General features: G+C 37.1%; 3 protein-coding genes across 4 annotated transcripts; 2 read left to right on the forward strand and 1 right to left on the reverse strand.

The window, feature by feature from the left end:
* The first annotated feature begins 20,864 nt into the window (after window positions 1-20,864).
* Window positions 20,865-27,493, forward strand: LOC119774352 (tubulin beta-4B chain-like). Its single transcript, XM_038271813.1, has 5 exons — window positions 20,865-21,049; window positions 23,673-23,781; window positions 23,888-23,998; window positions 26,036-26,280; window positions 26,356-27,493. The coding sequence occupies exons 1-5, from the start codon at window positions 20,993-20,995 to the stop codon at window positions 27,166-27,168; spliced, it is 1,335 nt and encodes a 444-aa protein (XP_038127741.1). The 5' UTR covers window positions 20,865-20,992; the 3' UTR covers window positions 27,169-27,493.
* A 50-nt stretch (window positions 27,494-27,543) lies between these two features.
* On the forward strand, window positions 27,544-44,498 carry si:dkey-76b14.2 (DENN domain-containing protein 1B). 2 transcript variants are annotated; one of them, XM_038271811.1, is made up of 23 exons: window positions 27,544-28,311; window positions 28,676-28,740; window positions 31,330-31,373; window positions 31,664-31,713; window positions 31,810-31,929; window positions 33,020-33,089; window positions 33,168-33,248; window positions 33,343-33,408; window positions 34,234-34,287; window positions 35,106-35,216; window positions 35,453-35,553; window positions 35,749-35,794; window positions 35,878-35,979; window positions 36,123-36,248; window positions 36,334-36,435; window positions 37,115-37,205; window positions 37,790-37,830; window positions 37,899-37,949; window positions 38,043-38,090; window positions 38,161-38,268; window positions 38,528-38,601; window positions 41,635-41,848; window positions 41,929-44,498. In XM_038271811.1, exons 1-23 carry the CDS (start codon window positions 28,295-28,297, stop codon window positions 42,886-42,888), a joined length of 2,742 nt encoding a protein of 913 aa, XP_038127739.1. In that variant the 5' UTR covers window positions 27,544-28,294; the 3' UTR covers window positions 42,889-44,498. The 2 variants fall into 2 exon arrangements, with proteins under 2 accessions (XP_038127739.1, XP_038127740.1); XM_038271812.1 differs by lacking the exon at window positions 33,343-33,408 and having other exon boundaries at window positions 41,929-44,496.
* Window positions 44,417-51,601, reverse strand: crb3b (crumbs homolog 3b). The gene is made up of 3 exons (XM_038271814.1): window positions 51,468-51,601; window positions 47,530-47,619; window positions 44,417-45,030 (listed from the first exon to the last, which is right to left on the reverse strand). The coding sequence occupies exons 1-3, from the start codon at window positions 51,509-51,511 to the stop codon at window positions 44,802-44,804; spliced, it is 363 nt and encodes a 120-aa protein (XP_038127742.1). The 5' UTR covers window positions 51,512-51,601; the 3' UTR covers window positions 44,417-44,801.
* Window positions 51,602-61,346: the final 9,745 nt, after the last annotated feature.

Genomic DNA, 61,346 nt, shown 5'->3' on the forward strand with positions numbered 1-61,346 from the left:
AAGATACTTGAAGTCCAAACGGAAGTTAAATGTAGTAACACATTGGCTTTTTTCCAACCATTTATAGTTTTTGACAGCTGTATGCAGGATCAGCTACAGCAGACTGTTATGCACTGGATCTGGATAAGTCTTCAACTGCATGAGGACACGATGTTCCTGTTCAGCAGTGAGTGTTCTGATGCTTACTATCGTCCAAAATGTTTTTCATTTTACAAAGACTCTACCTTGTTAAATTATTTTGAGAGGTTCTAGATGAGTTATGCCTTCTTTTTTTTTTACTTTTTGAGCTTCCACTATCATCTTCTTTACCACAGAAGATGATAGTGGAGGAGCTCTGCTGAGTTTGTTATCGCGGTGAGCACCAAGCTATTTATACTGCTCAGCCACCTCCAGTTCTTCTCCCATTATGTTGATATGATTACACCTGTTACTATATCTTTGAGAATCTAAAATCAGGATCAAATAGTTGTTGCCACAAAGTAGTTCACCAGCTCCATGTTTTCTGTTTCTCATCCATCTTTGAAGCACCCAATGATTTCAGATTCATCTGAGAATTTCTGCAGATGATCTGCAGGTAATAGAAGTCAGACGTATACAGAGTAAAAAGAAATGGTCTGAGTGCCGTACTCTGTGGCACTTGTGCGCTGCGGATCACCCAGTTAGACAGTTGGCCCTTCAAACAGACTGTGGTCTGTTTGTCAGGTAGTCTTTGATCCAGGCAATTGTTGATGCCTCCACCTGAGTCCTCTTGAGTTTCTGACAAAGTAGGTCAGGCTAAATGTGTAAAATGGAGTGAATAGAATGAATATAATAGAATAGAAAAGAATAGAATAGAAAATCCCTTTATTGTCCAACAATGGCGAAATTCTGGTGTTATAGTAGCAAAAAGATTATAGAAAAAATGGTCACACAAATGTGAACCTTAGAAGAGAGTATAGAAATAACATAATACTGAGGAGCTAAAACAATAAACAAATAAATGACTGTCCTGTAAAGTGTTTTTGATCTGTGATAACGCTCCCTGGTGCTTTTAGGGTGCAGCAGTCTGTCATTGAAAGAGCGTTCCACTTCAGCATCAACAGCTTCATGCATAGGTTGGAATGGAAGAATCAAAGAACACAATCCCCACAGAGCTCTTTGCCATGTCTAAATGACAGTAGGTATGTTGAAGCAGGCATGTGATGGCATCTTCATCTCAAATTCCAAATTTAAAAGCAAACCGCAGGGATATAGCTGCTTGTATTCTTTCTCAGATGGACCAACAAGAGTCTCTTTAGGACCTTCATGATGTGAGATGTCAATTGTAGATTATTAGACTCAACTCTACTTCTAGTATTTCCTTGTTCACACAGCTAATCCAAAAATGTAAGCGTTTTTATAGCATAACATGAAAGAACTATGTGCAATGTGTTGCTAAATTAAAGCACTGAGTGAAAAGAAAGTATTGTTGAAGGCTGAGATCATTCACTGATATCTTTTACAGTAGCCTGGATACAAAATAATTTCCAAGGCTTTAAGGACTCCAGCAAGCTACAGTGGAATTGATAAATATATATACTGTATAACATGGGACAGTGTAGAAACTTTCCAGTAGGGGTTGGTATAACATTATTATTCTCTATTTTTAATGACTATTTTTTCCTGCAGTGTATGGTGGCTCCCTTAATTTTGTAGTACCTCTCGGTATAATTACCAAAGCTATTCTATTCTTTATTCTGTTCTCCAATGATCCAGAGCACACAGACATGTCCACCTCCTAACAAGAAAAAAAGACAGTAATGACCAGATCAAAGATGCAGTTGAAAGATAATGTATTGGTTCTGTTTCAGTGTAAAAAAAACCATTACGTTAACCTCAGATGTTCATCAAATTTCATCATTCATCAACACTTTTCTTGTAGAATTTTCTTAATGTAGTTTTGCTGTGTTCTACAGGTTTGTTATTAAAGCATTGCTCTTAATGAGCTGACTAAAATGTAATTAAATAACTATATTATTAAATAATAATAAACTATAGTGTTTATTAATAGATTCCCAGAATAACATGATTAAAACTTTGCTGTTTCTTTTTGAACATTGCTTTGGTTGCCATCACTATCATTGCATAAATAGAAAACTACAACACTTCTTGATAAGCTTGGCTGAATTAAAAAAAAACCCTGCAAAAGCTATACTATTAAATCTCCCTGAAAACTATTATATATACCCCTATAAATAACCTATAAATGACCTTTTGGTGGGAAATGAAATGCCAACCAAAAGAAAACAGTTTCTAAAAGCAAGAAAGAAGGTCTAGCTGCCTTACTGTAGATTCAAGCACCTCCAAAGATCTCGATGAAACGATTTAAAACTGTGGGAGGCAGATGGGAGCCAAGAATGATAAAACATCAAAAGAGCTGCAGAGGATCAGGCAGAGTAAGTTATTTATAATTTATTATTTATAATGGCTCTAAAGGAAACCTTTGCTTCAGAGAAATGGAGCTGAATAAATAGTGTGAACTGCGAAAAATATCTTCCATTGTCAATAAGGAGGGTTTAGATCAGCGATCCAAATGGATGGACACAATGAACTAGAGTTAGAAAAGAAAAAAAATACATTTACAACATGGATTCTGTTTGAACATATCAGATGAATTCCTGAATCTCTGAAAAGAGGACAGCGAAGTAGCTCTGAGAGAAGTTTTTTGGAAAGGTGTTAAGGACTGTGGAGGGGAGGGACTAAAGTGGCAGACATCAGAAAGATAATGTAATGATGAAAAACCAGGAATAAGAGGAACACAGAAGATCAACAAGGACTGATGATATAAAACGAGTGCCAGGGCCACTGAAAGGCATGTGCATAAGAAAAGGAGTAACTAAAAACAGGTGATGATAATTAACTGAAAACACAAACAAAATGTGTGAATTGTGACATTTTGGTGTCTGGATTCTAGTCACCTAACTAGTCCAAACAAAAAACTACCCCAACAAAGCAGGGAGAGCGAACCCCAGTATGAGGAAACCTGACAAACAAGTCCACAATTCAGAAGACCTCAGGAGGCTGATGGATGTAACACAGCAATAAAGAGAAAATCCACTTATCAGGTCATTCTTTTTTCTTTTCCTTTTTTTAAAAAGCAGATTTTGGAAGAATTATTTATGTGGCATAAATTTTCACTGAACTATATTTAACATTAGTCTTCCTTTGTCTAATGGGAATCTTTTCTTGTGACAAATATAAAAGTTGATTACTGCCACTTAAAAATGCTATTTAGCAAATAGCTAATTTACAGTAAACTACCATAAAAAAGTGAAAGAAATGTATGTGTCTATAGGTTCACATTCATGAGAACAGTTATCTAATTTGTCGATCACATATTCTTATGGTAATTCCAATAAATGCGTTTCAACTTTGCAAAATGCAATTCTTTACAAAACTATCATTTATCTCGGTGACTTACAGGCAAAATTAAAGACTACAAAGGCAAAAATGGTGATGAAAATATACTTTATTCGATGATACATGCAGGTAAATATAAGAGATACATAATCATTCAAACATTTATTAGATAATCTAAAGGCTACAAAGTATCAATTTTAATGCAATGAATTTTGTAGAAAAAAGTTCAATAAAAAGGAAAAGAGGTGAACCAAAACAGCATTTTAAGACACCTACTGCTTAGTAAAATACCACAGGATCCACTGATCTGAAAAAGTTTCCCTAGAAGTTTTTGATTCAAAAGGCTTTGTCTTCATTGGTCTCTGTCTGTTTTAAAGATTGTGTATTGCCAGAATTGTCTTTTTGACCTCTAGAAAGGTTTAGCCAATCCCTCGCTGTAGTGGGGATCTCTATACAGCCCTTCAAAATCAGATATACTAAATCTATATTCAAAATTGGGAAGCATACATTGTCAAGAAACTGATAATTGTCCAATAATTAAAGCTGTTCTAAAACATGGCAAACTCTTTAGAACTACAAATCTCATAACAGTGGCTGTCATGTCACCACCACTTCAACCCAATGTGCTTCACCAGGAGAAAAGTCTGACGCGCCTCCCAGTCTCTCTCTCTCTCTTTGAACGGCTTTGGCTGTAGGCAGTGAGAACTCTCACTTGCATAACTCCGGCTTGCTTAACCCCGGCTTACTTATCTCCCACTGATGGAGCTGACACCTCATGGAGCCTTGAACATCAGTGCCTTTTTCCCTCTACTCCCTTCGGTAGATTGTTAGAGGAGGTTTAGACTTTCTGCTGAGATTTATTTGACCTTTGCTGTTGACTGTTGACCAAACAGCTCCCGGTTGGGCATCCTGTGTGGCCTAACCCAGATTTCAAACCAGATTTTTACCACTATTCTGCCCTGTTAATTTCCTCCTTTTGTGTTATAATTTGGCTGTGCCGTTCCTACTAATGGGTGCCGAAGATTTCAGAGAATCTCTCAGAAAAGTCCACCATCTGTGGCTGCCAACTGAACTCCCGTCTGGAAGGAGCAACAAAAAGCGAAGAGCAGTGGTTCTGAGCCCACCTAATCAGAAGTTGGTTTTATGTGATATTTACTCTAAATATTGGTGTGTGTAACTTGCTGGATTCTACATCTAATAACTGATTGTATGTGTTCATTTCATTGTTAATGTATAATTCAGCTGAAATCTGGTGAATTCAGGTGTGACAGACAGTCAGACAGTGGAATACTTAAATGCGTTTATTTAAAAACGAGCGGGCTGTGGATCCACGGCAATAGAGGCTAGGGTTTCTATAACTGGAAACTTAGAGAGAAACCACTGTAATCTGATGGTGAATGATTATCCATGTGAGTCACTAACCTGGTTAAATAGTTCACTCCATCATCAGAGAATGGGGTAGGATCTAGCAAGCGGGCTGCCAACAAGATGTGGTGGGCGCTGCCCAGAGTGTCCCAGATTTTGCAGCCCTGGAGAACATGCAGGAGTCTGAGCCAGGTCAAGAAAACGGAACAGAACAGGAAGGCTCAGAGGTCCAGTAGTCCGAAGCCCGGTCAGGAATACAGATCAGAACCGGAACAGGCTGGTTCACTGTTCCAGGAGTCCGCAGACAGTTCAGGCAGAACATGCACACAGGAACAGTCACACTCAGGGGATGAGAGGCAGATCAGGTCAGAATCAGAAAATCAGAAACACCATTGTAAGCTAAAAACTCTCTCTACACTGGTCCCCGAGAATGAGAGCAAGGTAATGTAGCCCTGATTGCTACATTAAGTACTTTAATAGATATAGGTGGATCAGATGAGTGGTTATGAGCAACCGGGCAGAGTTAGACAGGTGAACGGAGTGAGCAATTAAGCCATCCATCAGTGCCAAGATCATGACAGTGTGGATCATTTCCAAGTCAGGCCTCTGGTCTCAACCAGGCTAATTTAACTAGGAATCGGAATTACAACAAAATAAGCCTGACCCGGCCGACTAAGCCTGACTTAGAGCGAAGCTAGGTTTATGAAATGCCCCTAAGATATTTTAAGTCAACAGAGGCTTCTGAAACTTAAAATGGGATTTAAAAATTACATTAATTCTTCTTAAACCATAGTACAGGAGGTAAACATAAGAAGAGTCCACTGTCAGCACTTGTGTTATCTTCCAGTAGTGAAACCTTGCTTGCCCACACTCTCTTTTCAGGAGACTGGCTTCCTGGACTCAGGTCCTGTTTAAACCATGGCTGCATTGACTGTGGTTAAAATCCAAGAAAATCAGTTGGTTCTCTGACCATTCTGGGATGCTCCGTTCTCTTCCCACGCGGTTGAGCCCTGCTCACGCTTCATCATTCTGACTCTCTGGCTCTGATTGATACAATCATCAAGACTGAATACTTATCAGTTCTGGATCTCTGGCTCCAAATCAGTTCCCCAATAAAGCCTTTCTTCCTTCCCTCTGATGGATATGTTGGCAACAATCAGTAAGTCCTCTCAAGTCGCACATCTTTAAAATCAGTTCCACATCGAACCATTTGTTTCCCCTTAGAGGTGCTGTTGTCCAGTCATCCTGCATTCCAGCCCCAAATGAACCCCCTCATTATCTGAGTCAATAAAACATGTAAATCTAAATTGTCTCCTGAGGTGCCTCGGCATGTGAGTCAGAGCTCTAGGAAAAAAACAAGACAGGGTGATCTCCCTCTTGACTTGAAAAGGCACTTTATAAGTTAGGCCTATTTAGCATAAAGTAGGTACAATTCTCCTCTTTAAACCAAACAAACAGAAGGGTCCAGATGACTGACTCTTTAAAACTAATAAATAGTCTGCCTAGGAGAAGAAAAACATGTTTGAAGAGAAATCAATCCTTTTGTGTTAATCTAAAACACAGCTGCCTGATTCCTTTATAGTACTTGGATATCATCTATACAGGAAGTGCACAAAAAGGGGTTAATGAAAAAAGGAAGAACATAAGTAACCAATTTTATCATTAGGCCTAATATAATTCAGAGGTCCAGGAAGCAGGGAAACATCTAAGACCTGCAGGAGAGTGGTCCTCGAGGGCAGACTTTGGCAAGCCTTATTTAGATTATTAATATAGTGTAGCAAGGTATACTCCCAGTCAACCAAAGAGATATACCCTGGCTATGTAGCCAGGACGCACTGTCACAATAGTACAACAAAGTGTGTGTATAAGTAAATTTATAAATATGTTTTCTTGGTTTGTTCCTCAAAAACTCCTCTGGCCAAGCCTTTCACAGTGTGTGTTATTTGTGTTCTCTTAAAAGACAATAAGATAAATGAATAACTGATCAACACAAAGACCGTTGACATGGATTTTGCTGTCAGCAAAATAATTGTTTGCTGTCAATAATATATATATATATATATATATATATATAGGTTGCTAAAATGATTTACATTTTTGAGCTTAAATAATCATTACTTAAATAAATATTTAGCTACTTTAAAAGTATAACTTTAAAGTTAATATCTGTATATATGAAATGGTTAAAAGAGTTTGAGGACATTTAGATCATTTCTCCACTACTAATAATAATATAAACCTCAATATAAACTTTACTGTTGTTGCCTATGACTAACATCCCGCAGGATCAACACCTGCTCACAGTGTTTGCTCATTGGTCCATTGGTGACCAATGACACTTTAGACCAGGGGTCTTCAACATTTTCCTGGCCAAGGACCCCCAAACTGATGCTGAGATTGAGTGGGGACCCCCTAAATATACAGTATATATTGTATGAAATTGTGTTATATCAAACTGGTCCTGTAATCACTCTATTACAGATGGAGTAATGTAACGAAAGTAATTTCTCCCTGGGATTATTAAAGTATTTCTGATTCTGATTCCTGGTTGACTGGGTAGGTGTTGTGATTGAAACGGTGCCCAGCTTGAAAGAGCTCCTGTGTCGCTGAATGTGAGCATTGACGACTGAAAGACATCTTCTGCCTCCATTTATCTGTTTACTTCAGTGTGTAGAATCTATGTTAATGTGTATTTAAAGTCATTTCAATTTGTCGAAAAAAATTGCAGGGGGGAATGAAAAAACAAAAGAAAGAAAATAAACCAAAACTTTCGCGACCCCCATGCAGTACCTTCGTGGACCCCCTGGGGGTCGCGGACCCCCTGTTGAAGACCTCTGCTTCACTGTGGAGAACAAAATTGTGAAGCTGTAAAGCACATTAAAACCCACAGTCTGTGGATCAGATGAACAAAAAGATTATTATGATAGAATGAAGAGAGGGAAGCCAAAAAAAAAACATGCAGTTGTATGCACTGTTGCCAACTTAAGAGACTTTGTCTTTATATTTTGCAACTATTTTGACCCTACTGCTTTTATTTCTTTTTTCGTTTTCAAAAAGGTTACTGGTAAAAAAAAAAATCTGGTGGCCTTTTTCTATGTTGTTGGAGAGTTTGGTGACAACACACTACATCAGACCTTTGTAGGTCGATGACCCTTGTCAACCTCACCCTAACAAATATGATCCCTCCCCTCTCATGTTCTTTATTCCTCTTTCCTGACTCCTGAAAGTTAATAAATGTTGAAGTATTTATTATTTGTGTATTTTTATAATTATTCCTGTTATCATTGTCCACTGGCAATACTCTGATATGGATTATCTCACCCTCTGTTGTCACAGTGAACAAGTATTCATGTATAAAGTAGGAAAAATTTTATGTGCTTTACCTTGTCATTGTAACCCTAACTCTAAACGACGGAGACCTTCACAAGGATTTTGTGCTAACTGGCAGCTAAGTAGTGTGAATTGGAATCAAACTCCCTCTCATATGAGTGTAAGGCTGTTTATTTCATTAAAAAAATAAATAAAACTTTGTTCATTAATCGTGAATGCTAACTGCTTTCAAAAACCCCTCCTACATTTTATTTAGCACATTGAAAACTCATTGCTTCATAAATCATATACCTCCAAACTACGTTTTGCCTTTTTTTTTTATAAAATATTTTTCAAAGCTATATGCTGCAATAGACGCAACATTTATGTTACTTTAACTGTTTCAGTGAAACGTTACATGTTTAACTAATTTACACTGACAAAAGTTGAAGGTAGCAAAGGGGCCAAAAAAAAATTTATTTTTTTTTATGTTTATTTTGTTAAATATTACTTTTGAGATTTTAAAAGTTTTTTTTTTTTTTATTACTTCACCTAAAAACAAAATAAAGTAGTCTCCTAAGAGAAATATTATGGCTTGCTCTTCTACTTTGGCCAGCCGCAGAGCTATGTTACGTGTTTTGAACCTAAGATCATAGGGTTACAATCACAACACTTAAGCAGTGGCTCTGCCCCTTTGGGTGAACTTTTCCCATCAACTCTGTACTCTTTGCCCTATTCATCCCTGATGAGTTCAATATGCTTCAACAGCACAGCTCAACAATCTGATTTATTGTACGTGTTACCTCATCCCAAGCTGCTGCTGCAGAATTAGATGATTGATGGCTCATTAATTTCCAATGGGTGTAACAGCTTTAAATGAAGACTGGGACAAATGTGGGTTTCTTTGACATTTCAGACCTTCATAAAAGCTAATAACGTGGAACTCATCACTTCCAATGCTATCGCTGCTGCACCCCTTTTTCAGAGTGCAACAACTATTTGTCTTAAACACCCTTGTTGAAATAGATATCTTGTTCTTTGTGTCGCAGATGTACATGACGAAAATGTTTCAAATTAACTGTAGAAGGAGGTTAAGTTTCAGATATAACATGACCTAATTAAATTATTAAGAATATTAAAACATTAATCACATTTCTGTCCACATATTTTGTTATTGGATCATTTTGATCCAAAACCTGGACTGCTGCTTTCCAGCAGTTTTCCATATAAATTCTATTTTTATCTTTATTTTATTGGCGCACGCAGGTGCAAGGCATGAACTTCCTGCTTGCTTTCAAGGCATTTCATGAAATATTCTGACAAAATCAAATTTCTCCAGCCTTTGTTAGAAGAAATGAGTTTTAGCAGGCTAAAAGACAGCTTTTTGCTTTGTGGGACCTTCTCGAGTATTATAATACAGAATTCTCATAATTCTAGAAGAACTATGAAGAGAATGTCTGATTACAGTATGGTAGATCACTTATAAAGTCACACCAACTGATCATAAAGCAGCACAAGTTAAGTTTGTGCTGAGTAAAACTTAGCAGTAAAAAAACTGATGCAGTGTTTTAACAGAAGACTTATTTCAATGCATTTGTGAGTAATAAAAGTTGAAGCACCAACTTGGAGCACCAACTTCAAGCGTGACAGACACTCCTCTGGTACGCCGACGTTTCAATGGAATCGAAGTAAAGCGTTGTCCCTCTGTTCGGCCATACTCTCTCCATTTCCTTCAGAAACTTACTTGGAGAGCCAACTTCTTTGTCTTAAATGAGTCTCGCTGTAATTACTGACTAAAAGCTTATAAGTGCAAGGATAAAATTATCACGTTTACAATCAATGGTGTAAATATTGGTAAGCACAGACAGCAGTTGCTTATGGACCCATGACCTCTTAGGGGCCCCAAGACTGACACCTGATAGACCACCTACATAATTGTAGACTAGGACGCCTCATTGGAGCGAAAAATTCCTCTTAGTCCCACTTGATACTGAAGTAACTCATCACACCGGACCATATTTATACCGCAACACATGCCAGATTTCAGCATGATGGTGAGCCGTTTAAACAGGACACCAATAGCAAAGCAGACAGTGGTACTTTTAATTACTATGTTAATAACTGAGAATAGTTCATTAGACGGTTGGTAAAAAATACACTCATATAATATGTTTCAAATAAAGATCTTAAAAGAACATTGTGTTTGAGTATTTTATTTTTTATACTACGACTTGGAATTATGGGTAACCCAGACCATAGATTAAAAACATAACCGTTACGTACAATGTGTTTTAGCAACGATAAATACCAAAAAGAGGTACTTAAGCTCACAGGCTGACACTCATGCATATTTACATGAGAGGTGGGGATTCCTTCTACATACTGTCAGCTTAAATTACAAAAAAATTTTTTGGGCATAATTGCCGCCACTAGGAAGGCAACAAAATGCAAAATAAATAACAAAGCTAAAGGCAAGATAGACTTTATAGTTATGATAAGATATGCATTTAAGACATGTTTGTATTTAATATAATCAGTGGTGCCTTTAATATTTTGTTCAAACATCAAATGTTTTCTGCCTTAAGTTTTGTGTTGATACTTTGCTGTTTTTTAGAAACTGCGAGAGTTTCAAAACATCCCTGGGCATACGGTTTGACTGTTTTCTAACAGATACTAAGAGGACACAAGAGAATGTGCTTTATCTTTTCACTTGCACACATGCACAAATGTCTGTCTGTAATACACCCAAATGCACGTCCTTTAAATTCTCAGATCTAAAACTTCAGTGTGTTATTCCTACATTATTCATGAACTTGGACATTAAATATTCAGTGTGTTATCAATAGCCTGAAGTAATAATAAACCTACTAGATAAAAAAAAACAAAAAAATCATTTAGCAACAAGTAAAGCATTTCATTTTAAAAACTGCCCTCTTAAATGTATTTAGTGCTTTATATCTCCATATTTCTTTTCCCTCATTTTCCCTTGTATTCTGTATCTGCTGTCTTTGTGCTTTTTAACCTCTCTCAGTTCTCTGTTTATTCTTTATAACTTTTAGTGACAAATATTTATCGTAAGTTACGAGTTCAGTCCTGCAAAAAAAGAGAGTTATGATTCGTAACTCTTTTATTCCACAATAAAAAATGCAACTGATTTTAAAAGATCATCCGTACGCTATTAATTATAGAAAATTTCACTTTGGCACCAATAACTTGACGAATTGTATATATATTCAGTTTCATTTTTCATGTATTACAGTGCATTAAGATTGCTGTTGTATTGTTGCTGTTGTTTGTATGAATCAATGTTATTCAGTATGTAATTAAATAACTTTTGGACTAATGTGTTGTTCTGTGAACACATGCTCATTTTGTTGTGTGAACAGAATGAAAGCATGATTCAAGCTCAATCATCAACTCTGCACATAAATTCACATAAACTTTCTTTCAACATTAGATCATTTATTCTAACAAAGAATTAAACTCCAGGTGGAACATATTTTACATTTAAAAAAACTCTTAAACAAGCTAGTGAAATCCAACTAAATGTATGAATTATTATTGACACAATGAAGAAAAAGGCAAAAGAAAAGCATTGAAAACCATTATCAATAGGCTAATCGCTGGTGAACATGGATTTTATGTTTGAGATCCAAAATGTATCTAAATTAATTTAGAATTAAGTCAAATTTGCTTTGAAAGCGAATTCCAGGAAACTGGAGTGTATTCAAAACAATTAACCATGCAAATCCAGGAGATACACATTATTTATGGTGGGGTATTGGTAGCAGTGGTCTACTTCATTGGTGCAGAAGGCTACTGATCTGATTAATGATTGGCTGCCACTAGTAACTGAGCAGCCGGTGCAGGCGAACAAGAAGCCGGAGCTAGTGACTGGGAAGAAGAGTACTGAATGGAGAAGATGGTGACTAGCATGCCTTGGCTGATCACTACAGTTTTTCTGTACATTAGACTTGTCTTAAGTTCCTCTGGTACTAATGCTGAGAGAAATCACCCTAGAAGGATGCTGCCAACACCATGCTGGACTATAGGCAAGGTATTGACCTGGTGATTAGTGGTTTCCTCCAGACATGACATCTGGCATTTCCACAAAATATTAATCTTTGTTTTATAAGACCACAGAATTTTGTTTGTCATGGTAGGATCCTCTTGGTTATCAGCAGACAGGCTTTATTTTTGTTTTTATATGAAGGAGGCCTCTCTATAATACAGACCTTGTTGGTGGACTGCTGCAGAGGTGGTTGTCCTTCCAGAAAGTTCTCCTCACCACAGAGGAAAGCTGGAGTTTGTACATAATAACAAAAGGGTTGTTGGTAATTTACTTTATTAGGGACCTTCTCCCCTCATTGCCCAGTTTAGATGGCCGACCATCTCCAAAAAGGGTCCTGCTGGTTCCAGACGTATGTCATTTATGAATGATGAGAACTATCTGCTGAGACCTTTAAACTAGAACCATTTATGTCTGTATCATTCCCTACATTTGTGGCTTAAGACAGTTTTGTCTCAGAGTTTTGCACTTTAAGATGTACTATCAAATGCGGGGCTTTTTATAGATAGGTGTGAGTCATTAGTGGAAACATTATGCATCTCTGCTCTTTTTTTATTCTTTCCTTTTTTTCTTTTTTGCTAAATGGTTAAGGCTGGGAATATTTACTTTTTTAATTTTCTATTCTTAACAAATTTGAAACAATATGAAAAGAGAAGATTTTTCACATTGTCACAATGAGGTATGTAGAATTTCAAGGAAAGAGGTTATTTTTTAATATAATTTGAATCAACCCTGTAACATTAGTAAATGTGAAAAAAGTGCAACACTGTGAACATTTTCCAGAAGCGCTGTTTTAAAACCAAAACCATCAAAACAGATCCTTAGGTCATTTTAGAGTCAAATTGTTGGGAGCTGGAGAAATACACCTTTTCTCCAGCAGAGTCCGCCCTGGATCCTCCCTGCTGAGCTGCTCTGCACACCTGCAGCTGATGATATCATCTGGAGGACCTGGACTACTTAAGCTGCCTTCAGACCTTGCCTCGACGCCGCAGTGTCTTAATCAGTTGGTTAGCACTTAAGCCGTAGATCCCTAGTGAACCAAGTTTCCTTTGAGTCCAACCTGGATTCTAACCTTTTTGTCTCTGCTTCCAGGTTTCCTGTTTTTTCCTCCTGTGAAGCTCTGGAAGAGCTTAACCTGCCGAGCCTGCCCTCCGAGCCAAACCTGAAGACTCACTCTCCGGATTTCCTAGCAGCTCAGGTTTCCGAGCTGGAAACACAAGCCAAGGTCAAACCAGCCTTTAGAAGTAAGACGCTGAAACAGCTTAAGGACTCTGCCAAACCAAGCTTTCTCCGGACCCAACAGTTCCGCTCCCAAAGCCTCATCTACATTCATCAAGGTACAAATCTGAACACAATCAAGTCAAGTCTCTGCCAAGCCTTCGCTAACCAAACTGTCTCTCTCACAGACGCCAGTGAACCGGTCCCAGCCCAGAACCATTGCATCAGTCTTTATTATATGTGTGAACTTGCAAATAAACTCTGTTAAACTTTCCATCCGTGTCGTCAGTGTTCTGCATATTGGGCCTCCCTGATACCCATCATGACACAAATAAATTGTTTTTGTGGTTCCATTCAGTGTAATTGTAGAGAAAAAATCTTTTGTGTCATTTTGAATTTTAGTCAGTAAATCGTTTAAATTAGTATATTTTTGTTTTTTGTGGAAGTAGTAGCAGATCCAGAAACTTTACATGGGGGATAAAGGAGGAACAAAATGACTAGGCAGGGTGACATTCAATCTCAGGGCTGCTTCCCCCAGGCCTGAAACTGGTGGTGGAGTGGAGATAGATGAAGTTGATCAGTCTGTAGACTGCTGGTTAGTGAGACGGTATGCTGAGCTTTATTGGGAGATCCAGTGGATTGCGTCAGCTGATATTAGAGCTTCACTCAGGGACCTGGAAGGTGGAAGTCCAGTAGGATAACACAGGTTGAGAGAACCTGTCCATGATGAGCAAACATGCATTGGCAGTGGAGAGCAAAAACTCCCCGTTGGGAAGAAAACTTTGGCAGAACAAGGCTCAACATGGCGGTCTTCTACCGGTTAAGATGAGACAGGGAACGCAGTAAGAGTCTGGGAGGAATGACACTCTGATGAAGCTTTAGCTGCAATGGTTGAGGAGGGGCTGGAGGTGGGTTGAAACGGTGTCATCTTAATGAAGTCACAGCGCATCTGCCGCCTGCACACAGGAGCAGACAAGTACATATCGTAGGCATTTCAAGATGAACTTTGGATGCCAATTGGCTTTCGTGGAGGCGTGGTTCAAAGCTGATTGGCTGTGTGGCAGGTGGATGTATGAAAAAACAAGGAGTTTCTTCAGTTGAATTTCCGCCTCCATTTGCTGGACATCTCTTATTTTTCTCATTTTGTCATTTTCTCCTGCAAAAAACAAAGACAGCCTTTAGCAATAAAAACAAAATAAGCTAAATCAGAAGTGAATAAAAAAAGAAAAAAAACCTTAAATAGTCTCTTGAATTGCCTCCTTGTCTACTTACAACAAATGCTTAATTTAAAAGCTGTTAGGGGCTTTTGGACAAACAAACAATTACAAGTATTTTAATGACATAAAAGTAGAGGGAAGATGGCAAGACTCTATAGCAGGTGGGTACTGCAGTAGTATTTCACAATACTTTTTGACTCTCAACATACTGCAGTGATCACATCACTATGATTGTGAAAACTACTAACCGCTACTTTGTGTCTCCCATGAAAGATGGATTCCTCATTTTGGGAACTACAGAATATCTTTTATTGCTAAGGATGTTGTAATACCTGTCCAAGATGCTGTATCATGCTTTTAGTATTAAAGACATCAAAGGTAAGATAACTTTATTGCTGTCCTTTCAGTGCACACCACATTTCATAAAAAAAAAAAATCTTCAAATATGTTTTTAGTATGAAAGTCAAATATCAGGATCTTTAAAATGGAAAAAACTGATGGAGGTTAAGGGGAAAAAAACATATTTTCCAGAAAACAAAATTACACATACTGTTCAAGAGGAGCCCAATTATTCACTAGAGTAATAGGATGATGCATCTGTTTGAGTTATGTATATAATTGCAGCACTAAACAGCTAAAATCACCTTTTGAATTGTTTTCAAGATTTAGCTTCAATTCATTTCATCATAAGAGAAACCTTTGTGTTGCAGCAAAAACAAATATAGTCCATTAGAACAAAATTATAGACTAACATAAGTCTTGTAAATGATGTTCATGAGACCTCATTGTGACTTTTGCTCTTGTCCTTTAAAAGTGCTGAGTGTCTGATTTGGTCATTGGTTTTTATAGACTGGAACAAATCTGTCTTTACTGGAGTTACTGCACATTTGTTCTGATGTTTTATGATGTAAAGCATTTTTACCTATTTACTTACATAAGGCGACAGTTTTTCTTTAGAAGCTGCAACGGACTGGCGAACTGTCCAGGGCGTACCCCGCCTCTTACCCATTGGCAGCTGGAGATCACCAGCACCCCTCATGACCCCAGCTGGCATAAAGTGTGACAGAAAATGGATGGATGAAATGGATGGAGGTTTTTACCATTAGACTGATATAGAAAAAAAAGTCCAAGGAGGGTAGAGGAAGAGGGGCGCTAATAATAGTCACTATGGGAATGTAAGAAAATAGGAGAACTTTTCCATCAAATGGAGATGTGAGCTCGGGTGCATTTAATTAATTACAACAGAATATTCCTAATGAGAAAAATCTTTTCTCTGTCTTAATATTCAAAAAAATATTTGTTTTGGGTTCTTTGAATGAACATCTCTTTAGAATAGGGGCATTGTGATGATCAGACCTTCAAACCAATGCGAAAACATATGTTGTCACAGTAGGTAGTAAAAAAGAAAATGTATTAACCAGAACCGCAATGTTTAATTATATCAATCTATGGCTATATTGTGCCTCCCTCTGGTCAACATATGGTACTACAGATGTGACGGCTGAGTTTCTCCTGCATGTGTCATGTGAAGTTGACAATTAATAGATTGGATAAGTCAGACAAATGCCAGGATGAACATAATAAATGAAATTATATATAGTAAAGAGCCATTCAATGAACTTTTTTTTCATTTTCTGAACGTTTTTTCTCAAAACATTGAATTGTGCTTTTCATAGTCCTAAATTTCAAACTCTACCATAACTTTTCAGTGTCTCAAAAAGTAAAATAAAGTGTTGGAGAAGAACTATCCTGCTGCTTTTAGATCCATCCCTTCACGAAGCAAGGATTGTGGAAAAAAATGCAAGGTGCACAAAAATCATATTAGCAATTTTATTTATGTAAATTACTCTCCTCGTGCATTTTGACATTTTTTGTGCATTAAGATTCTTTACCACCAGAACTCAATATGTCACATGTATGAGTGCATGCTCCTTCACACATAGCTCTTCACCTACTCACATGTGGATCTTATCTAGCTGTTGGTGTAAACCTTTGTCAATATATTGAGGAAATGAAACGGTCATCCAAACTAACTCATTTCACAAGATTGTGTCTTACTATTATCAATAATTATATAACAAATATGAAAAATATAAATGTAAAAGAAAAAACAAAGCTTTGATTTACAATTTATGGCAAGGGCCCTGGATGAGTCTTCAGAGATAAACTCTGGCACTCAACTAAACAGCAGCTGGGTACCTTATTGAAGAAGACTACCGTAGTAAGGCCGACTTAATGTGTGTCGCCCCAAAAACAAGCCCAAAAATCTGGGATAAAAGGAATAAAGGCCCATATGCCTTTATCTGTGGATAATGAGTCACAGCATTGTTGTAGATATAATAAACCCACCCACTATGTTTATTGTTCCAGGGGTTTGCAGGTTCAGCCCATTTAAAGTTTATTCTTTTTTGTTATTAATTTTGTATGTTCCAAATGATGAGTGTACACTCACTATTTTCCTATTAATGCAATGATCTTAAGAGATTTGATTAAAAGATTTTTTTTCTAGTTCATGAAAGAAGAAGTGCAGAAACAAGAATATTGAAAGAAACTTTCAAAACGTGAAGATGACAACTTATTTCCTATATCTGTTATTGCACCTCAGAGCAAGCAGGGGATGCTGTTCTGTTATAAAAAGGGTTAAATCTGTCAAATAATTATACACAATATGTATGGATTAAACATGTTTATAGATATTAAAAACCATAGCACAAATACTTATCTGTTGATTCAATTCAGTTTATTTACATACGGTAGTTTCAATTCTTAACACATGCAATCTCAAGCCACTTTACAGAGGCAGTACAGTCAGATTGGTTAAAAGTTTTTGTCGAGGAAAACCAGTTAATTGTATCCAGTCTCTGACTTGCAAGGCATGCTCCTTCTTGATGAACTTGTGGTGATAATTCTAAGTGGCATTTTGTTGTTGACTCTTCAGCAATCTCTCACATTGTGCTTGCATGTAGGGACAGTGGAGAGGAAAATTCCCTTTTAACAGGAAGAAACCTCCAACAGAACCAGGCTTAGTGTGAGTGGTCATCCGACTGAGGTTCAAGGCAGTAGAAGCAGACACATAAAAAGGAGAGAAACAAAAGGTAACAGGAAAGACAGTCAGGTAAACAAATTCCAAGCCTGTTCAGAAGATGAAAGGGAGCACACACGGTTAAGCACAGTGAAAGAAATAAACTACACTAAAAAATCAGGCAAAGCTCCAACATCTATAAAAAAGATGTCTATGGCAGCAGCACAGCTGATATTTCAATGTCGGATGGACTCACACTCAAACAGGAACAGACCAGAGGAAGCTACTATGACAGGAAAAACCAGGGAGAACATTAAGTTATTAGTTGAAGAAGAAAAATACTGCAGAATGGGAGAATAGAGATAGAATGTAGCAGAAAGAGCTCAGGATAACAGAGAATATCTATCTATCAAAACAAAACCACAATGTACATGATTGAACTGAAAATATAGCAGTTTTCTAACCTCCCAATAGATGGCAGCAACGCTCCAAATATAGCCACATTAAAAGAGTTAAAATGCTCCAATGCAGGTCAATCCTAACCTGAAATCTATAGTGTAAAACCACCTAACTTCCAGTTTCTTACTGTGTGATGTCATATTTCCCATTGCAAACCATATCATCTGCATTGGATAGGTTGCAACCACAACAGCCACGGGACACTCATTGTGAGCAATTTAGCCGTCTTTCAACAGCACAATGCACACAATGTGAGGACTGCGATGTTTGTTTCACTTGGAACATTCCTTAAGAGAATACAAGTACTCACTCCTGCAAAAGTTCCCAAAACTATTAGCAAACATGTGTACCCTCTTTCACTGACTTACAAACAAGTCTTTGTCTGTCTACTTTCCACAGAGATGCAGCAGGGTTCTGAGTAAGAAATGTTACAAGTGTGAGCAGGAATAGAGATTAGGGATCTATAGACAAAGGATTGAGTGGTTTTTAATGTACAGTATAATGACAGATATTTCAGCCATTAAGTACAGAGTACATCTTCCCTTAGCAAAAAGTACTATACTTGAAGTAAATTCTATTAAGAATACTTAGGTATAAGTTTGGAAAGTATACCCAAACAATGTATTTTAGTGTACTTGAAGTATTACTAAAGTATTTCTTCTTCGAACTAAATTGGGACATTTTTAAGTTTACTAAAGTATACTTAAAGTATACTTTAGAAAACTCTGTCTTTTTCCAGGACCTGGTTTAGCTACAAAGCTTGGCTAACTGCATGCAGTGAGGCTAAAGCTTTATTCTGCTGCCTGGTTTGCCTGCCTCCTTTTTTTAAATGTTAGGATCTGACCCAGCATGGATAAAGACAGGTAGGACTGATTTAAAGAAATTTTTAGAAAAGGCAAAGAAGCAAGAACAATCTGGGGTTCACATGGAAAATAAATAATATAGTGAACTTTTTCTTAAGTACAAAATGTATTTATCCATCTCTAAATTCTGTTATCTATTCGATAAAGTTACAGTGTTTTATAAAACCTTTTTTTCTCAAACACATTTAGTACCCACCCTATATTTTCAAAGCTGAGCATGGCAACTTTAAGCTTAAGTTGACTTATAACACTCTACAGATTTCTTCCAGGTCTTACTAGGGAACTGTGAGGTACAGTAGTCACCCATTGAGTTAAATATTGTGAATTAATCATCAGATGTTTAGCCATGTAATTAGTTTGAGATGTTCTGTCTTCCAATAAGAGAAATGGAGCCTAGGCAGAAGTTCAACTGAAGAAACTAATTGCTTTCCTTCATTCACCTGCAACACAGCCAATCAGCTTTGAACCACGCCTCCATGAAAACTAATCGGCATTCAAAGTTCATCTTAAAAGACCTACGATACGCACTTGTCTGCTCCTCTGCACAGGCGGCAGATGCGCTGTGTGATTTCATTCAGATGACACCGTTTCAACCCACCTCCAGCCCCTTCTCCACTATAGTAGCTAAAACTTCATCAGAGTGTCATTCCTCCCGGACTCTTACTGCGTTCCCTGTCTGATCTTAGAAGACCGCCATGTTGAGCCTGGTTTTGCCAGAGGTTTCTTCTCAACGGGAAGTTTTTCCTCTCCACTGTCGCTCCATGCTTGCTCATCATGGACAGGTTCTCTCAACCTCTGTTATCCTACTGGACTTACATCTTCCAGGTCCCTGACGCTCTAGTATCAGCTCACGCAATCCACTGCATCTCCCCTTAAAGTTCAGCATACTATCTCGCTAACCAGCAGTCTACAGACTTACCTACTTCATCTATCTCCACTCCACCACCAGTTTCAGGCCTGGGGGGAAACAGCCCTATTCTTTATTCCTGTTCATGCATATCTATCAAAATTAAGCACTATGTTTCCTGCTGAAACATAGCGCTTAAGACAAAGACAAAGTAATTGTATAAAAATAATAATAATTCTAATCGTCTTTTCTCTTCGTGTGAGTTTTTCAGATTAAGCTTATATCATCTAGTCTTGCCTCTTTGAAGAAAGTAGCGAAAATGCTCTAAAATGCTTCATCCCTCTAATTTTTGTCCATTTTTTTTCCTCCAAGTAATCATTCCCTAAATGAACCAAAACAGGACAAATATATTCTGATCTGTGGTTAGATTGTTTGTGTTTTTTTTAATAGTCTCAGGAAATATGTTTTCACCTGCATGTTCATCCATGAGTTTACCTCTTCCGTCATATTTGAAAATGTGATTTGAAAGCCTCCAGCTGCATACAGATGGGGGTGAGGAAGACATTCCATTTCTATAATATCATCCTAACTTCCTTCCAGCCTCTGTGTCAAACATCCTGGCTGTCTCTATGGGCAACAACTCAAACAAAATAATAATCTTTATATAGCATTATGTGTATAGATATATGCGGGGGGAATAGAAGCAGCATTATTTACAGCAAAAACTAACTCTAAATGATGAAGACATGTTGAACACATTATGAATAACTGTTTTTGGTGATGGGAGAAGGGGTGTGCATTCAACAAGAGCAGACATATTGTCGACTGCTCCATTAAAGAGGTCAGACTCTGGCTCTTAAGACGAAAGCTATAATCTCGGCATTATGCAGTATAAATATGTTTTTTTTTACATTGTATTCCAACAAAGATCAGTCTGTTTTCTTTTCTGCTCTCTTTGAGTCGACCGGTTTGGACAGGCCATTAGTACCGGCTGTGCCCAGTTTTCGTTACCATGGAGATGACGTAATTCTGCAGCACAGGACCAGAACGGCGCAGCCGTGGTTGGATGGGAAGGGCGAGACGAGAGAGCTTAGTTCGTTACAAACCCCTCCGCCATTCAGCAACTCGACCGAGCCGAGAGCCAACAGTCTCTAAAAAAAGTCGCTTTTTTTTTTTAAAATCCTGCCCACTTTCCTTTTTTTCCTCCAGAAGTTGACATACTGCCTATAAAACAACAGCGACAATATGCGTGAGATTGTGCATCTTCAGGCCGGGCAGTGCGGGAACCAGATTGGAGCGAAGGTAGGGAGAGAGACCGGCCAACCCACCGTTAAACGTTTTATTTTGTTGCTGAATTAAAATTGGCTTCTGTTCATTGTTTCGCGACGGTTGGTAAGAGGTCACGTCGTACTCAGGAAAGGCTAACTAGGCCAAACATTGTGGGGAGGAAAGTGTCGTGCTTAAAAAAAGCCGACATGGCAGCCGCACACAATAGCATCCTTCAGGATGGGCGGTGGCAATCCGAGACATCCCTCTGCTGTCACATGAACGACCAGCTACTACCATAGATCTGAGCTGCACAGGCAGACAGTCTGTTTTCTTGGCTTGATTTTTACTGTCAGTTTAAGATGTCATTAATTAGTGTGAGTTGCGCAGAGGGGTGTGGCTCAGACACCAAATGCAGAAACAACTGGAATCATGCAATTTTATTTTTTATTTTTTTCACAATCAAATTTATTTTTCAACTAAATTATACCTTAATATTTTAGCAAATAGTGACATACTGCATCCAATTTATTATATCGATTTGTAAATGCAGATCTGTTGTGTTTGCACTTTCTATTTCCTACAGTTTTATTTAGAAACACCCGATTTAATCTAAATGGACCTAAACATTTCAAAATATATATTTGTGTATATAAATGTAATTCTAGAGTGATTTTTTTTTTCTTCTTAAATGTCAATTTACATGCAAAGGATTAAAACAAAATAATGGAAAAATAAAAAGTGATCTTAGATGTCTCGAATATGAAATGCTATACCAAGACATTTTTAAAAATAAATTTTTAGCCTTATAAGAGACAGGGGCGGAGCTAGATGGGGGGGCCAGGGGTGCCCACCCTTAGCCAATCATTGGCCACCCCTACCACTTTTTCCCTCTAATACGAATGGTTGGAGCAGTAATACTCAAGTGGAATATTCAAACCATTTTATTAACCATTAATTAACATTTACTTGACGACAAAGACACTGTGGTTAATTATGCACATAAATATACTGAAATTGAAGATAAGTACAGAATTCATGCTTTTTTCAGAACTAGATTTTGTGGTATGTGGGGTTAAAAGAAAATGATGTTTCTGCAAGTCATCTAGGAGTCTTCAGTGAATTCATGGATAAATAACTATTTTAATAAAAATGTATTAAATAATCAAATTATGTAGATATTAGTACTTGTAAAAACCTTTTTTTTTTTTTTTTGCAGAATGATTACTGAAAAAAGTAATGACAATGGAAAAGATGTTTGCCCCAACCTGAAAGAACTTAATCCACTATTTATGCGTCTTATTTGTTAGCAAAGGCTGTAGGAAAGGATAGTTTGTCTTCATTAAGAAAATATGGATGTTTTGCTCGTTAATTTTCCTTTTGAAACAGTGTAGCTTGACCCTGAGGTTCTGGCGCATGTCCACTTTCGGCCACCCCTCAGTGTACATTGGTTATTGTCTGGCCACCCTTATAAAAATGTTTGGCTACGCATCTGTTAAGGGACTGCAATAAATGTAAGTTGGGGGAATTGTCTCTCAACTACCTCTCGTTTTTAAACTCATAGCCATGTGCTTTTAATTCTACACATGAGTTGGGATACATTTTTTTCCTGTATTTCCATTGGGAAGAACAATTGAGTTTATACTAAAATATATATATTTTTTTCTTTTAACAGGAATCAATCTGAGGAAAATTCCTCAACACAAATACTTCTTTAAAACAAGTGCCCTTTCTCTTCCCCTTTAGTTCTGACTTGTGTTCTTGAGCTGGGTGATGGGCTCCACCCTCTTAATAGCAGTATATTATTGTTATGGTTAGAGCTGACAACCAGTAAATTCTCATCAATTTGGGCTCTAGCGAACTCTAAGGTGCAGGTTCAGCTAACAAAGCTTAAAACACACAGCCTTTGTGGTTGAGCAAATGTTAAAGTTGTATGGGAATTAGCTGTTGTATTAATGAGCTTAACAATAATATTCATCATTTTACATATTTTCACCATTTGATATATTTTCAGCATTTAAAAATGGCGACAGACTATTTTGCTCTGAAGCAAAGGTCCTAATGCCAACTCTCTTAAAAACTAAACATTAGAGTTAAATTCTGAATCGTTCAACACTATAGAAACTACCATTTATAAAACAGAAACATTGCAATGATGTAGGTCAGAAGTTTCTTTAGGGCGAGTACATGAGAATAAAAAACTCCCAACAAAATGGATGCTGACATTGGAAGGCCAGTTTTAATGTGTCATTGTGAGCCCCAGTTTAATCTTTCCCTGGTGACAAGAATCAAGATAATCCATCTTTGCTTAGACACTGTTTGTTTTAATTTAAAAAAAGATTCTGTTTGTCTGCAGATAAATCAGACAAGTTTTTTTACTGGACTAAATCTTAAACATAAAATGCAGTGTATGTTCACAGTTTTATTAAGATGAATTCTTAAATCTGCTACTGTCAATTGTACATAAAAAATATTTTGATGGGTTTATCAGATTAATTACCTAGAATTTATTAGGGCAGCTATAGACTCACAGATCTTGATTACTATAAATAATAGACAGAGGGCATCAGTTGCAAGCTGTTCATTTATATGTTTTTTAAATAATTAATATGCTCATCTGAGTGTATCTAATCTCACGTATTGATTGATCTGTCTCAAGTTCTGGGAGGTAATCAGTGATGAGCACGGGATTGATCCTACAGGGACCTACCATGGGGACAGCGATCTGCAGCTGGATCGGATCAATGTCTACTACAACGAGGCTTCAGGTTTGATTATTGGATTTTTCTAATTTTTGAAATTCTATATTTTGAAATAATAACCTCCCCCTCTGGAGGAAAAAAATTTATATATTGGGCTTTCTTTCTGTTCCAGGTGGAAAATATGTGCCAAGGGCCATCTTGGTGGATCTGGAGCCAGGCACCATGGATTCTGTTCGCTCTGGCCCTTTTGGACAGATCTTCAGGCCGGACAACTTTGTCTTTGGTATAAGTTATAAACAATGCTCTCTTTGTTATGTGTTTTTAGCATGCAAAGTAGGTCTGGGCGATATGAAGAAAATCTAGTTTCACAATATATTTGGGCTATAGTCGCGATACACCAAAAATATAACAATATGTTTGAATTACCTTTAAAAACAATACTAAATGCATGCAAATTTAAAAAGAGCTCTTTTATGCATAATTTAAACGGAAAGCAGAATGAAAAAATTGAAATTGATCTTAAATTACAAAATCAGAAGTTGAAATACTCTCCAAAAATTAGAGCATTATAAGAGCATCTCCAAACTATTTGCATTGATCTTTACATGCTTAGAATTTTAAAGAAGACAACATTGCCAAGTTTACAAAACGCCTGGAAAACCTCTGAACAAGATTAATCACATCAAAGGTATTGGAGCATCTAAAAAACATTTAAATAAGGTAATAAATAGCGTCTGTGATTTTCCTCCATTTCTTCTGATTTCTCTCGTATTCGAATGCTTTTTCAAATTATGAGGCAAATGTCTTTATCACAGCTGATTAACGTTTTAACTGTTGTGCGGGGAGATGCTGACATGTGGAGATAACGTTCATTATTTATTAGTGGATGAATTTTTAGGTGGTGGAATAATCAACATATTATAAAATTGTGGGGAAACTCCAGATATATCAAGTATGTTCGATACATCGCCCTGCTCTAATACAAAGTATTACACAAAAGTACAAAAGACATTTGGTCTCTAGTTGCTCATATTAACCCAATTTATTTGATAAGATTTCCATTTAAATATGTATTCAGATCCATAAAATCAAAATAAGTACCTTAGCATACATTAAAAGAGTACTGCATTTCTGTGGGATCAACAGCAGCCTAGTATAAAAATGTTTTAAACGAGTTGATGGAGAATGCAAATGGCTATATCAAAAGCAAATTAAATGTATGCTTCCTTGAGAGAGGAAGGGGAAGCAGCATGGATCTGTAGGGGTTTCATTCAGCGGGCTTTTGCAGACTATACCCCAGAGGTCCAGGAGAATGTGAATGAGATCCGAGAGTGTTGGTTCTTGCAAGAGACGTCATGTTGGAGAGCAGGCGAGGAAGACTGAGAACTGCTGCACACAGATGAGACCTTTTTCATGAAGATCTAAGACGAACAGAGGTTTACTGGTTGCTTGGAATAATAACAGCATCCACATTGAAAGAGATTTACAAGGAAAGAAATTTAAACGAAAGATATTCCTGGTTTAGGTTTTTTTCATCAGGGAGAGAGATGATTCTTCGCCTCCTTATATACATGCTAGTCATCTTGATTGGGAAAGGTGTGCAGCAACATGAGTAGGCCCAGCCACCAGCAAAGATCCTCTCTGAGAGGAAAAGGAAAGGAAAGGAAGCTCTCGCACCAAAAAAGTACAAAAAGGATCAGACAGGACAGACTTGATAAGAGAATCCTGTGCAAAATGGTATACATTTTTGAATGATCTGGCAGCTCGAGGCAAACCGCAGAGCTACTAAGCTGTGCCTGGATTTCAAATGGACCGATGAATCTGGGAGAGTCCACAATAAGAAGCCTTTCGGGTAAAGTCACAAATTGTTAGCCAAACCTTTCATGCGTTTGAATTGACAATTTGTTTGGGGATGAAGAACCTGAATGGAGAGCAGTCTTGGGCCCCCAAAGAAGTTCCAAACTCCTTCCAGACCCAGAAGATAAATTGCGGACCCATGTCCGATAGGATTTCACAAGAGATCTCATAAAGAAGAAAAATACGCTTAGTCAGGAGTTGAGCTGTCCCAAGGGAGGGTGGTAGAATGAGGTGGCAGACTTTGGAAAAGTGATCAATTATAGTGAGGATGGTGGTAGTCCAGAAATGAAATCAAAGGCAGTATGAGACCACGGATGTTTAGGGATAGGCAAAGGTTGAAGAAGACCACTGGGAGGCTGGTGACCAGCTTTATGATTTGCTTCAGTAACACACTGACATAAACTGGATTATGTTTTGCTATGAAGGCAATAATAAGTCAAATCGCTGCAAAATCTTGTTACAGGTCAGAGTGGAGCAGGAAACAACTGGGCTAAAGGCCACTACACAGAGGGAGCCGAGCTGGTGGACTCAGTCATGGATGTTGTGAGGAAGGAGGCCGAGAGCTGCGACTGCCTGCAGGGCTTTCAGCTCACACATTCCCTGGGTGGTGGTACCGGCTCTGGCATGGGAACCCTGCTTATCAGCAAGATCCGGGAGGAGTACCCTGATCGTATCATGAACACCTTCAGTGTGGTGCCTTCTCCCAAGGTATGGTAGTCATTCGACCTCACTAGTTTTTGTGTATTTTAGCTTTTACCCTAAACTTCAGTATTGTTTGCACAGGTGTCAGACACTGTGGTTGAACCCTACAATGCCACTCTCTCTGTGCACCAGCTGGTTGAGAACACTGATGAGACCTACTGCATTGATAACGAGGCCCTATATGACATCTGCTTCCGTACCCTCAAACTCACCACACCCACTTATGGGGACCTCAACCACCTGGTATCTGCCACCATGAGTGGAGTGACCACTTGCCTCCGGTTCCCTGGCCAGCTTAACGCAGACCTCCGTAAACTCGCTGTCAACATGGTCCCCTTCCCTCGACTCCACTTTTTCATGCCAGGTTTCGCACCACTCACCAGCAGGGGCAGCCAGCAGTACAGAGCCCTCTCTGTGCCTGAACTCACCCAGCAAATGTTTGATGCCAAGAACATGATGGCGGCCTGCGACCCACGCCACGGTCGCTACCTGACCGTGGCTGCTGTTTTCCGAGGTCGTATGTCCATGAAGGAGGTAGACGAGCAGATGTTGAATGTGCAGAATAAAAACAGCAGCTATTTTGTGGAGTGGATTCCCAACAACGTCAAGACTGCTGTGTGTGACATCCCCCCCCGCGGGCTCAAAATGGCCGCCACCTTCATCGGCAACAGCACGGCCATCCAGGAGCTGTTCAAGCGCATTTCAGAGCAGTTCACTGCCATGTTCCGCCGCAAGGCCTTCCTTCACTGGTACACTGGAGAGGGCATGGATGAGATGGAGTTCACCGAGGCAGAGAGCAACATGAACGACTTGGTGTCTGAGTACCAGCAGTACCAGGATGCCACAGCTGAGGAGGGAGAGTTTGAGGAGGAGGGAGAGGAGGAAGTCGCCTGAGGCAAAAGTCATTCATCATTACTTATCTGCCCTCATTCATCCGCTCATCCAACTTCTACTCTGGTCTTTTTTTTTTGCACTATTCCTGAATGTGTTGTTCTTTCCCCATTATAATGTTCCCGACTTCTTCTCTTGCTTCTCTTCACCTTTTTCCTCTATCAGAGTAGGATTCACACACTAAACATGTAGTTGGCCCCTGTAGAGGTAACAGACGTGTGTTAGTGCTCCTTTGTCTTTTCTTTGTTTTTCAGATTTGGCTCATTCTGGGACCATTTTGAAAACTTGTTCAATAAGTCATTGGTTGAAATAAATATATTATAAACAACTCTGTGTCTATGTGATCACTCGTGGTTATTATTCACAAACTTATTTAAATTACTGTTGAATAATCCTTGCCTTTGTTTTATTCAGGATGTCGCTGAAGTAATCTAATCAAAATGGAGACCTGTGTGGTTCAGATGAGCCAAAGTAACACAAGGGGGCAGCAAAGGGCCTTTTTGATCACAATGTCATTTCCCTCTTTGTACAGCCTGAAGAGGTGCAACTACAAATGCATTGTGATTAAGATTCTACATCTTTATTTACACAATAGCAGGAAATGGAGAGAGTGTCACTGTTCTCAATATGATGCATAGTCAAACCGGTGCATGCATGGCTGCATAAATCAAGCTAAACCAGCAGCCTTACTGACAGTTCTACAGGGGGAACTCTAAAACTAGGTTAATGCTGCATAAACCTGTATACTAAGAGCTGTTCTGTAATTTAAAGATTTCCAAATAAACGAAAAGACGTTAAGTAAGTAAACTGATTTTTATTTATTTTTTAAAGATGTCCAAGTCTGTGTGTTGTAAATGTGATTAACACTTAAAACATACGAATGAACTTAATTTGGGGAGTTATATATTTCAAAGGCTGTCTCATAACACGTCATTCACGCATTGACAAGAGCATATTTAGATAGATCAGGAAGTGTTCTGTCACTCTAGCGCTGACTGAGCAGACTGCTTCTGGCTGTCTGCTTTCATCTATAAACATACATCATCAGAGCAATGTCAGTCATCTAATGAACCACTGAGGACACCTCTCCTCCAGGACAAGCACATGGAAACAGCCAGATCCAGGCAGGATGGGTTCCAGACTGAAGTAAGTTTACTGGTTTATGATTTCTGTCGACCTCCATCATTGTCACTCTGCCTCTCACTCAGTTTTTGTGGTTTTTATTAACTTCCTCTCAAAAACTGCACAGGAAGTTTCCTGCAGTTACTGCTGCTATACACATAATGGAACAATTAATTTTAATCTGAAAGCAGTATAAAACAGCTTTTATATATTTGATATGTCTATATTAAACTTCAAGAAAAAAAACAATTGTCTTAGCACATATGTATTTTTTTATTTATATTCATTCAGCTGGTAAATGTTAGCCTTTTATTCAACATTAACATGGATTTGTCAGCAAACACTAATAATAATCTCACACATATGGTGTTGGTGTCTTTCCTGTCAGACAAAACCCTGAGCGAACTTTCAACTGGTTCTTTGAAGCAACATGTCCTGTAGCCAGAGACAAAGGTGAGGAAACCTTTCTTTTGAAGCAGCATCCACAAACCAAACCAAGCTGGTCACTTAAATGTTTTCCTTGCATAGACTTGGCTTTAAGCACAGCTTTGGTTTATGAACTTCTAGAGATTGCAGAAAGCTTTAAATAAACTCATAGATCTAAGGTTTTCTCACTAGTAGTGAATTTAGATAACTTTTCCATTTTATTTAGTCTTTTCTGATCTTGGACTTCAAAATGGTGAGTTTACTCACAGAACTTGTTTCCTATTACGGTATGTAATACTTTTTCCGTTAGCATTACTTTATAGGTAATGGTTTGGTTTTATTTCCTGTACAGCACTTTGATTCAGCTCACCCTGTTTTAAACAGTTGTTTTTTCTACAATGGCACTGACTTTTTGTTTTCTGCAACGATGTACCTCTTCCAGTATTTTCCTGTGACTTAACACACCTTTGACTAGTCATACGAGATGACTCAATGGATTGCTCAAACTAAACTGCGCACAATCAGTGTCTCATGAATCAAACACCCTTTAAACCAGTGTATAAACATTTAAAAAAAGATTATGTGATCAGGGAAAAAAAAGTTAAACATATAAACTTTTTGTATTAAGCTGCTTATGCTGCATAGACAAATTTTTCCTGTCACGTGATCAGAAGAAACCACAATGCCATTTTAGTCACAAGAAAACCCAGAGAGAGCATCCTGTTAACTCTGTGAAGATCCAAAGGACCCAATATTGACCATATATGATTTCAAATTCAAGATTATTTATAACTTTGAAACATTTAGTATAGCCTGTTTTTTTCCTGTGATTTTTTCCCCAAAAAATATTTGTTTCACAATAAAATATTTGTTTAATACAAAGTTTAGTTTATTTCATTAAATGAATTCAAATGCTGAACATTACAAACAGATTAACAAATTTCAAGCATTTACTTATCTTAAACTTCATCAATATAAACAGTAAAAGCTGATTTGCAGACACTCTTTGACATCCTGCATGAGGGTAGGTCTAGAAATAAGCCTTACCAAAAAAAAAAAAACACCATCTGTTCCTATGGTGCTGTTTTCAAACATATTGATTTAAACTTAAGTGGAAGGAAAGCATGCTAAATAAAGGTTTCACTTGCAACTGCTAAAAACAGCACAGAGAGTCAGTGAAGAAAAGTCTGTTCAAGGGTTTGGGGGAGGTTCTTCAAGTGTGGACTGAAGTGCTTTAAGAGCCGCCGCAAATAGTGCTGCAGCTGCTGAATATACTGTGTTAAGCTACTCCAGAAACGTAGACATTTAAGAAACAAATCATACACGGAGTAAAAATATGACTAGAGTGTTGTTCTGTGGTCTGAAATCTTTTTAGATAAAAGTACATTTTTCATTTCAATGAGGAATAAAGGTCGCAGGAGGAAGAAAGGATAGACCCAGAATTCATGCTGCTCTAGTTTCACTTCAAATTGTCCAAAGAAGCACAGCTGTGAAGCTGGATATATTGGATCAGCTGACAAACTTTAGAGATGTTAAATTTCTACTCAATCAAATGGTGTTATTTCTATTTCTATTAAAGCAGGAACCTGACTGCTCTGCCACATGTCCCAATACCTGCTTTAATAAAGATTTAAATTACACCATATGATATGGGGAGGAAATACTTAATTGGGGAAGAAACTCAACTGACAAACTCCATGTTCATACTGGAATATCAAGAGAGAGGCAAGGCCTGCTTTTTATGTTAATTTAAAAACAAAAATTACATGACACATACATAAAATAAAGAAACCTTTAATAGATAAAAGTCAAGCAAATTATAAGAAAATAAAAGTGATGTATTCCAGGGGGAGATCATTCAGTACCAGATGGATCATGAACAATAGCTCTATCCTTTAACAAACAGGAAGCCAGTACCATGACTGCAGTGATACGATCCACGTTCCAGCTACATGATTGATATTTTCACAAAGACCTGTATGGACATTACAATCATACCTGAAAGCATCCAGTAGCTACTTTGGGTCCTGCTTTGACATGAAAGCCTTCTTTCCCAGCAGTGTTTTTAGGCTACACGTTGGTTAATTTAATGAAAAGACTTCACAAGGTGTTCAAATTAATTCCGTGATAAAACCTAGTTTTTCTTCCTTACCGATCAATATTTTATTTGATTTTCAACTTGGAATATTATAACAAAGACAAGCTGAGATAAAAGAGCACAATGCAAATGGATTGAAGGGCCCTATTAAAGCAACCAGACTTCCTGAACACCTCAGCAGAGCCACAGGTTGATCACCTCTGAGCCTCTCAACATTTGTGAAAAGCTGTGCAAAAACGAGTGCACATACTCTATACTACATCCACATTCTTGATTAGTAGATCCAAATGTCTTGAAATACTTTTTTTTGCTGGGTTTATGTAATGTTTATCAAAATTAAACAGAAATAAGCTATTTATTGATATACATCACTCTGTTCCTAATGGATGGCTCACGATTCATTTCCCAAACTAATAGCAGAAAATAAATCAGGTTTAACTCACTGATTTGCACCTGTGTGATTTCTGTTTGTGTACCTTTATTACTTATTATTTTATTTTCTTGTTTTAATGTTGCAGATCCTGGAATAAAGTTTCAGTTTCCAGAAGACTTCGATGATGAGGTAGCCACTATAATTGATTCATCTTAACTAGATTTTATATCATCTGGCCTTTCAAATATTCAAATTATAAAAAAATTACTATTAACAACCTACTTATCATCAGTGAGGAGAAGTTGACTTCCAAATGTTTTATCTTTTTTATGGTCGTCTTACTGAAAGTCAGGCTTGTTAAGTCCACGATCAACAGCAAAAAATATTTTGACATGTTAATGTCTTTTTTTTTTTACTTTTTCATCAAATTTACTCCTTATTTAGCTGGCTTGTCTTTGTCTCTCTTTGTCGTTTTCAAGGAGTCTACTCAAACTTTGCCAAAGTTCTGCTTCCCATATGACATACAAAAGTGAGTGTGAATTGGGAAGAATTAAGGTTTTAGCTGCACATCTTTCACTTGTTTATTTCAATAAATATCCTCTTCTTACTACCCTCTTCTGATCAGACCAAAGGATAATGTTGCCGTGCAGCACTTTACTTTTGTTTTGACTGACTTGGAAGGATGCCAGCGCTTTGGTTTCTGTCGCCTCACCAATGGCACACAGACGTGCCTTTGCATCCTCAGGTATGCTTATTTCCCCAGAAACATGCGTATTACTTTTAACCCACTGTGGGTCCCTTGATTTTGTACCCAGTCTTTATCTGTTGGAACGTTTTTTTTTTTTTTGTTTTTTTTTTTTTGAGAAATATAGAATCATATATTTTATTTTATTTTTTCAGAATCTCATTTCTAGCTTGTGCAAAAATCTGAGTTTGAGTATGACAGAAACTGTAAGCAAGACTCTATCTGAATTATTTCTTTATTGGTATTAATTTGAATTAAAGTGTTATTTTACAAATCCATCCAGTTACAGTACCTGAAAAAAATGTCTTCACTTAGTTGAAAATAGTAAATTTGAAATAATCAAGGGGGTTTTTGGATTTCCATTGTTTTTCTGTCTAAGAGGCATATTGAATGAGAGCTTAAAAATGCCCAAATTAATACACTAAGAAAGTTAAAATCTTAGTAATTTTTTCTTTAAATAAGAGCATTTGTCCTTAAATTAGCAGGTAAGTGAGACACTTCACTAATGTTTATTTTAAATTTAAAATAAAACAGTTACAGTCTCTTATTTCAAGTGCATAATATCTAAATATCACAAAGCATATCCATTGAGAACAATAAGCAAAGCCTGAACTATTATCTTTACAGCCAGTCTCCATCTAATCTGACTGAGTCTGTATTGTTTTTGTGTTTTTGCTCTTTTTTAGCAAGTCTTTACTCAGGAAAGCAAAGAATAACTTCATGCTACACTTTCAAGTTATCATTCATAAATTATATTAGATCATTATGTTCCCTCCATTTCAAAATTATTGACTTCTTTGTCATTCAAAATAATAAAAACAGCTGCAGTCTCTTATTTCGAGTGCATAATATCTAATTATCTTATTTTAAGGGCAAACATAGATTATGTTATTTACTCACTTAAATTAAAGGTAAATACACTTATTTCAAGACATTTTTATTAGTTTTTAGCTGGCCTTTGTAATGTAGAATTTCTGTTTATGTTTTAAAAGACATTATAACCCAACTTGGCCACCTAATTATGCAATTATCTCTGAAAATCTTTCTGTCTTGTTTCACATTCATTTAATCCTATATTGTTTTCTCTTAGTTATCTTCCATGGTTTGAGGTGTTTTACAAACTTCTCAACAATTTGGCGGATTACCTCTCTAAAGGACAGGTGACTTCTAGTTTTTCTTATCTCTACTCAAATTCACAAAGAGTTGCTTTTGCAATGAATATACCATCTTGTCAACAGATTAACGAGATTAAAGCGCTTCTGGCTGTTCTCCACAAACAATCCATACCTCTGGCTCCTGGATCGGTCACCCTGCAGATGGTAAGTCTCCCAATTAGCCAGTGAGAAGCCGGGAGTCAAACTTGAGTTGGAATGTGTTCTGTCAGTGGTTTGCGTGTTGTGTTTTTTTCCTGAGGGAGAGCAGCTTTTGGTGAGCATTGATGTGTCCTGTCCTGTTGGACACACAGAGGGACAGGAGGGGGTGAGTTCCACAGGAGTTCATGTTGCCCATAGGATCCAGGCAGGCCTGCACAGACTAACTCCCTCCTGCTGGGAAAAAGCTGTCTGTCTGCTTGATGACTTAAGCTGTGTGAACTAGACTCTGTTGACTCACCCCTCTAAAAGATTATACGTGTATGCCTGAATTAACACAGTTAACACAAGCTACCTTTCATCCTGAAATTTGGATTGGTTACCATAGTCTTTTCAAATGTCATGACTAATGCCTTGTAATCAAAATGTTGTGTCTGAGAATTACTCCATGTCGCTCTAAACTATTATCTAACTATTTTATCATGATGTAACATTTTCATATTTGAGTGTCATTCCAAAATAACAAAGCCATCTGCTCTATAAAAATATGTATGTATATATCGCATTTCCATACAAAATAACTATTAATGGAGATCACAACTCTTTTGCAACCTATCAGTGTCAGAAAAGGCACTTTTTGGATGGAGTTTATTGCAGCCTACATAAGGTTTAGGCAATCTGAAATCAGGATAAGACATTTTAGCAAATGATCAGGAAGTAAACTGTGCACTGTTACAGAAAAATTGCACTGTAGATGGTTGAAAAAAGGTTTTTGACTCAAAGCTACGAAAACTGTTCAGCAGTATCATATTTTGAAGGTGAAATAAATCTGATGGGCTGATAATTTTGGAATGAACATGTTAAATATTATCTTTCAGCCTTTTACTCACATGTGCACAATATAAAGAATGTACGTACATAATAATACAGGATAAATAACTTTCTCTGTACTATTTAATTATTCCTCTTGTGGTATCATTTTGTTTTGGGGCAGATTCCATATTTTATCGCTCCAGACCCAAAGAGTCTTCCTTCTATTCCTGAAAATGTGAGTATGGTTAATTAAATAATTAGGTAAATATGGTCCACCATTGTGTAATTTTATGTCTGTGTAATCCTACCTACTCTTTGATGAACCCAGACTTGTTTTAACGAACATTACTGAGCAAACAGCATCATGAAGACAAAGCAACACACCACATAAATTGATCTTTCAACAAACTATGTAGTTGAAGGTGGTTCGCTGGTCAGTTTAGACAGAAATGAGACATTGTGGGCTACTTCAGACCACATCTAGTGTAAAACAATTTGCACAGTACCATTTTAAAAAATCATCTTGACTATAGCTGAGCATGATGGTGGTTGCATCATACAAGTTGGGCAGAGTAGATGGTAAGAGTTGATGGGGAGATGGGTGGAGGCAATCCTAGTAAAAACGTAGTCCGGATTCTGATAGACTCAAGGCGACCAAGGCATGGATATCCCACGAGAATCATAAGCAAAGCCTGAAATATTATTGTTAGCTTGATTTGTTTCAGAATTTTTTTAAATCAGATTTAGATGTGCAAAGTTTTTAAGAGACATACTCTAAAAGACTTGGAGGATCTGCAAGTCTTTACTCAGGAAGGCAAAGAATAACTTCATGCTACTGTTTTAAGATTAAATTCGTAGATTATATTAAATATTTATGTTTCATCCAGTTCAAACTTATTAACCTCTTTGTTGTAGGCTCTTGCATAAAAAACAATAAAAAACTTGTAAAAAAAATTGTATGATTGTAATGTCACTAAATGTGAAACATCCCTAGCGAAATAAATACCTTAACTAAGTTCCCTACCCCATATCTTGTTTTTTGGACCTAACCAGAGAAACCTGACTGAACTGATAGTAGCAGTAGATGTTGGGAATCTTCTACAGCTCTATGCCAGCATGCTGTTTGAGAGGCGGATCCTTATCTTGGCAAGCAAACTGAGCACTGTAAGATGCACATTTTCCCTTTTATGCTGTATTTTTATGTCTACAGCAACCTGATTATATTTCAAATACTAACCGGAAGTTTGTCTTTTAAAGTGTGATTAAACAAAAAACTATGATTAGAATGCCGTTACTTTCTTTTCTTTTATTTTTTTTTTTACAAATGCAACCAAATCACTGTATAACATAGGTGTATGTGTTGATATGTTATAAAGTCATTTTCTACTTTGTGTGCACAGCTAACATCTTGTGTGCATGCTCTGAGTGCTGTGTTATACCCAATGTACTGGCAGCACATCTTCATACCTGTCCTACCACCACATCTACTCGACTACTGCTGGTGAGATGTCCATCCATCCATCCATCCATCCATCCATCCATCCATCCATCCATCCATCCATCCATCCATCCATCCATCCATCCATCCATCCATCCATCCATCCATCCATCCATCCATCCATCCATCCACCACTAAACATGGCAATTCTCCTACCGCCCTCCCTGATAAAATGATACAACTTTCCTATGGTTACAGTGCACCCATGCCTTATCTGATCGGAGTCCACACCAGTCTTTCGGAGGTAACTCACTATCTTAACCACTTATCCCACCAGCTTATGAACTGATCAAGTCTTTTCATGACCGTCTAATTTTCCTTCAACAGAGAGTGAGGAGTCGTGGGTTGGAGGAAGTGGTTATTCTGAATGTAGATACAAACACTCTGGAAACCCCCTTTGATGACCTGAAGAGGATACCTTCAGATGTGGTGAATAAAATAAACTTTATATAGGCATGAATATATCAAGAAAGTTGCAATGAGTGTTGTAAGGTAAAGGTTACTTCAGCCTGTTATACTTTTCAATATCACCGGGCAGCAGCTTTTAATATTTCATGAATTTCTATCTTCAGATGTCAGGCCTGAAGGTCTGTTTAAAGCGCCAGGCAGTGTCACCTGGCTGTGGTGTCTCTCGAGCCTTCCTGAAAGCTCAAGCTCTGCTGTTTGGCAGCTACAGGGATGCCCTGCAGGGTGACAAGGTTAGTCACTAAATATCAATGTTCCCCTTGCAATTACGGTATATTTTCTTGCGTGCTGCATCTCTATATACATTTCTCTTAACAGGAAGGGGAAATTTGTTTCTGTGAGGAGTTCTTTTTGGATCATAAGTCTGCCAGTATGAAGCAGTTCCTGCAAAGCGCCATTCATCTGCAATTCTTCAAACAGGTGAACAGCGACCTCTGCTGGGCAGGGAGGCAGGGATCACTCAGTATTAAAATCAGTATCATTCTAAAAAGGAAACATTTTATCTACGTGTATTAGTAATTTATTTATTTTTTCAAATTACATTTTACATTTTAAGTTACTTTTTTTAGTTACTTTTTTTTTTTTACCCTTTTCAGAATTTTAGAGCATTTTATTTATTTGCAATGTTAATTCATCCCTCCTTATGAAATCCTGACCAGCCTTTTGGATTTTTCCATTTTTTTTTTCTCATCACCCTGATATATTTCTCCCTGAACAGATTCTTTAACATGTCTGTGAAATTACATGATTGCTTTAAACCACAGTTTACAAAAGGAATTAATAATTTTAGATTAAAAGTTAGAATAAACCTTGCGTTGGTCTCAAACTCAAGTCCTCAATAGGCCTGTCCCCTGCAACTTTTAGATGTGCCTCTATTTCAGTACATCTAAGTTCCATCTGAGCTCTATAGCAAATCTCTGCTAAGCTTGGGTTGGTAGTTAAACCATTTGAAACAGGTGGACTGTGTCTAAAACTTCATCAAAAGTTGAGTTTGAGATCAATGCCTTAGAGGTTATTATATTCCATTGTTACTAAAAGTTGATAGGATAATCAAGTAATTCATCTGGTTTAAGAATTGTTTCTCCACTTTTTTTTGCAGTTCATTGACAGTCGCCTGGACATTCTTAACAAAGGGAAGGGACCAGATGACCTCTTTGAGGATGAGATAACAAAGTGTGAAATGACAGCAGGTGTGTATTTTTTAGATTATAAGGACAGCAAGGCATCGAAAACCAGTCATTGTCTGATAACAGCTGCAGTTTGATACAGTACTTTGATAAAATCAATGTTTTGTAAAAGCTTATGTAGTGAACTAACACACTACATTTTAGGATTTTTAAATCACTCACCCCTGATATTCCAAGTGCAGGAGTAAATATTCTTCTACAGACATTGAATTCCACTTGGTTTTCAATGAGACAGTCTTATTTATTTGAACCATTTCAACTGAGCATACTCAGAAGTTTTGGTCAACTGAGGTTATGCTAACCTAATTTTTAAAGCCAAGCTGAATTGCAATGCTGATGCTGGCATCTCAGTTTTGGTATATTTTGTTTTAATGTGTTTACAGTAAAAGTGAGCAAAACATGTCAACACTACTTATTGAATGTATATATATATATATATATATATATATATATATATATATATATATATATAGAGAGAGAGAGAGAGAGAGAGAGAGAGAGAGAGAGAGAGAGAGAGAGAGAGAGATTTTTTTAAGTTATTGAATTTTAACTAGTTTTGACTGCTTTATTTTTATTCTAATTTACAGGGAGGGGCAAATCCTATCAGCAGTTAGTTGGCAATTTAAGGGTAAGTTCATTCAGTGATTCCTAGTTTGCTTTTTGGACTGAAAAGTCTTACATTTGTCCTTTTTACAGAGAGGTGGTGGAGCTCTAATCCTCAACATGAAGACCAAAGCCAATATGAAGGTGAGTGCAGCCAGAGGCTGTTTGTCTGTGCTTTATAGAGGACAGCTTTGTATTGCAGGTTACCACCTAACTGTTCGCTGTTATCTCTAACAGGCCAAAGTTCTTTCCAAGTCTGGTTTGAAAAACCTGCTGATTCAAAAGGTAGGTTCATGTTCATGTTTTAAAATATTTGATGTCACCCAAATGCTGCTAACTGCCAGTTTTTTTCTAGGTCCACCATGAGGATCACAGCCTGCAGAGGGGGGGATCAATGTTACACCGCCGTGCTCAGTCTGACAGCTTACAGAGCCGGCTGCCAATCACACAGCATTTTGGAAAAGTGAGACTGCAGTATTTTTAGTGGCCTAAACCCAGATAGGATCAATTTTAGTGCTGCTAAATACTATATATGTATGTATATATATATGTATGTATATATATATATATATATATATATATATATATATATATATATATATATATATATATATATATATATATATATATATATATATATATATATATATATATATATATATATATATATATATATATCCGATCAGCTATTCAAACCTGTGCAATTTGTTCTGTTCCATTAGTCACGACCCCGTCGACCTGGTCATAAACTCAGAGAGACGGAATACTCAAATGACCCTGAAGACCTCAGAGACAGGTAGGGATAGGAAGTCCACTTATACACTAATTAAAGCATGTTTATTCTGATATGTCTTTTTCACCCGTCAATTTAGAAAAAATTTAAAATGTAAAATGAATGAAATATTTTGTCTAAAAAAAAAGTTATGTTTTAAAATTTCATGTGTAGCCAAAGCCTTAAAAATACTGCAGTGACTACAGGAAACATTCTGGCTGATTCTTACAGATTAAAAGGTGGACGCTGCTTTTAGTTGTCAACACAAGGGTAGGAAGATAAAAAAAAAAACACTTCAGAATTATTTAAGATTAACATTTATTTTGTATGAAAAGTATTGTGGAAGATTTTTTAAAAGACCTGCCCTTTCCTCTTAAAAAAAAAAGCCAGTTTCTCCACGTGTGTGTGCTGTTGTCATAGCTCATATAAGCTTACTGTGTCCACATATAGTGGACTTTATAGCAATTTAGTTAAGTGACCGTTCGGACAGATGATCACTGCTTTTTTCTCTGTTGGTCATGTAACTCCTCCCCCTCTGCCTGCGCCATCTTTGTGATTAGTCACCACTGTGGGGTAGCGACAGCCTATGGCGACAGTGGGCCGCTGTGACAGCAAATCGCATAATGCTTTGTGCAGAGATATGTAATCCTCCTCTGAGGCCTTTTATTTTTTTCTTCTCATACACTTCGTAGACACTTTTTGCTCTTACAACCCTCGGCCATTTTCAAAGAAGCACGGTGAGAAAGGTGAGCTTCAGTGACTGTCTGAAACCGTAGCTCGCCACAAATATGCGGCTGAAAGTGCGCATGCAGAGAAAAAGGTAGCTAACAGGACGAGCACGTAGGGCAGCCTTACGTAATCATATCACCAGAATGATCGACAATTAGACGGACCACTTATTTAGATGATCCACCAAGAAATAAAAGATGGTCCTCTATATCTTTAATAACACCCTAAAAGCTACCATCTCAATAGCACCGCATTGTTTTTGGCGTTTCTTTTAACATCTAGGGAAACAATGAGATCTTGATTAAGGTTTGAGAAAAACATATATTAAAGCTGAAAATAAATTATTCCAGTAGTTGTACATCATATTTTCAAATGTTTATCTCAGATTTTAGATCTTGTATTCACACTTTGCATTCTAAAGTTATTTTGAGCCTGTTGCTTGTAGTCTAACTGCAGGTACATCCTTCCAGTTAAAATAAATTATAATGCCCAAGATGGTAAAATTCACAGAAAGCTGAAAGCACTAATGAGAAAGAGAACAGCAGAGACTAATTATAACTGATGTGACAGAAAGCAGTATTCTGATAGTATGTATTAATAATGTGAAAGATTTCACAGTTTTGGCTATATATGCTGCTGTCTCTCTCTTCATATTTTCTCTCTGTTTTAAGAGATCATTTTTGGAGTAACTTGCCATGCGGTGAATCAACAGATATAGGTAGATTACCCAAATATTTTACTGTAGTAGGAATACCACCAGTTCAATTTTGTTTTTTTAATAAAATTAAAGGAAAGGTAGTCATCCACTACATTTCTTAAGTGTAGATAGTGATAAGTACACATTGAGGTGGCAAAATAAAGGCATATTTAAAAAAGTGTTGAAAGCAACCTTAAACTACTGGTGTTTCAGTGAACAGTTTAAATAGAGTGATCAAAGAAAACCCCACAAAAAAATTATTATTTTTTTTTTTACATTTATTAAATTAAACCAGCGTTTTAGCTATTTTAGGAGTTTATTAAGGATATAGGAACCACTGCACCAACTACAAACCTGTTTTCTAAAATGAATTAAAAAAGATAAGTAGATTATCTTCACGTCTTTTTTACATCTATAGACTGTTGTCAAGTCTTTTCTTAAAAGCAGAACACTGGCTAATTGTCATGTAAACCACACATTCATGCTGATGCATATTCCACAGAAATTAAGGATATTATTAAAATCCCTTTATCATCTAGAGGTAAGAAATATTCACTTATATTCCTAGTTTAACTAATTTGCTCTCTAAACAAAGTTCATGTGGAGAATGCCATAGATTATATTTTTCAACCTATCAATAACCTTTACTGTGATCAACATTGGCTGATCGCACCGAAGAAAGAAAAAAACAAATCCAACTAGAGGTTGCAGCATTTTAACACAACACAAAGCACATATAGCTTTATGCAATGTAAATATTTCATAAAATTAGAGACTTAACTGTATTTACCTTCATACAGACGTTTGCGGTATGTCTGCTTTCGATGTTGGCCGTAGGCCTTTTTAGTAATTTTCAAGACATCCTTTTAGGTTTTGGGGATTAAATAAACTTTATTCCACCCTCTAAGTGACCTGGATAAATTCCTATACCTGCAAAGCCAAGTGCCAAACTGCAGCCTCGTTCTTAAGGCTCCGGGTTATTTTGTTAAGTGAAACATGTATTTTAAGTTTTTATGGCAAAATTAGTATAAAATATATTGCAGCCATGGTCATTAAAATATTCGTTTTGCAAGTTTATAACCAGTTTTTGAATATAGGTGTTATATTCTAAAGATGGTTTTCTTTTAAACAACAGTATGCACCAATGTTTTGCACAGACAAAGGTCATGGTTAACCCAAACCAGAAAAAAATGGGGCAAAGCTCAATCAAGAGAGAAATATATAGCATTGCTAACATAGCCAAACCAACGCTCATTGCTGACATCATTGATAGATGAAGAGGGGAAACTAGTTTTATCTCTTCCTTTTTTTTGGTTTTGTTTCCTTTTTATAATCTCAGTGCAAAACACCCCTTTGTTCTGTAAAATAAAGTCAAACAACAAACAGGCTATAAGCTAGAATATGAATACAGCCAGCAGATAATTTGAATGTGCATATAGATGCCAATGCAGTAGAAAAAGCTTTAACTATTTCTCTTCCTTTTCTGCACAATTACAGTCCATATAAATAATCCCTAATTAGATGTTTTAATATCTCTTTAGTCTACAAACTAAATTGGCATGGCTTGTTCGCCAAAAATTAGGATTGTGTCTAAGTTAAATTGAGTTTTATTGATTTTTTTTTGTTCTCAGTGAGGTGTCGGGATCTGCTGGAGAGCTTGACTCTGAGCTCCCCAAGGAAGAAGAAGAAGGTGATGATTCACCATTATGTGACCCAGAGGAGATGGATCTCCTTGGGGAGATCTTTGACACACTTAGTTCACGTAGCTCCCATGACCGAGGCCTGCTGTATGGGACTCGCAGCCTGGATTTGTTTGGACCAGACAGCCATGATTACATCATAAAGGTAAAACAATAGTCGATCAACACTCCCAAACATCTACATTGAAATCAGATATAATTCTCCCTCATTTGCTTCTTTGTCAGCGTGGTACAGCCAACCCCAGCCAGGAGAGCCTGTCCCTTTCCATCAGCGGCAGCGGCAGCTTGCACAGCTGGAATCTGGAGACCACAGAGGAGCTTTCTGATCAGATAGAGGACACAGAATGGCATTGTCTGAACACCAGCTTGGCAGAAGAGGAGGGGGCAGAATGTCCTCTGGTGGCAACTGATGTTGACGAACATGAAGCAAGACAGAAGGAGGACAGAGGAAAAGAGAAAGAAGCAAATGGAGAACTAAATGGGAAACAGGAAATAAACGACATAAATAACTTTGAGGAAATTAAGGTAGAAGAGGAAGAAAGTAAGGAAAAACAAGAAAATATGGCGAGAGTTGATGAAAGTAGTGGTGAAGAAATAACTGAAGGGTTGCAAGATGAAAGGATAGAGGATTCAAGGAAAGACGATGAAATCCAAAGTAAGTTGGTAGCACTAGTACAAGAGGAGGAAGGGGGAAAAAAAGATGTGCAAGAGAATGAGACAAAAGAAGAAGCGAAAGAAATCCAAGAGGGAAAGAATATTGTTTCTAAAGAAACAAACTCAAAGTGTATAAACAGGAATGACCCACTTTCACACTCGGTGGAAGAGCTGCAAAATGAAGCTGTAGTCCCTCCATCGCCTAGTAATAATGCTGCAAACCCCAAACATTCTGCATCTCACGAAGAAAACATTGATAAAACCCCAAAGAAAGAGGATGGGATGCGCCTGACCTCACCTCCTCCCAAAGTGCACTCTGCTGTAGCACGCTTCCAGGCTCAGCAATGCAGCCAGCAAGGATTTCAGCGAAGGACCATTTCTAAGAACTCCGTTGAGGTTCCTCTCCGTTGCAGGGAAAAGGTACAGACTCTATATGACGTAAACACAAACAAAAACATAGAGGCGCCTGAGGAGGAGGAGGAACGCCCTCTGGTCAAAGTGTCTGAACTAAAGAAGAGATTTGAGGCTTAATGTATGTAACACCAAAGGCTTCATCTATCCACGGTCCTCTTTATCCGAGACCAGTTGATGGTGTTACACCAGCCTCCATTTCGCAGGTATTCCAGTTTGGTCCTTGAGAAGAAGAGATACATAGCATTGCCTGTGAGTTCTGGTTCGGTTGGTCTTATGTTAATCCCTATTGGAACTCTTCCTCAGGACTCAAGACACATTGCTTTATTGAAGACATACACGCATGCAAAAACAATTTTTGGTTCTCAAGTGACCCTAAATCAAACTAAAGCACCAGCAGACTAAAAAACCCAAAGCAGGTTGTTTTATTTATGTTCATTTTAAAATCGTTTTTTTTCTAAGGGTAGGAGTTGCTGGTTTCAATGGTAGCAGCTGATACTAGTGTGCTGGAAGAGAGACATATCTGACAGTAAGGATGGTGTGTATAATATGGTTACAGTTGAGATTTTTGTTCTGGTTCTTTCAACTTACTAAAGATATTCTTACCTGTAATACATTGGTATAAATGCTGCGAATTTGCAGAAAAGTCAATAAATCTTTAAGAAATACAGATTTTTGAAATGACCTATACAGTCAAATAGTGGATGCAACACTATTTTGTCAAGGAATTGTGCATTTTCATAAGACCTTTTGGTTTGTCACAGTTTTCTCAGAGGAACACTTCTGTGTAAATATGGAGGTTTTGGGTTAGTATGCATGTCAAAGTACAATTTCCATGACACTGTACAAATGATAGCCTAAGCAAAATAGAAAATTTAGTTGAACTTTTGCAAAGATGGAAAAGTCTTGCCTACCTGCCTAAAGCGATATAATTTTGTAAAGAAACACCAGGTGAACCTCTGTTGAATATCTTAAAAGTGACCCAATGATAAAAAAAAACAAAAAAAAAAACGAAGCATTTATATTTTATTTTTCAAAGTCAGTGCTGCTGAGACAGGGTTAGTTTTCGTTTTTAATCAGAATTCATTCTGCTCTGCTGGGTGGAGAGATGGATCATCAGCCCTCAATGATACTTCCATAAATCAGAGGCCCTCACTATTCTGCACTGGACGACTGAATGGATAAGCTGCAACTCTTAGATGCTGTACATTTAGGCCAGCTGAGTTGTGGTCAGTTGGAAGTTTTTATTTTAAGTCAGTGTATTTAGGGTTGCTGTAACATGGATGTTGCTGTACTGTCAAAACTGTGACTTGACTTGGTATGCACTATTGTTGCATTCTAAAAAAAATCTTATTTTTAAATCACATTTTACAACAGGTAAGGGATTTTTAGTGATAACTTCAGAGAACATAACTTAAAGTCCAAAGTATCCATTTAAAAGGCAGCCATGTTGCATTCTGTCTAAACTTAAATGGGCACTTTAATCCATGCTAATTTTTTTATGTAGCCCGTTAGATTCCTTCCAGCACAAACTGACATTTTTAGGAAATGCATTTACATTTTTTGTAGATTAACAGAATTTCAATAAAAAGCTTTAATAAACTTGTCTTTTGAAACGTTTTCCAATAAAAAAAGTGGGAATCTTTCATTTGCATACAGACATTTTAATCAGACACCTTATCCACCATTGTGTGCACACTACCTAATAACCAAGTCTTTGAACACGTATTAAAAAAAGTGCAATTCCGTTAGGCTTTTATGTCATCATTCTTCTACAAATATACAAAAAGTAAGAAAATATATTATTGTGCATTTAAATACAAAATACACTATAACTTATAGCGATGCAGTAGAAAAAGTGATGGTTTAAATAGTAAACCTGACGGCAAACCTTCCATTCTCCGATTGATCAGTTCATTTTTTCTCAACGAGAACAGAAAAAAAAATACCACCAAGTGTGTTTACATGATCAGCAATCCTTTTGGTGTACAAATGCAGCCTAGTAACACCAAGGCTACTCAATCTATGTCTCTTTATATTAGACGCTCTTCTTTGGGTAACGGTAAAGGCAGGCTGGGCCTCTCGGGTACGGTGGCTCTAGATTGTTTCTTCTCCTCTGCACTGGGTCTGTACTTCCCCTCCATCCTTCTTTTCTTCCGTATGACACACAGCAAGAGCAGCAAGGACAAAGTGAGCAGGGAAAACAGGCTGAAGACAGACGCTGACATCGCAGGTGGGAACCACTCCTGCCTTGTGTAACACCTGGGAAGAGAAATCACATGAAGGTCAAACAGACATGCTGGCAAAACACAAGAGGACTATCTTATTTAAAAACAGTGTTAAATTTCACAATTGCTTGTAGGTTTTATGGGCAACAGCACTCTAAGCAAAACAAGCCAAAATCAATTCCTTAGCATTTTTGAGTCCTTATAGATGGTTAAGCTTTTGTTGCACTTACTTTCAATGTAGTAACACAAAGACAGTGGTCATCAAGGTATTTCAATAAATTGCACTCTCATTTTGTTTCAGCTTTTTGGTACAAAAAAGGTTTAACACCAGAATTATCCACCTTTGGATGTTCTTCTTTTTTTAGCTTTGGTAAGCAATTCCCCCATCCTTTATCAGTTTACAGAACAGAGTCATGGTTATACACTCCTCTTTTTAAAAGCATTGTTAGTATCGCCTTGTAGCTCCAGAACTATGTAGCTTTTTTATGGCATAAATGCAACAATGAGATTGGAAACAATCTTGGAATTGGGTCCATATTGTTATAACAGCTTCACATAGTCGCTCCAGTTTGTCAGGTACACATCCAGGATTTGAATCTCCCATTCCACCACATTACAGGTGGGCTAATTTGGATTGAGATATTGTGACTGTGGAAGCCATTAGTGCACAAAAATAATAATAATATCTAGGAAACCTTTGCAAGACTATCAAGCTCGAAGATTTGGTGCATAGATCTAGAAATTCCAGCATAGGGACACTGTGTTCATAAAGGTAAGCAGGCTGTATCATTATAACCATGCTCAGTTGGCATGACGAAGCTAAAGAATGCCAGGAATATACCCCCCCCCCTCACCATTGCACCCCGTACTAAATTGTTCATATGAGGCAAATGGAGGTCATGCTTTTATGTTTTCAATCACAATTTGATTCTACTACCTGAATGTGACAGCTCAAATAAAGACCCGTCACCTGTAGCCTGAGTTTCCTGTTTTTAGCTGACAGGCGGTGCACCCTGTGCGGTCTGAAACTGCAGCAGCCCATATAATTCCAGGTTTACTATGCTGTACATTCAGAGATGGCATTCCTTATTCCACTGGAGTAAATAGTAGTTAGTTGAACTACTACCATCTATATCATTCTCAACATTATCTGGGCCGAGAGGCCCTGAGCGATACCAGTTTATATAGACCTACTGTTTCTAGTGCAGCCATGTTTCCCGTAGAATGAGAACAGTTTGAGTTTCCGTTGGTATTAGCATTTCAGATGATATGTTACATGTAGATTGAACTCTAACAACTATGGTCAGCATTTAGACTCGCTCCAACATGTTACAGATGCCTGTTGGAGACAGAGGCGTTTTTTCTAACAACCCCATGACAGAGCTTAACGTTCAAGCAAGACGAATTAACTCACAAACTCCTGAGAATACATTTTGGTAGAAGCAAACGGATAACAGCGTTAGCCTCAATACAGTAATGTTTTAGACCAATGAAATGCAGTGATGTGCATGACATCGATGCATGCACTGGTTTTAGCTAAAATACCCTTTATTTCTTTTTGAAAAAAACAAATGGATTTGGTAAGAGTTTGATGAAGAATTGTACTGAATGTCCCTCCCTTTAGCGAACAACTTTCCACAGGAGCCTCTCCAATTGCACACTTTTACTGCCAAGTAACATTTCAGCATCGCCTGCAGTATTCATTGACTACAGAGAGCAGTGCATTTCACTGTAGCCAATTGGCTTTATACACTAGCAGGTTTCACAGCAAAACAGACAGGAGCCGACAATGGAGGTTATTTTGAAATTTAGTAAAGTTTGGACTTTCATTATATCTAAATTCTTTTTAAACTCTGATTAGAAAAGCTAAGTCATATGGTTCATATTGCTTAAGATTTTTTTCATTCTTTCTGAAGATGCTGCTGTTTTATTTTGCAATGGCAGTGAACCAGGATAAATTACATTTAAAACCCTTTTAAATGCTTGTATTTATGCTTTTGACCAACTGTATGAACAGAATTTGTTATAGCATTAAAGTTCAGAAAATGCTATCCAAGTCTGCACATATAGTCATTTATTTGTAAACTGAACCAGACCCATTTTGATTTCCGTGCACCAGCTTCCTGCCTGAATGATCTGCTCCTCTCCAGGTTGGCTTACTGTCTAAAGTCGCTGCTATCAGTACACTGCTGCATGCACCGCGTTCAAATCCAGTGAAACCGAGGGGCCGTACATCCAAGCGTAAAGCCAGTTAGCAGAAACAAAGAAGCCAGTTTTGGGCTTTAAATGTGGTTTGCCACAATTAATCAAAAAAGCATAAAAATAGGTAAATTGGTACAGAACTAACTTCATACAAACAAAATTATTTTTATTGGCAGATGTCGAAACCCAAGTCTACCTTTATTGAAAAAAACAAAACAAAAAAAAACATTGACAAAAACTGTTTTGAGAAAGGAATCTTCTGAAGTCATAGATTTCCCAGCCCAGCATTAGATCATATTAATTAAACAAAACAGGTCTACATGTAGCTTACCTTAGTGGGGAATTTATCAGACCTGTGCTGCCTTCAGTTTTGCATCTGGACAAAAACAGCATCAGAGGATGACTTGACTTAGCAGCACACCTGAAGGTAGAAAATAAATAAGATCAATATGAACAGTTCTTGGAAATGGAAAAAAAAAAATGTTTACCCAAATATAAAAAGACAGGAACACTTCATGGCTTCAAGATTCTCAATTTATTTTGCCCAATTTGTCAAATAAAACATTTCACAACCTTTAATGAACCAAAAAGGAACACATGGAATGACCTAAAGCAATCCTTTTACAATGCCACTTGTAAAATTCAGCTCTACTCTGTATAACTTTTCAACTTTTAACATTTTCAATCAGTTGATTTAGGATTAAACAAGGGGCTCATGTTGAGGAAGTTTGAATTGATGGCTTGTTTCGTTCCTTAATGGATAAAAAAAAAAAAGTTTAAAAACTAAGAATACTAACAATATTTATTGAATAATCCAATTTATGTGATGTTCAGAAGCATTTAAGTGAAATCAACAGCAAGAAAAGGTGCTTTAGTGAATGAAAAAGGATGACATTACAAAAAGACCGATGAAAGGGATTGTTATAGACTTATTTCAGTCTATACGAATTTTAACAATCTGGCAGTTGCAGATTTTTCAGTAACCAGTTAAAGAAAATAGAAAAATAAAATCAGAATACTTTCTAAATCAAATTATCTGCAGCTAGATGAGATTCAAAAAGTAAAAGTCATCCCCACTTTAAGAGGAAGTGAGCAGAAGAAAGAAATTATCACCTAAATAGCAAATGATCATGTCAAGTCGTCATGACTCAATCAAGAATCATAACAATTTGATTTATTGACATATAAAGTAGCATTGCAACCTCCAAAGGAAATCGCAGTGTGACAGATTGGCTTTTTGTCTAATTATCTGAGGGGGTAAAAGACAGAAAAGCATCTTTAAATTTAAAAAGGTTGTAGTGTTTTGTGCAATGATGCATTTGTTTAAGCTGTTGTTGTGATCTTCAGAAGAATGCTTTTACAAAAACATAAGCAGTCAGACTCCAACACAAACAGTAGCTCAAAAAGCAAAAACAAGACTAAACCATTTTGCGATCAGGTAAACCACAAATACAAGAAAAAAAAATGGGAGGAGTGTTGTAATAATAGGTAAACATCTTTGCAAAATAACTTCCAACCACTTGCAAATCTTTTCCGTTTTTGGTTTCCTACGCTTTGAAAAAGTGTAGAAAAATTGGCTGCATGTTTCAGATTCATGGAAAGACATCAGGATTTCCATATATGATGCTGAATATATATCATCATCGCAACATCATGGTTTGCAACAATCACAATCACAAAATTTATTTGATACAATGTTTCATAGGTCACTACACAGGCAATGTGGGGGCATTATGAGGATACACAAGAAACATAATTCAAAGCCATTTTTTAGACTGGTATTGTTCTAAACTTTTCACATTTTTTTTTTTTTTTGCTATTCTAAATAAGGCCCAAAGTCAATTTCTAGTTGCCATTTAAAAAACAGCTCTGCCTTATCACCGTAGAGTTCTTTTGTCTTTTCCAAGTAGAAAATATCACTGTATTACACATTTACAGTTAATTACAACGGCTCCGATAATAATTTATAATAAAATTTTAATTGAAGCAGCTGTTTGGCCGTGAGACTTGTAATAACTAGCCTTTTATACCATGAAAAGATTAATTAATTTATTATTGAAATAATCGTCAACTAATTTGGAAATGGATTAATAGTTAATTGGAGTCTGGAGATGATAAAACATGCCTTTTGCTGACAAAGCAGCCCACTTAGAGCAGTAATCATCATTATTAAGATTGTAAAAAAAAAAATATTTAAACATTTTGCATTTAATATCAAAACATTTTTTCATATGTCAATATGCTTTATCCAGAACTCCTCAAGTTGAAAAGTTTTTAGCTTCACCAGGTTTAATTTTGTAACAAATCTTCCTTAATGAACCTTTGGCATTATGATCATTAAAAAAAACAACAAAAAAAACACAACAATAATAAACAGATTAATCGATTTGCAAAATAACCATTAGTTGCAGCCCTAATCTTTACCAATGGTACCAATAAGGTGTGGCACAGTTGTCCAATGCAATTTATAAATCCATTCTCCAGCCGTTTATGCATTCCTATTTCCATCTTGCTCTCTATGAAATGTTTTAAAAAGCTTTCAAAGAGAATCACTTCACCAGGTAAGTGTCATTTAATATCCCATCACCATTTACTAAAACCCAGAGGCGAAGCCAGAACATTTTTATAAGGGTGGCCGGGCAATAACCAATGTACACTGAGGGGTGTCTGAAAATGGATAGGCAGCAGAACCTCACGGTCAATATACATCGTTTGTTCCAACAGAAACATAAACGAGCAAAACATCCATATTTTCTAAATAAAGACAAACTATATTTTCCTACAGCCTTGCTAACAAATAGATGCATTTATTTAAAGATTCATTCTTTTTAGATAAAAAGTAAAGTGAATAAAATTCTGTAAGGTTTGAGTTCTGGGGCGAACATCTTTTCCATTGTCATTACTTACCAACTTTTATCAATAATCATCCTGCATAAAATTGATATTTACAAGTACTAATATCTACATAAATACATTTTTTAATACGTTTTTATTAAAATAGTTATTTATCTATGATTTCACTAAAGACTCCTAGATGAAGATGAAGACATCATTTTCTCTTTACCTCATAAAACAAAAAATCTAGTTCTAAAAAGAGCAGGAATTCTGTACTTACCATGTTTAACGTTAGTATATTGATGTGCATAATTAACCAAAGTATTTTTGTTATCAAGTGATTATTAATATATGAAAAAATAGTAAGTAATATATGAAAAATGTTAATATTTTGAATAATGCACTTGATTTTTAGGGGGGGGGGGGGGGGGGGGGGGGGGGGGGATGGTAGGGGTGGCCACAGGGGTGGCTAAGGGTGGCCCCCCCATCCAGCTACGCCCCTGCTAAACCCACTTGGCAATTTTAGCTTCCAAAAAGCTGTTTTGGACACTTCTGTGTAATAATCCAGTTAGGAATATAAAATTTAGCAAAAAGTAGTTTATTCAAGTATACTAAAAGTGCACTAATTTCATCCTTAAAATCAGGCAGTGCACTTAGAGTTTACTTATTCTAAACTATATTTCATATACTTAACAATAGTATAGTCAAGTGTACTTGACTATACTATTGTTTACTTTATTGTTTACTAAAGTATACTTTACTTTAGTAAACTTAAAAATGTCCCAATTTAGTTCGAAAAAGTATTACTTTAGTAATACTTCAAGTACACTAAAAGTACATTGTTCGGTATATTTTCTAAACTTATACTTAAGTACTCTTAATAGAATTTACTTCAAGTATACTACTTTTTGCTAAGGGCTGGCGCTCTACCTACAAAATATGCAGCTTAATTACGAATATTCAGTGTAGAGTAATGGCTTTAAGACATTAAAGACACCCTTCCCTGATAGACGTTTAGAGTCAAACACCACATTCCTTGAATGAAGCGGAAGGATATGGCACAGCTCCAAGGGCTACACCAGGTATGCAGGTAAGAAGAAGTCAAAAACTCACCATTAGTGTCGCAACAAGCAGAAGACAGAAGTCACTTTTCAATATCTATCAGGTTTATTTAAGGATAACGCGGGACAAAACAGTAAAGCTGATTTTTCTTTTAAGATCCTAACCCCCTAACCCTCCAGCAGCACTTTGCACCCCCAGAGGCGGACGAATGTCTCCGCTCACCGTGGGCAGAATGCCGCAGGTCCTGCTCCACCTGTCTGACTGCCTGCCTGCTTAGATTTCCTGCCCAGGTGAACCTGCTGATAACACGTGAAATCGATCACAGATACCAGCCAGTTTCTGTCAGACACCAGGTTGGTCTGCGGTAGTTACCTGGAGGCTGGTAAGTGTTCAGATGAGACACCAAGAAGGATCATAATCCATGGGCCAGCTGCTGAGAGGTTAGAGACATGACACAGGTCTCTTCAACTACCGTTTCTCACCTGTCTGCCGGATGTAAATCAATCCGCCCACGTGCCCCCTCTCAGCCAATCAGCATTGAGTCACCTTTTTAATTTTTATTTCTTCTCTTTTCCCATCTGTTAAAGTGAAACAGTGTGTGTTGTCTTGATACATTATATATATATATATATATATATATATATATATATATATATATATATATATATATATTAATACATTATATTTATATATATATATATATATATATATATATTTTTTTTTTTTTAAATAAAAAAATAACAAAAAATAAATATTATTATTTTTTTCTAATAAATAATAATAGTAATTATATATATATATATATATATATATATATATATATATATATACATATATATATATATATATATGGTAGCAGCAATACTCTTGAAAATTGAAAATTAACATTTTTCATAGATTGACAAGTACTTGACAACAAAAACACTGTGGTTAATTATGCACATCAATATATAACATTGATGTGATATAAAATAATCGGGGTTGACCAAAGTGCTGTACAGGAATCACAGTTAAGGAACACAAGATAAAAACTGAAGGCTAAAATACATAAACACATTACAAACAGAAAAATTGAATGGAGATAAAATATAATCGGATAAAGGTTTTATTAAAATACATTTAAAAAAAATAAAATAAAATTTTGCCAAATGTTCACTTAGACTAGAAAAGCCAGGGAGAAGAACAATTGTGCTTTTAGAGAGGATTTAAAGATGATAAGTATATAAAAAAAATAAAAAAAGTCTAATCAACAAAAATGTTTGCGACCCCCATGCAGTACCTCCAAGAACCCCCTAGGGATCACAGACCCCCTGTTGAAGACCTCGGCACTATACCTTTTATCTAGATGGATGTTTAAATATACACTATATTGCCAAAAGTATTTGCTCACCTGCCTTGACTCACATATGAGCTTAAGTGACATCCCGTTCCTAATCCATAGGGTTCAATATGACGTCGGTCCACCCTTTGCAGCTAGAACAGCTTCAACTCTTCTGGGAAGGCTGTCCACAAGGTTTAGGAGTGTGTTTATGGGAATTTTTGACCATTCTTCCAGAAGCGCATTTGTGAGGTCGCACACTGATGTTGGACGAGAAGGCCTGGCTCTCAGTCTCCGCTCTAATTCATCCCAAAGGTGTTCTATCGGGTTGAGGTCAGGACTCTGTGCAGGCCAGTCAAGTTCATCCACACCAGACTCTGTCATCCATGTCTTTATGGACCTTGCTTTGTGCACTGGTGCACAGTCATGTTGGAAGAGGAAGGGGCCAGCTCCAAACTGTTCCCACAAAGTTGGGAGCATGGAATTGTCCAAAATGTCTTGGTATGCTGAAGCATTCAGAGTTCCTTTCACTGGAACTAAGGGGCCAAGCCCAGCTCCTGAAAAACAACCCCACACCATAATCCCCCCTCCACCAAACTTTACACTTGGCACAATGCAGTCAGACAAGTACCGTTCTCCTGGCAACCGCCAAACCCAGACCCGTCCATCAGATTGCCAGATGGAGAAGCGCGATTCGTCACTCCAGAGAACGCGTCTCCACTGCTCTAGAGTCCAGTGGCGGCGTGCTTTACACCACCGCATCCGACGCTTTGCATTGCACTTGGTGATGTATGGCTTGGATGCAGCTGCTCGACCATGGAAACCCATTCCATGAAGCTCTCTGCGCACTGTTCTTGAGCTAATCTGAAGGCCACATGAAGTTTGGAGGTCTGTAGTGATTGACTCTGCAGAAAGTTGGCGACCTCTTCGCACTATGCGCGTCAGCATCCGCTGACCCCGCTCCGTCAGTTTACGTGGCCTACCACTTCGTGGCTGAGTTGCTGTCGTTCCCAAACACTTCCATTTTCTTATAATACAGCTGACAGTTGACTGTGGAATATTTAGGAGCGAGGAAATTTCACGACTGGATTTGTTGCACAGGTGGCATCCTATCACAGTTCCACGCTGGAATTCACTGAGCTCCTGAGAGCGACCCATTCTTTCACAAATGTTTGTAAAAACAGTCTGCATGCCTAGGTGCTTGAATTTATACACCTGTGGCCATGGAAGTGATTGGAACACCTGATTCCAATAATTTGGATGGGTGAGCAAATACTTTTGGCAATATAGTGTATGTGTCTATTTGTTAGCAAAGGCAGCAGGAAAGGCAGTTGGTCTTTATTTGGAAAATATGGTTGTTGTGGTTGTTAATTTTCCTGTTGGATCAGTATAGATTGACCCTGAGGTTCTGGTGCCGATCCGCTTTTGGCCACCCTACAGTGTACATTGGTTATTGCCTGGCCACCCTTATATAATTGTTCTGGCTACGCCTCGGACAGAAATGTCAACGTACTATAAAAACATGTAAAACATGCACGTATTATAAAGGATGATAAGTTATTTTCTATTCTTTATTTGCGGGCTTCAGCTCACCTGCATTGCTGAGCATTGCATGGCTTCTTCTGAACATTATAATATGGCTTCTAGGTAAAGTTAAAGCAAGGTAGGTTTGTTGGCCCGTCAGCACAGTGATATTAAGGTTATGTGCTGGTAATGTTGACAGTGTGGGCAGGTGCCAAGTGGAAAATTAAATTAGCACCTACAAGAAGCTTGTCAGTGAAGTGAGATGCATCAAGTTTGGTTTGATGATAGTGAATCAAATTTATTATTTATTAGCTGCAGATCCACACCTCGAATATCCACTAAACTCTTGAGTGGGCTTTCCATACAACCTTCCCAAGGCATCCCCGCAGCTTGTGTGTTTCTCATCTTCCACTGATTTTCTCTCCATTCAGCATCCCATAAATATGCTTCAATACAATACTACCTTAACTGCTTACAGACATTGCAAGATCTTATGTGCTTTGCCTATTTCTGAGAGTGATAATGGGAATATAGATTTAGTAGTTTTACTTGTTTTAGACAATGGGTTAATGACTTTATATTTTAATGAATCTATGTGATAAATCAACTTTAAATGAAATCACTAAAATATAATGCTCTTGTTATGCTGACCTGTTAAAATGCATGTATATACCGGTATGAGGATTACTCAAGGTAGCAATTTTGCTGCTTTTTGTGACTAGCTGGGTTTAATGATTAGAGGCAGCAGACCTTGAGTATAGAATGCCTTGTTTGCCTGCTAACATACCTTCCTCACTCTTCAAACAAACTTGTTCTAACAACAGTAGTAAAGTGTTTTTTAACAAGAGTACTTGGGGAGCAAACAAAAAACTTCCCAGCACAGAAACAAACATAGAAACCATTGAAGGAGAGAGCTCATGCTTCAACCATTAGGTTATTCTGTAGAACTGTGCTTCTCACACAGAATCCTGCTGCTGTATTTCAAGAATTACGCTCATAGTTTGTTTAATGCTTTATTACATGCATGTATGATCATCTGTTGTATTTGTGGAAGGAAGAGTGAATGGGAGTTTCTGAAGGTTTGAAGAACTTAATTTTTTACAGTGCTGATTCACACTTTCTTTCTGACAACACAACCTTTTTTTCACTGGCATTTCATCAGTGCTGTTCTTGGCAACACCAAGCTTTTGGCTACTCTGCACTGAAATAACTGAACTGAAGGTTTCAGGTTTCTTTCCCATCAACACGGTATTATTCTGACAATCTCTGCTACATTGTCAGAATGTGCTTCCATAGCATGTATAGTTAACTATCTGTTGATCCTACCATGACAAAACTATTTTCGTCATGTTTACATGCCCAAAACCATAGTGGTTAGAGTTTATGTTAAATATAATAATCAAAAAACATTAATCTTGTGACTGGACTGGAGTGTTTGTTTAGAATTTATGCACAGCACTAAACAAATTAATCTAAATAAAAAAAAAAACATTTCTATCCTACCCATTTAATATAAAAATTAGCACTCACTAATATTTTAGAACTTCTCATCAGGATACCCTACCGTTTAATATATAAGGTTTGTATGCTAATCCACTGAAAGCCTTCATCAGAACAAAATAATTCAGTTAAAAAACTCCAAGAATCCACAACATGCAAAGTAGGACTTTGCATGTTGTGGATTCTTGGAGTTTTTTAACTGAATTATTTTGTTTTGATATAATTACTACTCTTGGTGGCTCACTCTGTCAACTAAAAGCATGTTTCAGAGTCTCTACACTCCAGTTAACGATTAATCGATTACTAAATTAGTTATTGATTATTTCAATATTTGGATAATCATGATAAATCCAATGAATTGTTTCAGCACTTCAGCCAAAGTGGTGAATAAAGCTTCCTGGTTGTGGCTTCATTTTGAGTATACAGAAACAATGAACCTCTGAGAAAGGTCAATAGAAAATCATTGTTAATCCAAAAGGCTCGATTGATAACATTTATTATTTATTTGATTAGTCTTTTCATCTAGACAATTTGTCTTGATATGATAGGCAGCAGTGACACTTTTCTTCAAGCAGCTAAAGCATGTTCTGCTTTACCTTTGGATGGTCAATAAAAGGATTGAAATCATCATGTGCTCATCTTTTCAGCCCCTGCCCTTTAAAAGTCATTTTCTTTTCTGTCAGTTCATATTTTATAATAACTTTCATTTAGCAAAATATTTTTACATGAACATATGAATAGTTTTTCCAGAACACTTTGAGTATAGAATAAAAAGGACTGTGTAAAACATGTATAAATCTTAACAAAGATTTATACAACGTTTGACATACTTTATCACATGGCCTGGCTGACTCACATTTAAAGTATTTTTTACACTTTCAAAAATCACACAAAATTCAAATTCAATTAAAAAACTACAAAAAAATCTAAAACACACCTAGTCACACTGAATATAAATTTAATAGCAGATACAGTTTATGCTAGACTTACCACACATCAAGAGAAGTGTACACAGCTTTTAATCAGTCATTATATTCTTGCCCTTACAACCCCTCTGTGCCACCTAAAATCTGGCAAAAACGCTGGCATACCTTGGATAAGTTAAGGATATGTTTTGTATAAGTTATGAGCATGCTGAAGTACACTGAAACACGTGGCAGCACGTTGGCACACGACATGCCAGCGTATGTTCATACCTGGGCCATAAGTTACAGGTAAATTATGTGATCGTTGACATACGTTAAGTGTAAGTTACTCATTAGTCGTGGTGTCTAGAGTAACTTATCCAAAACCAATGAGTAACTTGTCAATAACTTATTAAAAAAGATGCAAGTAAGTTATAAAAAAAAAACATGCACACAACATTTTTCGTTTGTTTATGATGTACAGAGACCCCAAAGGTCTCTGGTCAGTGAATGAAAGAACACTGTTAGCATATGTTTGCTATTCAAAGGTGGGGATGACATCACTCCTGCTGGTGCTTCAGGAGGAGTAAAGCATTTGGAATAAGGTTCAGAACCACTTCTAAAGTAGAGCAACAACATGCACCAAGTGACATGAACACAACCAAACACTACCGTTTGATTGACTCGGCTGTAATACTGGCTTTCTTGGCACTACAGCATTATTCTATTAAAGGATTGTGTTGTTGGATTTTTCTGTCTGTTGCTGACTTGCAGTTACGTTTCCCAGCTAAAACATGAGTTTGTGTATTCCAACCTTGGATTTACTGTACGTTGGGGTTCATTACTATTTCCTGGTATGATGATTTGCCACTGAGGCATAATATGAAATGATATGACTATGTATAGCTCTAACCTTGGTGAAATCTTTATTATCTTAGTACTATCGTAATTACAGCTGTTAAGTTACTGTATTTTCCAAACTTATTAGATTATTAAATTAGAATAGATCCTATAGATCAGTGTTTCCCAAACGTTTTCGACTTAAGTATCCCTTTGGGCAATATTTTGTACCATGAGTCCCCCTCTCGGTCAAAAGTAATTATGATTGTCCAAAAGTGGAACATACAATAACTAAAATAAAAACTGTTTTATTTAATTTTTTTAATTGAGCATTTCATTTTTAATAAATGTATGCTTTTCAACTCAGATAAAAGAACCCAACATAAACATGTTTCCTGGAAGTTAGTAAGGAACTGAAATAAATACAAAATAAAATCCTATTATAATAAACCTGTATTTATAAAACTGGAGCTCGTCTGAGTAACTCCCCTATAATCACATTTAAACTAGATGAATTTGGAACCAAATACAGAAAGAATATTATAGTCAGACTGACTTAATTTGTTTTGCTTTGTTTTAATCTTGACACCTGAGCTGCTTTGATGAGCTCCGATAGCTCAGTTTAAAAAAACAGCTGATCCCAGTCTGTTCTCTACATCCAGTCTGTTCCTCTGCTTGGTTTATATGTGTGGCACAGCTGAAGGTGAACTCAAATACATAAGAAAAAAAATTATATTTTGGTTGATCAAAGCTTGTTTAAGTTTTTCAGTTGACTCCTCAGAAAGTAAAACAGATCCCAGCCCTATTTTATTTTACTACCTAAGAAATCAGTCATATCAGTCAGTCATGTAACCAGGCCAGGGTGGGTTTCAGAGGAGGCAGGAGAGGGGGTTTCTACACTTAATGCACAATATCAGAGGGAGTCAATCATCCCAAAGTATGGGTTGAATAATTAAATGGACAGTGAGTTTGCCACGTTTAATGAGATTTGTGAGGAAATTAGTCGACCTCTCAAGATGGAATGCAGTACAAAAAGCTGTTGAAGATCTAGCAATAAGACAAGGCAAGTGTTTTTGTATAGCACAATTCTGTAAATGGACAATTCAAATTGCTTTACATGAATTAGATAATAGAATAGAAGAAAAATAAAAGTAGACTAAAAGCAAATACAGATTAAAAAAATAAGATAATTGGACCAAAACCTTATAATAATACATCCGTTAACATTTTAACTTCAACCGTCAAATGCTGTTCTAAGTAAATGGTTTTTTAACTTTGACTTACAAAGAACTCAGGCTTTCAGAACATTGACAGTCTTTTGAAAATGTGGTCTAGATCAGTGGAACATAGGAACTAAATGCTGTTTCTAAATGCTTGGCTTTAGTTATGGGTGGACAGAGTAGGCTTGAACCAGAAGACCTGGATTTTGAAGTCTATTCTCTGAGCTAAAGGGAGCCATTGAAGGACTTCAGAACCTTGCTGATGTGTTCCACTTTCTTAGTTCTAGTGAGATCAGCAGTGTTTTGGATCAGCTACATCTGTCTGATAGACTTTTAAGCAAACCTATGAAGACACTATTGGAGTAATCAATTCTAGTAAAGATAAATGCATGAATTAGTTTTTAAAGATCCTGCTTGGACATTAGTCCTTTAATTCTGGAGATTTTCTTCAGGCGATAAAAGGCTGACTTAGTAAGCGCCTTTATGTGTCTATGAAGGTTCTGGTCCGAGTCCATCATGACACGAAGATTACAGCCATAATCAGTAGTTTGTAATGTAGCTGTAGTAGCTGAAGCTACAGAGGTACTTTCAAGGTATCCATCCATCCATCCATCCATCCATCCATCCATCCATCCATCCAATTAATATTGTATTATAACATGTACTATAACTTAATTGATTACCCAATCATTTAATTAGGCAATACAAATAAAGTACATTTACAGACCTGTTTGTTATTGATCTGAACAGCCTCTTACCCATATTGAAGTGTGTGAGTCAAAATGACCCAAAACATAATATTTGTATACAAACACTGCAAAGACATGCCACTACAGAGTAAAGTGTCCAGATTTCACACACAAAAGTCACAAACTTCCATAATCGAGAGAGGATAAATGGCTTCTGCTTTGCTCACTAAGGGACAAAAGGCGCCACCTTGTGCTAGACAGCTGTAAAGGCAAGTAAGACCTTTATTTACAGGTGCTGGTCATAAAATTAGAATATCATGAAAAAGTAGATTGATTTCAGTAATTCCATTTAAAAAGTGAAACTTGTATATTATATTCATACATTACATACAAACTCATATATTTCAGATGTTTATTTTGTTTAATTTTGATGATTACAAATGACAACAAATGAAAATCTCAAATTCATCATATCAGAAAATTAGAATATTGTGAAAAGGTTCAAAATTGATGGCCCCTGGTGCCACACTCTAATCAGCTAATTAACTCAAACCATCTGCAAAAGCCTTTAAATGGTCTTTCAGTCTAGTTCTATAGGCTACACAATCATGGGGAAGACTGCTGACTTGACAGTTGTCCAAAAGACGACCATCGACACCTTGCACAAGGAGGGCAAGACACAAAAGGTCATCGCTAAAGAGGCTGGCTGTTCACAGAGCTCAGTGTCCAAGCACATTAATAGAGAGGCGAAGGGAAGGAAAAGATGTGGTCGAAAAAAGTGTACAAGCAAGAGAGATAACCGCACCCTGGAGAGGATTGTGAAACAAAACCCATTCAAAAATGTGGGGGAGATTCACAAAGAGTGGACTGCAGCTGGAGTGAGTGCTTCAAGAACCACCACACACAGACGTATGAAAGACATGGGTTTCTGCTGTCGCATTCCTTGTGTCAAGCCACTCTTGAACCACAGACAGCGTCAGAAGCGTCTAAAGAGAAACAGGACTGGACTGCTGGTGAGTGGTCCAAAGTCATGTTCTCTGATGAAAGTAAATTTTGCATTTCCTTTGGAAATCAAGGTCCCAGAGTCTGGAGGAAAAGAAGAGAGGCACTTCATCCACGTTGCTTGAAGTCCAGTGTAAAGTTTCCACAGTCAGTGATGGTTTGGGGTGCCATGTCATCTGCTGGTGTTGGTCCATTGTGTTTTCTGAGGTCCAGGGTCAACGCAGCCACATACCAGGAAGTTTTAGAGCACTTCATGCTTCCTGCAGCTGACCAACTTTTTGGAGATGCAGATTTCATTTTCCAACAGGACTTGGCACCTGCACACAGTGCCAAAGCTACCAGTACCTGGTTGAAGGACCATGGTATCCCTGTTCTTAATTGGCCAGCAAACTCTCCTGACCTTAACCCCATAGAAAATCTATGGGGTATTGTGAAGAAGAAGATGCAATACACCAGACCCAACAATTCAGAAGAGCTAAAAGCCACTATTAGAGCAACCTGGGCTATCATAACACCTGAGCAGTGCCACAGACTGATCGACTCCATGCCACGCCGCATTGCTGCAGTAATACAGGCCAAAGGAGGCCCAACTAAATACTGAGTGCTGTACATGCTCATACTTTTCATGTTCATACTTTTCAGTTGGCCAACATTTCTATAAATCCTTTGTTTTTATTGGTCTTCAGTAATATTCTAATTTTCTGATATGATGAATTTGAGATTTTCATTTGTTGTCATTTGTAATCATCAAAATTAAACAAAATAAACATCTGAAATATATGAGTTTGTATGTAATGTATGAATATAATATACAAGTTTCACTTTTTAAATGGAATTACTGAAATCAATCTACTTTTTCATGATATTCTAATTTTATGACCAGCACCTGTATGTCTTAACTAGTTTGACCTTAGCATTGAGAGACACTGATAAAAATAGCTGACATTCACTTTCATTATTGCTAACATTCACTTTCATTATAAATTTTAGTATGGGGAGAACAATGAAACCAAAAACAAGAACATTTCCAAGGTTTACAGATTATCTATAAAATAACCAAACCCCTTCCTGACTTTACTTAGGTTTTCTCAAGGAACCACAAGAGTAAGGAAAAACAAACCTTCTAAAGCATTATAGTGCATCTTGCCACTTTAGAGAATGTTTATTCAAATACATCTTTGGCTAAACAAAAATACTTAGTATAATATGTCTTAAACGCTGTCAAAAATATAAATCAAAATTTATATGAACAA

Source organism: Cyprinodon tularosa, unplaced genomic scaffold (assembly GCF_016077235.1).
Source record: "Cyprinodon tularosa strain WSP-4 unplaced genomic scaffold, ASM1607723v1 ctg81, whole genome shotgun sequence".
Lineage (NCBI taxonomy): Eukaryota > Metazoa > Chordata > Actinopteri > Cyprinodontiformes > Cyprinodontidae > Cyprinodon > Cyprinodon tularosa.

Coding starts and splice junctions, on each gene's coding strand:
- LOC119774352 (XM_038271813.1), top strand. CDS start 20,993: ATGCGTGAGATTGTGCATCTTCAGGCCGGGCAGTGCGGGAACCAGATT. Junction 21,050..23,672: donor GGAACCAGATTGGAGCGAAG/GTAGGGAGAGAG, acceptor ATCTGTCTCAAG/TTCTGGGAGGTAATCAGTGA. Junction 23,782..23,887: donor CTACTACAACGAGGCTTCAG/GTTTGATTATTG, acceptor TTTCTGTTCCAG/GTGGAAAATATGTGCCAAGG.
- si:dkey-76b14.2 (XM_038271811.1), top strand. Junction 33,090..33,167: donor ATTACCTCTCTAAAGGACAG/GTGACTTCTAGT, acceptor TCTTGTCAACAG/ATTAACGAGATTAAAGCGCT. Junction 36,249..36,333: donor ATGCCCTGCAGGGTGACAAG/GTTAGTCACTAA, acceptor TTCTCTTAACAG/GAAGGGGAAATTTGTTTCTG.
- crb3b (XM_038271814.1), bottom strand. CDS start 51,511: ATGATCCTTCTTGGTGTCTCATCTGAACACTTACCAGCCTCCAG. Junction 47,620..51,467: donor GAACACTTACCAGCCTCCAG/GTAACTACCGCA, acceptor TTCTACCTTCAG/GTGTGCTGCTAAGTCAAGTC. Junction 45,031..47,529: donor CTGATAAATTCCCCACTAAG/GTAAGCTACATG, acceptor TTCTCTTCCCAG/GTGTTACACAAGGCAGGAGT.